Source organism: Centroberyx gerrardi, chromosome 15 (assembly GCF_048128805.1).
Source record: "Centroberyx gerrardi isolate f3 chromosome 15, fCenGer3.hap1.cur.20231027, whole genome shotgun sequence".
In the NCBI taxonomy this organism is placed as follows: Eukaryota; Metazoa; Chordata; class Actinopteri; order Beryciformes; family Berycidae; genus Centroberyx; species Centroberyx gerrardi.
Genome location: NC_136011.1, coordinates 16,855,074 through 16,924,065, shown reverse-complemented (window position 1 = coordinate 16,924,065; position 68,992 = coordinate 16,855,074). Strand labels below are relative to the sequence as shown.

At 40.6% G+C, this 68,992-nt stretch overlaps 8 protein-coding genes and 1 non-coding gene across 11 annotated transcripts; 4 read left to right on the top strand and 5 right to left on the bottom strand.

Moving 5' to 3' along the window:
• Nucleotides 1-5,031: 5,031 nt before the first annotated feature.
• On the bottom strand, nt 5,032-6,825 carry LOC139929216 (otoraplin-like). The gene is made up of 4 exons (XM_071922051.1): nt 6,607-6,825; nt 6,318-6,457; nt 5,408-5,518; nt 5,032-5,252 (listed from the first exon to the last, which is right to left on the bottom strand). Exons 1-4 carry the CDS (start codon nt 6,719-6,721, stop codon nt 5,229-5,231), a joined length of 390 nt encoding a protein of 129 aa, XP_071778152.1. The 5' UTR covers nt 6,722-6,825; the 3' UTR covers nt 5,032-5,228.
• A 1,771-nt stretch (nt 6,826-8,596) lies between these two features.
• gtpbp2a (GTP binding protein 2a) lies at nt 8,597-20,868 on the top strand. The gene is made up of 12 exons (XM_071922014.2): nt 8,597-8,977; nt 10,143-10,169; nt 10,847-11,031; nt 11,292-11,400; nt 11,526-11,723; nt 12,078-12,252; nt 16,314-16,533; nt 16,757-16,892; nt 17,004-17,062; nt 17,163-17,334; nt 18,215-18,379; nt 18,616-20,868. Exons 1-12 carry the CDS (start codon nt 8,783-8,785, stop codon nt 18,796-18,798), a joined length of 1,824 nt encoding a protein of 607 aa, XP_071778115.1. The 5' UTR covers nt 8,597-8,782; the 3' UTR covers nt 18,799-20,868.
• Nucleotides 13,315-13,397, bottom strand: trnal-cag (transfer RNA leucine (anticodon CAG)). The gene has a single exon. It is a non-coding gene; the product is annotated as a tRNA-Leu (tRNA).
• Nucleotides 20,869-21,732: 864 nt separating the features above from the next.
• Nucleotides 21,733-27,781, bottom strand: polh (polymerase (DNA directed), eta). Of its 3 annotated transcripts, none has more exons than XM_071922036.2 (10): nt 27,565-27,781; nt 26,525-26,659; nt 25,674-25,900; nt 25,025-25,203; nt 24,807-24,910; nt 24,546-24,665; nt 24,133-24,256; nt 23,806-23,871; nt 23,470-23,642; nt 21,733-23,364 (listed from the first exon to the last, which is right to left on the bottom strand). In XM_071922036.2, exons 1-10 carry the CDS (start codon nt 27,699-27,701, stop codon nt 22,266-22,268), a joined length of 2,364 nt encoding a protein of 787 aa, XP_071778137.1. In that variant the 5' UTR covers nt 27,702-27,781; the 3' UTR covers nt 21,733-22,265. The 3 variants fall into 3 exon arrangements, with proteins under 3 accessions (XP_071778137.1, XP_071778140.2, XP_071778141.1); XM_071922039.2 differs by having other exon boundaries at nt 21,733-22,396; XM_071922040.2 differs by having other exon boundaries at nt 22,269-22,401.
• A 1,493-nt stretch (nt 27,782-29,274) lies between these two features.
• LOC139929211 (polymeric immunoglobulin receptor-like) lies at nt 29,275-33,081 on the top strand. Its single transcript, XM_078288616.1, has 7 exons — nt 29,275-29,320; nt 29,647-29,967; nt 30,129-30,482; nt 30,776-30,856; nt 31,536-31,570; nt 32,761-32,829; nt 33,031-33,081. The coding sequence occupies exons 1-7, from the start codon at nt 29,275-29,277 to the stop codon at nt 33,079-33,081; spliced, it is 957 nt and encodes a 318-aa protein (XP_078144742.1).
• Nucleotides 33,082-41,107: 8,026 nt separating this feature from the next.
• Nucleotides 41,108-45,197, top strand: LOC139929212 (polymeric immunoglobulin receptor-like). The gene is made up of 10 exons (XM_078288818.1): nt 41,108-41,201; nt 41,532-41,855; nt 42,194-42,541; nt 42,877-42,910; nt 43,175-43,272; nt 43,378-43,412; nt 43,988-44,044; nt 44,338-44,412; nt 44,521-44,589; nt 44,757-45,197. The coding sequence occupies exons 1-10, from the start codon at nt 41,153-41,155 to the stop codon at nt 44,811-44,813; spliced, it is 1,146 nt and encodes a 381-aa protein (XP_078144944.1). The 5' UTR covers nt 41,108-41,152; the 3' UTR covers nt 44,814-45,197.
• A 2,185-nt stretch (nt 45,198-47,382) lies between these two features.
• vdac2 (voltage-dependent anion channel 2) lies at nt 47,383-52,989 on the top strand. The gene is made up of 9 exons (XM_071922018.2): nt 47,383-47,506; nt 49,026-49,097; nt 49,252-49,301; nt 49,552-49,704; nt 49,844-49,896; nt 50,871-51,098; nt 51,230-51,380; nt 51,493-51,550; nt 51,977-52,989. Exons 2-9 carry the CDS (start codon nt 49,031-49,033, stop codon nt 52,066-52,068), a joined length of 852 nt encoding a protein of 283 aa, XP_071778119.1. The 5' UTR covers nt 47,383-47,506; nt 49,026-49,030; the 3' UTR covers nt 52,069-52,989.
• A 948-nt stretch (nt 52,990-53,937) lies between these two features.
• On the bottom strand, nt 53,938-58,267 carry LOC139929213 (uncharacterized). Its single transcript, XM_071922048.2, has 3 exons — nt 57,416-58,267; nt 57,144-57,268; nt 53,938-55,978 (listed from the first exon to the last, which is right to left on the bottom strand). The coding sequence occupies exons 1-3, from the start codon at nt 58,265-58,267 to the stop codon at nt 53,938-53,940; spliced, it is 3,018 nt and encodes a 1,005-aa protein (XP_071778149.2).
• A 2,906-nt stretch (nt 58,268-61,173) lies between these two features.
• comtd1a (catechol-O-methyltransferase domain containing 1a) lies at nt 61,174-63,313 on the bottom strand. The gene is made up of 7 exons (XM_078288881.1): nt 63,259-63,313; nt 63,049-63,167; nt 62,541-62,646; nt 62,241-62,359; nt 61,694-61,748; nt 61,471-61,604; nt 61,174-61,326 (listed from the first exon to the last, which is right to left on the bottom strand). Exons 1-7 carry the CDS (start codon nt 63,311-63,313, stop codon nt 61,174-61,176), a joined length of 741 nt encoding a protein of 246 aa, XP_078145007.1.
• Between the last annotated feature and the right edge of the window lie 5,679 nt (nt 63,314-68,992).

Sequence of the window (68,992 nt, the reverse complement as noted above, 5' to 3'; positions counted from 1 at the left end):
TGGCTGATGGCAGAAAGCTGCCATACATTGTTAATGCTAATGAATGGAGAGCAGATTCATTATAGGTCTTCTCTTACGTAGAACTTATGTACCATTAACCCCCTACACACACACAACATAGCCATTCCCTGAATCATTATGGTAACCACGGTGATAAACAAAACATGGGGAAAAAAAGACTGGAAGGAAGTTGGTTCCCTGGATGTGGAAGGTCGGGGAGAGGGCTGTCATGCAAAAATGGGGTTTATTCAGGTGTGACAGACATGTAGGTGACCGTTCCTCATGGAAACCAGTCTGACGGATGAGAAAGAAAGGATGGAACAACATGAAAATCACCAATACACCTTTACATCTTTACACGCTTCACCTCTGAGATTTCTCACACATATACACAGTGTTCTTCCTTTTCTCAGTCACCTCATGTCTCTCCCTTTCCTCCTCTCTCTCACACGTATATACTGTACATACATGGAGAGACACAAATGCAGACACACATCAAAGGAGATATTAATGATATTTATTAGGACTAAAGTGTGCATTGATGGACTTGTGAGGTACTGTTTATCACTAGTAAACAGATATAGAAAAACAAAAGAAAGAAGGAATACTGTTGAAGCTACTATCATTTCTGCACTTCTTATCACGAAGAAACCAAACATCATAAGGATAAAGCACTCTCTCCTGTCACTCTTCTTCTATAGCCTCTATCCTTGCTCTATGGCAGCAATACACATGGGATGGCCAGTTGGTCATCACATATTACGTATTGACACAGAAATGTGCTGACAAATACGTTTACATATGTAGAGAATGTTAATTAAGTGAGAAGGACACCAATGATCCTCAGGCTTGAGCCGTGATTGATTCATGCTGACTGATTGATTGATTTAGTTCAAACAAGCAGTGAGCTGGTATTTTCCAAGTGACATTCTTGAGGAAAATCTGTGCCGACAAACCCGATCATTCAAGTACCTAAGAGAATCAGGCAGTCTGTCACTACACGCGCACACATGCATGCTATTGCTCATAGACACACATACATACATAGATATATACGCAGTCTGTCTATCAAATGGAGTTTTCCGCCTGTCATTGTCCTCAGTAAATATCTCCTCTCCGGGGACAAAGCCCCTGGTTGTTTGCCCCCTGGAGAGAAATGAGCTGTTTCATCAACAATAACATTCCCCCTGAGTCATTCATTTCATGCCCGGGAACTAATGTGTTTGCACTTCAAATGTTCTGGCCCACTACTTCAATCTTTTTCTCATTCCCACCTCAATTCTGCCCAATCTGAGGTTATAGGGTTTTTTCAGAGCCAGACAAGACTCCGTTATTCTCCCAATGCAGTGTTGAAGTGTTTTGTTTGTCCCGGAACTTCTCTTTTCTAAATGGTATTGTTAGATAACCTTTTTGCCATATTTTTTAGTTCTTTTTAGTTTTTGAAAACAATTGCTAAAATTAATATGCATTGAAATGAAGAATTATTTCAGAGCAACTGTTCTGATCTAGAACTGTTGGAATACTGATAAGCCGATTTCATTTGCATTTGTTTCAGGCTTTCACAACACATTGCATCACGCAGACATCCCAGACATCAATTTTTGGGATGTTAAAAAAAGGACTTGTGTTTCATCAGCCTAAAATGTCAGACTCAGATGCTAACCAGACCCGAAGCCATTGATTTCTTAGCTGTATGTGGTGCTGTGCTGCTGGCTGTAGAGGTGTGGGTGTGACACCGGGTGAGACAAGGGGGATGTATCTACTGTAGCCTGCAGTTGGCAGCTGCTCCCCTTATGCACACACAAAACACACACACACACACACACACACACACACACTGTTCTCTTCTGTCACAGTAGCCCTGCCTGTCACCATGGTTACATCCTAAAGCTACAGCTGTCTGACTGAAGATTGACTTTAGACAGGAGTAACTTGCTGTGATTCGCACATACACACTTTCAACTGAAATTGGCAATCGGCTGAAAAGATGTTGAGCTTTTAACCTCCCTGGGACACAAGCTCGTAAAGCATAAAAAAAACCATTGGAACAGCATTCAGTTCCCCTGTACATCCTTCAATAACACCGATGTCATCAATATGATGGCAGCAATATGACCATGTATTTGAAGTAGAGGCTATTTCACTGAACTGGAATTATTTTCAAAGATGCCTCAGGAAATATCTCAATCTTCTCTTCTCTTCTCTTCTCTTCTCTTCTCTTCTCACATGCTGTCCTGTCCACTTCCATATCAATCATCATTCATAACAAATTGTAAACAACTGAACATTCACAATGAAATATTCAGCATTAAATTGCTGTTTGAGATCCCTGAGACATGCCTGAGGTACAGTTTTGCTGAATGACATTTGTGGGAGAAGTCCACAGTATAAACAGGTTTGTATTGATCTTGATGAAGAAAGGGACAGGGGATTGATTTTAATGTGTGACAGCCCGTGCTCCTAATCTGGTAAGCTTGCATTTACAAGGATGCCTCTGGTCAAACAGAAATAAACTAATAAAAATAACCTATTTCTGTTGGCCACACAAATCAATGGGATAGCAATCATGTAAGAGACTCTCTGAAATGGCAGAGAAATTAAATGTAAGCTCAGAAGAACATTAAATAAATCAATGAGTCATCCTTTATCAAAATGAAACATCTTTGGGTCTGATAACCCAGTGTTGAAAATGGGGAACATTGATTGAGTTGATATATTCACCACTGTATCTGGGAGGGTGCAGTGACGCAGACAGAAGGGATATAGAGGATTCAGAACCAATCAAAAAGAGATAATATCCAAATTATCCTTTGGAAGGAGTCTTAACAGTGAAAGGAAATGTCAGGCCATGTTTAATCATGGAAGAGCAGCATATGCCCAACTGTGTGTCCTCTGGACAAGCTGTGCACGGTTGTATGTGTGTGTGTGTGTGTGAGAGAGAGAGAGAGAGAGAGAGAGACATAGAGAGAGAGTGACAGACAGACAGACGGAGAGAGAGAGAGACATGGATGGAGACTAAGACGGAGACGAGATGTGTTAACAGGACTGTCGCCTCACACTTTAAAAATTAATAACTAAACAAGACATTTCCATTTCCAGCCATACCAATTTCACATTGCCTAAATCACCTCCTACCCAGATAATGTTCCCACATAAAGAGGGTAATTGTCCATAGTCTACTTTGCCTCTCAACTTCCCTGTTTTTAGTGTTACAAGAACTGCCATGCTCATTACAGATTTACCTCAGCTGCTCTTAAAGTGAAATTTAAGCATCTTGAATAGCAAATGTATGAACCTTAATAAGGCCCCTAGGTGAAAGGGGAAATGTTGTTTTGTTTAGTAATAGTCCTGTACTAAAATAGATGCAAACTGTTATCAATTTTCATGAGAAGAAAACCGAATAAATTGTTTTTTATTCCCAGTGAAAGTAAGTAACATTATTTTGACACCTTGGCTTGTAGAAGTAAACTCAGCAATGTTATATGCAATTTTTTCTCTCCACTGATGATCATTTGTACTATTACAAATAACTTAAAATGATCTAATCAGTTTGCTTGTTTCAGCGATAGCTTTTCTCAATGGCCATTCACAATGCATTACAGTCATGTCTGCATTCTTACTTTTGACAAGACAGGAGAGTTGATTTTAAGAATCTATCTGTCTGTTTTAGTCACTTTTCTCATGAATGTGTTTACTAATTTATTTCCTTTTTCAGATTTTTTCTTTTTCTTTTTGGGCCTTTTGTAAACTCTGGAAATAGGTAAATGCTATATAAATTATGCTTATGTTTATTCTCATTTTTATCATTGTGTATCAGTGCAGACATGACCATACCCCAGTATCTCACCTCTACAAAGGCCAGACCTGCCATGCACAACTTTTTCATGCCTCTCACACTCAAGACACTCAGTCAGCTTTGCTCACACTGGTTCACACAATAAGTGTGTCCATGTATTTTGAGATGAAAGTGTGAGTCTGCCAGTGAGAGGGACAGACGATAGGGGCACATTAGTTGGCTACAAAAAAATATAATTCAGAAAATTGGATTCTGTATTTACCTTAAATACCTAATTTGACACAATGGAGAAAGGGAGAGCAGGATAATGAATGGATTTCCTGAGAAAATATGCTATCATGTGATTATTTCTCTCTTAAAGTTTTTAAGTTTCATTTTGAAAAGGAAAAAAATAAGGGGCTGGCGTCTTTCCCAGCTGCTTAAGCATTAATCATTACTTATTGTGTGTGATGCAGACAGTTTTCTGTTTAACAACAAAGGTTTCTGGTAATGGTGTCCTTCTCTGGATTAAATAACTGAAGCCTTGACACTTCCCTAAAAAGCTCCATTCAGCATCACAAATTGAATTTGATAATATCATACAAGAGAGGATACTCTCCAAGGCAAATTACCTTCCATTTTTACCCATTTAAAACACAAAATGTATGTTCATAGATGCGTCAGCACAAATATACCATAAAATCCCAGTCATTTGTTTGAAACTGAGCAGAATTCAGTGCACTAGAGTTGTCCTTTTCATTGTTTAATGTTAATGTTTTGTCAGATATAGAAGAGACTGAATTACTTTCACTGAACTTGAAAGAGCAATTAATGAATCACTGACTTATTGACACTGACAAAGCAGATTCGTTTTGTGCTCTCATTTATCTATCAGATATGACACATATTGATAACCTTACATTCAGTAGATGCATTTTCTTGTGCCCAATGTTTAATGCAACATTGTCTCTCAATCCAACCTCTAAAACATTAAACACATGCTCAGAAACACTGTGATTCAGCCTTTACTAAGTGCTCTGACTGCAGTCACTGTAGGATGTTTCATAATACCATCCCTCTCAAATAAAGAACTTCTGTTTAGTCTTTATTAAAAATATCCTGTTGTTACTATAACAACAGCCAAAACATACTCAGGAGTTCCAACAAACAAGAATATTTCAGTCCCTTTATGTGTCTGTGATATTACAGTAGCAATCTTGAAAACAAATGCTTGTCTTCTCAAATGATAATCAGCATTTTGAGTTGACATGAGGAAAGGGCTTTATTGAGCAAAATGTCTGCCAAAGTACAAAGAACAAACTTGAAAAAGGAGAATAACTCTCTACTAACTCTCTACTCTCCTTTATGATAGCCTATAGGTACTGCAACATAATCGCTGAATAACTAGACAGGCGAAGACTTGAGAAGGAAAGGCTTCAGTCGATGTCATGTCTTAAACACAGTAGAAGTCCATGTCCTGCAAGAAAGGCAAAACAATAACAAAAGTGAAATATAATAAAATAAAACATTGGTCACCACCTATTACTACAGAAAGTAACTAGACAATGAAAATTATTAAAGGCAAATATGTATCTCTTTGACAGTTGTTTGTGACGCTGTGTATATACTCACAGTTGTGGGAATGGTAACCGTGTCTTCTTTGAACTTGTGAGTCTCCTTCACCATGATCGCAGGGAAGTATCCGATGATGCCCATCTGGTCCACATAACGCTCACTATAAACCTGCCAGTGAAAAAAACATTGACTTTCTCATACATTAACATAGACTGGATTATGTATGCCCTCTGTATTTAACATGCTCATGAATGCCAATGAAACATTCTGCACAAATCAAATACTTGCTCATTCCAGATACAGTTACATAAAAGATTTAACCAAATGTCAGAAAGGCCAGTAAGCTCATATTGGTTTGGTACAGCTGCTGCACATCCCTCTGTGCCATGCAGGGTCGGGGCCATTCATGAATTGAATTGAGAATGCATGGGAAATTCCAATTTAATTCCTGGAATTGGAATTGGAATTGGATTTGGATTTAGAATTGGAATTGCACCCACCTCCAAGGAAACAGCATTGGAATTGAATTTGGAATGAAAGGAAACAGAATTGAATTCCATTAATTTCCATGAAATTCCATTTCTAGGAGAGGCTGTCTTGACTTGCTAAACATTATAAATCAAACATTATGAGTCGAATAAAGGACAGTTAAACAAATCAAATACATTTAGTGAATCATACTGTATGTATTACCATTACATGTTATGCATCAAATACCACCTGAAAGGTACCTTTAACTTTTATAATAGTCAGTATTGATAATATATAACACTATGTGTAATCTCAGATATGTGGTAAGAATAAACATAGCATTTCACAGAATTTCACTGAGTTCAGCTTCCTGACAGTCCAATTCAATTCCAACTGTTTCCTGTAGGTTTTTCCAATTCCAATTCCTCATCTGATCTTGAGCATGCATTGGTAACTTCCAAATAACTTGGGCAAGTTGAAAGGAGTAAGCACATACACTTCCCGACCAGAAGACTCCAGCGCCCTCCTCTGGTATGAGTTTAGAATACACATAGACCATCTGCCCCTTCTTGATGTTGATGAATCTGCAATCAGGAGCCGTGAAGTCATCTAAAGCCACGGCCATGGAGAGAGCATCTAGCACAGAAAAAAATAGAGCCAAGGGAAATATACAGATACATTTACCAATTCCATTTCTCAATATGATCTTCATCCACAATAGTTCTCAGGACTGCATAAACTGCACACACGGCATCATACGTCTCCTTGATGGTCTTCTGACTTACATGAGCACTCTGCATCTGCACAGAACTTGTTGTCTGATAGTTTATCCATGAGGACAGCACTCGAGGTCTGGTACAGTAGTCCCACACAGAGCAGAATCACCGGTGGACAATTCATTCTGGCCAAAAGAACAGAAAGATTCAGAATGTTTTGTGCGTGTAAATGTGCAAGTATGTGTGAGGCTGTAAAAATCCCCACACACTTCTCTCAGCCAGGACAGAATGGGCAGAGCCCCTACATCACAGGCTCTCCGTCCAATCGGTGTAGAGTTTCAGCAATGCCACATTCTGAAACTATTCATTTCCCGAGGGGAGTTGGCTGCATTTTCTCAACTCTCAGTCTCTTTGCCGTGGGAATCAGTCATGGATTATTATGTTAACTGGATGACTTGAGCTTTGTTAAGCAAAATAGCAGCTGAAGTTCACACCTTGAAATACAGCATGTATTTCCTTCAACAGATCTTTTATGCACTGATGACAAGCTGTATCAGTAAAGTCTTAACTCAAGTTTGGGCCTGGACTGCTTCATTTTTATGAAACATGCAACATTCATCAGTTTGCAACAGGCAATGGCATTTGCAATATATGTGTATATATCTGTAGTCTAATGCAGGGATTCCCAAACTTTTTTATGAGAAGATTTTTGTTGTCTGTCTATACTTCAGCTGGGGAGATAACAGTGAGGAGGAAGAAAACTCTGATCAAAATTGTTGTTCTTAGTCATTCTTTCCTAGTGGTAATTTCCAGTGAAGTATAAGTGAGATTAAACTAATCCTCATTTTGCTGGGGACCCCTTGGCACCCTCTCAACGACCCCTGAGGAGTCCATGGATCCCAGTTTGGGCTAGTGCAGTGGTTCTCAAACTTTTTACACCATGTACTAGCTCAGAAAATATTTGGCTCTCCAAGTACCACCATTATGACCGACGTTAAAATACAGTAGCGTAGGCCTACCTTATTCAGCTACGCACAGTTCACGTAGGAGGCAAATGTATTCCTAATAACAATGTTATTTATTGTTGACTTTTGTCAGCCACAGCCACGCTGTACAATGGGGTAGCACTAGAAATCGTACCATAGTTTGAGAACCAGTGGGCTAGTGTATAAATAAGACATGTCATATTTTCAAGCGAACACCAGATGGCATTATTGTTTACATCCATCCATCCATCTATCCATTTTTCCATACCTGCTTATTCCTAGCAATATGATATGATATCTAATAATGTATGTAGAGATGTAATATTAGTAGAAAGTACACCCACCTAATCCTTGTTTATTACCAACCTTGTTTATTTTGTTGTGGCATAGTTTACCCACCTTTTTGGGCTGCCAGAAATCCCTATAACAGAAACTGAAAGCATACTGAACTGAAAGCAGTAAGAAGCATATCAGACTCTACGTTGTATGAATATATTGTCTTTTGGGGAGAAGTCATGAATCAATACTTTAATTAATATAGTTGATTTTTGTTTGTATTTGTGGTTGTTGGCCTTGTGATACAGATTATGGATATCACCATTTAGCAATTTTTTTTGTTTACCAGTACATCACTGAATATATGAATTCATAAATGAAGTGGTATTCCCAATTAAAGGCTAACACAACAAATCAATGAGCAAAATACAAGTTACTGCAGTTCTATAATTTAATGTGCCTTAGGTCTAAAGGCCTCAGGTCTAAAGGTCTCTTCGGTGTTGGTGGCATCACTGTTGTTGTAAACAAGTTGTTTCTACAGTCTCTGGCAGTGTAAACCGAGGAGGTGTAAACCAATGCAATTATTTCCTTATTCGTCTGATGCAAAAGATCGCAAAACATTGTATGTGTATGCTCTCGGACACTGGATGGCTAGATGGGCGGAGTTTCCGACTACAGGCCATCTGCTGTTAGTCAGATGAGCAAAAGCACCGTTCACCCGGGCGGTCTTGATGCTCAAATCACGCACACCCGTTGACATTTAGGGTTCTGACGTAAATTCACTGTAAACTCAAAACGAGCCTCGGACGGTGTTGTTATTGTCCGGTTGGAAGAGGGGGGTTGTTGCTTTGTTTTGTTTTAGGAACTGTAAAGCTACCACCAGCAGGCGAATTGCATTTAAACATAAAAGCCTGCATGTTATAATTTAATATTTTAACGTCATATTTATCCAGGTAGTGGTAAGCGAGGTCCTAAAGTAGCTGATGGATACGCGGGTATCAGAGCTTTTTGGTTCAGGAACTGGACATTGTTCTGGATCTCAAGGAGTTGGATCTAACCCGGGAAATGGCTTTGGGATAGTTCCTAAAAAAGCTTGTGCAAAGAATTACAAAAAAGCAAAGGGTCGATCGTCTCGAAACTTCAAACCAAGCAATAACCCCCCATATCTACCTCCAGAGGTAAGGTTGAAATAACCATCATAGCTGCCGCTAGCCCGGGGAAGCTTGCTCAAGCTAGCATTATTTATTATTCAGACTGTTAACGAAATGTGTGTGTGTGTGTTGGGATGCATGGGTCGTGTAGTAATCTAGCATTATCTGTTGCATTTCCTGTCCGGTCCTCAGCATTACTCTAACCTTAACAAATGTCCTCGAAGTTAATTTGCATCCAGTGACACGTAGTCGGTAGTAGAATGAAATGAATGAGATTTTCTTACTCAGCTAACGTTAGCTATTTAGCCTCTGTAGTTACAATCATAGCTGTGAGCTAATGTGTGTTTATTTTAATACAGAAGCAAATTCAAATCAACAAGTGCAATATTGCCGCTTGCTATCGTCATTTGTTGACGAAGTCGGCTAGTAGAGGAGGAACAGCTGTGTTTGTAAATATCGTCAGGGGGAGGGAGTGCGCTTGGTCTACTCATAGCTAGCTAACGATACTATTACAATGTCCGTGAAGTACACTGAACTACAGGGCTGTAGATTGCTTAACTACACAGTAATTAATGGCACATGTGCAGTATTATATATTGAAAGTTACTCAGTGATTAACTAGTATTTTCCCTCAGAAATTTGAGTTGAGCTAGAGACCTAAAGCTCAATTTAAGATTTAGGTCAAATCAGCTACATTGTTGTGTATGGATTACAGATTGTTTAGGGTTAGCATTAACTCTAGTAACAGTAAAGGATATTGCAGCTAACTCTGGTAACTCTTGCCCCTGGGACATGTCTGAACATGCATGGCTCCATTTGTTGTCTCAGCTGATCTGTAACAGCATGTAAGCAGACCCACTGCCCTAAATAGTGTACTGTAGTAATGATCATAGTTGTTGGTATGAATGGGAGACTTTTCCCCATTTGAGAATATTGACTTTTACACTTCCACATTAATGTCCTTTGTCTGGTAAATAACCATACATAAAGACTAGCTACGCTATTGGTCGTTTTGAACAGCTCTCAGTAACTATTCACACACTAGTGCACTGACCGCTCATTCGGTCAGATTGCTTTTCTTTGTGTCTTTTAACAAATCAATGGCCTATTGTCTCACTTCTCTACAGTCTGACAGCTGTTGTTCTTGTTCTCTCTCTCTCTCCCTCTCTCTCTCCCTCTCTCTCCCTGTCAGGCTGAAGAGGGCAATATAGAGTACAAGGTAAGCAAAAGTGCTGTTACAGTAGGTGTGTGAGATCCACATCAGTTAAAAAAAAATTCAATCCACTTACATTGAACCTTTTGTTTTTTTTACTTATATTTTTTAGGGTGCCTGATATGTGGGATTGAGGGGGGCGGGGTTTAATGGTGGGTGGGATTGCTACAAAAATGCCAAAAAATAATTTTGTGAAATTATCTCTGTATATCTATCTTTCAAATTCAAAGATAATTTTTTTTTTCCTATTCAACACCTGTTTTTTCCAATGCTATATTATACACAACTGCTCTCTTATCTCATTGTAAACTCAGACATTGTCATTTGTTAGTCTGTTGAAGCTACTTTGCTAATGGTACTATTTAATTCAGAGGTGTAGGTCAATCATCATTACAATTAGCTGTCAGCAGCAGTATGTAAATTGCACGTTGCAAGTGATCCACCCTGGAAAACCAACACCACAGTGGATTAGCAAGAGCATTTTTAGGATGATATGGACAGCTGCTTTCCCCACCATGTAAACAAGAGGCTCGTCTTTCTGGCCTACAGTACTCCTTAATACTATTATTAAGTTAATATATTATGATGTTATTCACTGACTAAACCCCATTCAAATGGATGGCTACCCACAGACTAGGTTAAAGTGCAGCACTGATTTCTGAGGTCTTTCCCCCCCTGCCTAGTTGAAGCTGGTGAATCCCACGCAATACCGCTTTGAGCACCTGGCTACACAAATGAAATGGCGGCTGCAGGAGGGCCGAGGCGAAGCTGTCTATCAGATTGGTGTTGAGGACAATGGCATGCTGGTGGGACTGTCTGAGGAAGACATGAGGGCATCGCTGAAGACCCTCCATAGGATGGCAGAGAAGTAAGGCCAGAAAGTATCATCACTGTCTGACATTCAGCCATGTTAATGCTTCCTTTGTTTGGTATTGAACAATATTTTGCCATGAAAAAACTATTTGGGTCAATTCCAAATCTGCATAGGTCTGCTCTGAGTGATAGGCAATAATTTTGTGATTACACAAATCAAATACCATACTTATTGTTTTTTTTTTATTGGTCATATGAATACAGGAATAGATGCTACATGATTTTGACTGGTCTATTTATTAACCATTCTCTCAGAGTTGGAGCTGACATCACTGTTCTCAGAGAGCGAGAGGTGGAGTACGACTCTGACGTCCCTCGTAAGATCGCTGAGGTCCTCATTCGCAAGGTGCCAGACGACCAGCAGGTAAGTAGAGCCACTGTGGCGCAATGTTGCTTTTAGGCTGTGGCTATTGTTTTGTTGCTGATTCATTCATTTTTAAAACTGTCTAACTGTTGTAACCCCTTTTGTCTATGTGTATTTCCCCTCAGTTCTTGGACCTGCGGGTTGCCGTACTGGGTAACGTGGACTCGGGCAAATCCACTCTGCTGGGTGTTTTGACGCAGGGCGAGCTGGACAATGGACGGGGGCGAGCGAGGCTCAACCTCTTCAGACATCTCCATGAGATCCAGACTGGACGCACCTCAAGCATAAGCTTTGAGATCCTCGGCTTCAACAGTAAAGGAGAGGTGAGAAAAGATAGAGCACCAGAGAACAAATAGTGTGTGCCCTAGATGTATACACTTCCATCATTTGTCATAAATGGCAGCACAACAAGTTAAATGTATTATGTGATGGTAATTACTGGATTGACTTACTAGGGTCTTCAATCAGATCAGGCAAGAAAACGGTTCTAGTGATAGATTTGAAGAGGAGAGAATGAGTCTCATTCAATGTAATATTAATGTAACAATGTATTATCCATCACACCGCTGCATCTGCAATTCATTTTAATGTCTAGACCTAGACTTCCAAATTAATAACAATTGTCCCTTAGCCCACTTTGCAACATCAGACATCAATGTTTATTTATCTTTCCCCAGGTTGTGAATTACAGCGAGTCTCGGACGGCAGAGGAGATTTGTGAGAGTGCCTCTAAAATGATCACATTCATTGATCTGGCGGGCCACCACAAGTACCTGAAGACCACTATCTTTGGCCTTACCAGCTACTGCCCTGATTTCGCTATGCTGGTCGTCAGCGCAAATACTGGCATTGGTGAGGATTTTTCTAACACCTCTTATAATTTTGTAAGAGCTCTATCTGTATTTCGCAGGATAAATAAACGGTACCATCTTAAAGAGGAATGCCGCCCATTTTCAGTAGTAAAATATGTCTTTTCTGTATCCTTTGGGGAATACTGCGATCGTAGGAAAACAATTTTAATCAGTTCTAGAGACAATTTGCTGATAATGTGACCTGACCCAGCTGAGCCTGCCAATTCTTTCTCTAGAACTGATTGGAATTTTCTGTCTGTGATCACAGTATTCTCCGTAGGGTAGAGAAAGACATATTTTACTCTTGAAAATGGATGGCATTCCCCTTTAAGTCAGCCAGAAAGTATTTTTATCTCTGTGTGCACTTTATCTGGTCACTCGACTATTCAACAGATAAGCCCGGTTGAAGGTGAGTCTGTCACTGGGACACAGGCTGGTAAAAGACGGAATAGCACAGCACACTTGCCGGGGCAGTCTGACACTGTTACCTATGTTTGTGTACACCACACCTCCACCCTGCAGTGGACGTAAGCAACTGTGGCTTAGCGCTTTACAGACATCTGATATCTGAGTTTATGTAACAGACCACCCTCCCTACCATAACTGCCCTACCCCTCCCCCTCCTCTCTGCCCGCCACTACTAGTCCCAGAATATCTCAAATACCTTCCATTCATCTCTGACCCTGACCCACCAGTAGCTCTGTGTTTGGTCCCATGGGGATTTGGTGAACCTGAGACCTGCAGCTGGGTCAGTGAGCTAAGACTGAGTAAGTCGATGCTGCTGACTTTGCAGAAAGTAGACAGCACAGAAATTTTGACCACATTCTTACAGGGTTTTGCCTTCTGCTTATTGATATGACTTTTTGCAGTTCCTTTGATTAGTAGGTGCTGTATTAGTGCAATATGGCTTTCACCAACCCAGACTTGAGTGTGAGAGCAGGAGCCCATGTAAGACTCCTTGGACACAGTTGAAATATGAGCTGCAAAAACTGGTGGGACAGGCTAGACAGATTTCTTTGCTTTCGTTTACTGGTCGGTTGCTAGGAATTGGCAAAAAGGTTTCTGTCAGAAGTGGGATTCGAACCCACGCCTCCAGGGGAGACTGCGACCTGAACGCAGCGCCTTAGACCGCTCGGCCATCCTGACTTATCTGTGCTGTGAAAATAACTCTGCCAGATGACTGGGAGGAGGGGGGGGGGGGGGGGGGGTGTCAGGCGCAGCAAGCAGGCCCAGATAAAAACCCTCTGTGTAGTAGCTTGTGATCCTCCTCTGTGTATATAAAGGAATCTCTGTTTTTGCTGTGTCTTTTGAAGCATTAGCCATGAATGAGATAGCAAGGGCAAGCACTCTGAAGTTTTTTTCTTCTTTTAGGAAGTGTGGAGGGGGCATGTAGTCTAAACCTGAGCCTTGGAGACAACACTCTTTAGTTAGCACTCCAACTCACAGACCTCTGGCCTTTTTAGTTATTTGGGTTAACTATATTCAGCTGCTGTCAATGTATTGCTGACAGTTTTCAGGTTTGATGAGGTCAGTTGCCTATATGGTTTCATTGATTTTGCAAAAGGTTGCTAAGGTAAAAAATGGCACTCAAACCCACACCTCCATTCTTACATTTTATATCATGGACTTTACTCAGCCTGAAAAGAGCAGTCCTGCATTTTGGAAGAGTTGATAGGACAAGAAACCTGCCCATGTTTAGTTCACTAAACCTCACTCTGTACACTATTCCACACACTGCTGAGTTTTTATGTACAAAATGTTGGTAGACGTTTCACCAAGGGGGATTTTTCTTCACAGCTAAAAGCAGTATAAAAATAACAACAGGAAAAGAAAAACGGGCAGAACGTTATTGTCCTCTACCTCAGTGGTTCTCAACCAAGCTTCAAAGAGAGTCATGAGTATGCAGGCTTTCATTCCAACCAAACACTACAGCAGATGATTTGACTGATCAGTTCCCCCTCTGTGGTTTAAGTTATGCTAATCCGTGAACACAGCATCTGTTGTAGCAGGTGTAGCTCTACCTTATATATCCACTACATAACTTCACTTTCACTTTCAGGAACATTTCACCACATAATAAAATAAATACACGACCAGAAGGGGAAGTAAGCCAGTATCGTCTGGTACAGCTTATCACTAAAGAAATTAGAGTCAGTAGGTAATGATGAAAGAAACTGTCAATGCCTCAGAGTAAATAGGCAGCGTTTTCTTTATATTCCTCCAGCAGTGATATGCCACCACAGCAGGAAAATTACCACCACCGCTGGAGAAATTAAAAATTAAAATCATTTCTCTAAAGGAAAAATAAATAGTCCTAGTGTTTAGAATTCATGTTTTTATCATGATAAGTATTCAAGGAAATGCATTTTTTTTAGCAGTCTAGGCTGGAGGGGATCAGAATGGGCACAGATGTGGAATCAAAACAAAACTGATTCCCTACAAAAAACTGCAGAGGAAACACTTAAAAAGGCTTCAAAGGGGAATACCACTCATTTTCAAGGACAATTTGTCAACATGAACAGTTCTCTCCCAAACTAGAAATCAGAGTATAAAGTCTAGTCTCATACCCATATACAGTCTACAGCATATTTAATTTTTTGTTGTTGTTTTTTATTTTGGCTTGAATATACTATACTATACTAGTACTGCATGTGCTTTTGTGTTTGTGGGCGTGTGTTCTAAAATAGGACATGCTGAGGGAAAATGGGTCAAGAATGAGGAGCATCCTTCAGGAGACACGGTGCCTGCAACCCAAGAGCTACAGCTTTAATTATGAAACAGAGAAATTGATCTGTGTAATGCATAGGCCAAGTCTGGGGCTGTATCTGTGACGAGCCAAAAAGCCAAATGGCGGGTAACCATCTTGTATCATTCTATGATGCTATAACAACATTTATGGCATCTCCAATCGAGTCATCGTTGACATTAGATAGGATGAGGATATTTCCCATAGACCTCTACCTGGAACGCACGTAACACAACACACACACCGACTGACCTGAGTGAAAGGTCTCCGCCTATGTTCATGTCTCCCAGCTGGCAAAACAATCTGCTGCTCAGCTGATGGGAGGTGAATGTATTTTGGGTCTCTGTCAGCCTGTAAATGAGTGTTATGGGTCAGTGTCCTTGAACTCTTTAGTGATCTAGGCCTACTTGAGGCCTATTTCCGGACCGAGACATAACCTACCTATCTGTTTCCCTCACGTGCCGCCAACTTTGTTTACAAGGCAACATGACCCACCTTGCAAGCCTGCACCTTTGAGGACACTGCTGCTGTGGCCTCTGCGTTCCCTGTGAGAAGCCACTGGGCATTATGCACAAGCTAGGCATTAGTGACATACTTGGATGGTTTGGATATTTGCTGAATTTGTTCCCACACTGCTAGCCTATGTACTCTGATGACGTAACAATCATACGTCATGGATCATTTTACCTGGTCTTATCAGTTTGTGTACATGGTCTCCTGACCCTCAGACTCCATTGAGTTTCACCGTCTAGATAAGCAATGTTATCTTCTGCCACTAAAACCCTTTTCTGTACTGCATGGATATAAACTTCTTTATACCCTCAACAAGGGTGTTTGATATTCAGTGAGTGTAGAGCCATTGTGTTAGTCCTCAGTCAGTACAACAGAGTTATCTCTCCATACCCAATGATGTATTTAATATGTTATTGATCCTATAAAATGCAATCAGTCAGAACCACTTTAATTTGCCAAGTGCAATGGGTGCATAAGGAATTTGACCCAATTAATTGGTGCAGACGGATTACAAGACAATGCAGCAGGGTGACCTAGTGCCTAGAGAGAATGTCCCTGAACTGAAGTGTCTTTAAGCTACTGAATCCCTACCTGCTTTTTTGTTGTACATCATTCTGGATAGGAGTGTCATGCTAAATGCCTGAAATGAACATTGTTTGTGAGTGCGTCCATGTGAGAGTATGTTTGGGGGTGTGAGGCGGTGTGGGCAAGGTTGATTCCATGTAATGAAATGGACATTGTCACCTATCTCCTACTCCGCCTAACTTAATCCCCATCCCTTCTCATTCCTTATTCTGTTCCAGCTGGTACGACACGGGAGCACTTGGGGCTCGCCATGGCCCTGAAGGTGCCCATCTTCATCGTGGTCAGTAAGGTGGACCTGTGCACGCGGGCCACGGTGGAGCGCACGGTGCGGCAGCTGGAGCGCGTCCTGAAGCAGCCGGGCTGCAACAAGGTGCCTCTGGTCGTGGGCAGCACAGACGACGCCGTCACGGCAGCACAGCAGTTTGCCCAGTCGCCCAAGTATGAAACACATGCTGCTTTGTAGTCATGTATCACAGCAACCTTTACAAGTATATCAACCCACTATCCATGTTAACATTTTATAGTTACATATTGGCGTATGTGTTCTCTCTGTAATTTGGAACACCTTTAATATGTAATAACAAAACTGAAGTGGTGTTTTTGCGTGGTGACAGTGATATGTCTGTATATCTTGCTCACATGACTGCGTTCTCCTTGGCAGCATCACACCTATCTTCACCTTGTCCAGTGTGTCTGGAGAGAGCCTGGACTTGCTCAAGGTCTTCTTCAACATCATCCCTCCCCTCAGCAACAGCAAAGAGCAGGAGGAGCTTATGCAGCAGCTGACCGAGTTTCAGGTAGGTCTTAAGACACAAGTACTGTACATGTACGCACGCAAGCAGTCAGCTGGCACCCAGGGGTACAGGCTTTTGACAACGTGATTGATAGCAGTGTACATCCTTTTACAGGTGGATGAGATCTACACAGTGCCCGAGGTGGGGACCGTGGTAGGAGGTACTCTATACAGGTCAGTGTGGTGCTTAAGTGCTTATCTCTTGCTCTTTCATCCAACTTGCATTGTTTGGGGTAATACAGGCTGTAACCTCATATTCTCTCTGGCTGTACAGCGGTATTTGCCGTGAGGGAGAGCAGCTGGTGGTAGGGCCTACGGACTCGGGCCAGTTCCACAAGCTGACCGTCGGCAGCATCCAGAGGAACCGCTCGGCGTGCAGGGTGCTCAGGGCCGGTCAGGCTGCCACACTCGCACTGGGAGACTTCGACCGGTCACTACTACGCAAGGTCAGACACTTGATGTTGTGTTTGTTTTCACTCACACAGTGTTCCCCTGTCTCAATAAAACTTCAGCAAGAGTGTGTGTTTTAGGGCTTAAAGAAGTAATCTGCAACATTTTCACATAAATAAATGTCAAATAAATAAGTTGTAACTCTCTATCACGGATTCACATAACACAACAGTGATTCAACCTATACCCAGTTCATGAAATCTTACACATTTGCTGTTCTGAACTCCCGGAGTCGGGTTGGTCTTTCCTGGGAAAAATCCTCTGCCACACAGGAAGTGTTGTGTTTTGCAGCAGTAATAGCAGTTTGTTTGAAATAAATAACTGGATAGTAGTTAGCATGACCAGCGATAGCCACCATGGCTGAACGGACACAGAAAAGACCGATACCTACAGATGAACTTTTCATTAACAGAAAATCCAAGGAAAAAGACATCACAGTGCTGCAATGACCACAAGATGATGCCAAAATGGTTAACCTGACAATTATTTAATGGGTTCATCTAAACGACTACAATGAAACAAACTTTTGCAATTGAGTGTCAAAGTATCAAATTTTATGTGGAATAGGTCATTACTTGCCCACACTCACTCTGAAAGCGTGAGTGAGAGTAGGTAGCTAGTGAATGTTTCTGCCTGTCTTATGGTCTTGTAGATTTACATATGTTTGCTATGGTACTTATTTGCATGGTAATATATCATTCTGTTAAACCCTGAATTGGGCCTCTGTATGAATGCTCACCCTGGATTATGGCACAAGGGATAGCAACATCACTCCCTGTGTATTGATAAATGCTTATAACCAAACTAGATTTCAGCATGTTACATACTGAACCTTAAAGTATATGCGTACAATGTCAATGTGTTTTCCTCTTGCAGGGCATGGTGATGGTGAGCCCAGAGATGGACCCTACCATCTGCTGGCTGTTTGAGGCTGAGATTGTGCTGCTGTTCCATGCCAAGACCTTCCACAAGGGCTTCCAGGTTACTGTGCATGTTGGCAACGTGAGACAGACCGCCACCGTGGTGGCTGTGCACGGCAAGGTTAGTTCCTCCACCGGCCCACAATCATTCCTGTCTGGGGAAGTTGTCCTCTACTTCTTCTAAGTTCTTAATGCAAACCCAATGCAAATGCTGTCCAACCTTCCATGAGTGATTGAGAGCAGGTTGGATTTCCATTCACTTGCAGATCGGTGTCTCTGGTTCTCTTGCAAATTATCCTATTCTTCATGCCTTCTGTTTTCTTCCTATTCACACATCCATCTGTCTTTTTACCACAGGAGGAGCTGAGAACAGGAGAGAAGGCGGTGGTTCGCTTCAAGTTCATCAAGCACCCAGAATACCTGAAGGTGGGGGCCAAGCTGCTCTTCAGAGAGGGCGTGACCAAAGGCATCGGTCATGTCACCAAGTTGCAGCCTGTCGCCCAGTACCAGCCATCCCACAGCGAGGATGAGGAGGCCTAGAGCCCAGAAAAGGTTTGGGGTCCAGGAGAACCACAACAGAACACACCGTCCCTTTCAAAACCAGCTTCTTTAGGGAAGTCTTTCTCCTCGTCATAAACAACATCCTGCTTTCTCCAAAGGCCACTCTGTCCTGATCTCTGCACAGAAAATCCCTTTCACAGGTTTTCGTTTTTGTTTTCTCACATTTTTTCTCATCGTATAGCTTTTCCAAAGCCTTGTTGTCACCAAGCTCCTGTCATTCTCTCTCTTGAGCCTTTTAAAGAACTGCTGGCATTTTAGTCTGCTTTCTGGTGCTGAGCTTTTTAGGTTGTTGCTTTTCATGACACTGATAAGAGGAAACCCCTCAGCCACCTCTTGAACTTGGTCACTTAGCACATCTACCAAAGTGAAATAGTGTCAAGAACACTATTACAACGCACACAGAGATCAATGAATGGCAACAAGTCTATAAAAGCAGTCATCAAGAAGCATACTGCTGACTCACACCCACGGCGAAGTGCTGCTTACACAGTTTACACACACTTGCACTCCTAAAACACACTTGGAAAAGGTGCACGCACAGAGCCGCTCGCACTGAAATATAGTGTTGATATACGTTTGGCAGGCAATTGTTTACAAACTCAGCAGTTACAAGTATGTGAGATGTTTGGACATCATGGTATAACCTCCATCATCATTGTCATTCTCATCACCCCACAGCATCTTTGTCTGTTACCAGCATAGTGCCTGACTGAAAAGGACAAGCCTTTATATTAGAATCAGATTATCATTGTTTGTGTTTGAATACTCCTGAAGCATATTTTTGTTTTTTTAAACTCTGCTATTTCATCATGTGAGATGATGACAGAAAGAATGGGGAAACATTTATGGTTATCACAGCTTGTCAGTCTTTTAAGAAGCAACGTGACCAAGGTCATCTTGCTCAACGCTATATTGCTGACAAGGGCACTTTATGAAGGTGAAGGAGAGCAGCGTAAGGTATGCACATTTAAAACTTGACCCTGTTTTTTTGTGTCAACCTGCCAAGATAACTCACATCAGCATTCACCTTGGCATTCATTTTTTTTTTGGAGAATTATGTTTATGATCACAAGTAATGCCTCAGGATGGTGCAGTGAGACAGTTAATAGTCTTACTGCCTGTCTTTAAAGTGCTTTAGTTACTCAGGTCAGTGTAGATCTTCTATTAGACAGCATTCCACTCTCGCAGAACTACTCCAGAGGAGGTTTCTGTTGTAGACTTGGGGAGTTTTGAGGAAAAAAGACAAGGATGTTTCTCCCAAAGAGATGTGTTTGATTATGCATTATGTATGTGAAGCTGCCTCTCGGTGCAGCGATGTTAAAACTGCCCTGTTTAAAGCAATCGTGTGTGAGGTACTTTATGTCGTCTCGTCACTTAAGTTACTGATGTCACTAACTATGAAGGGGTTTAACACAGTGCCTAATGGAACTACCATTCGAGTAACCTTCCATCACACCCCGAAGTTTTACAACTTAGTAAAGAAAATCTACTTAAGTTGGTGCTACTCCTTGATATAGCTTTTGATATCTAGAAGATGACTTAGGGAAAAAAATGTTAATTGCTACACTTTGTTCAAGGCTGTTGTTAGCCTTATCAATGTCTTATATTATTGCATGTTGATTGATGCAGAGAGATTGGTGTCTCACTGACATCTATGATAGAGGGGACAACTGAAATGTGCATTTTGTTGCACCTATGTTATCGTTATGCACGGTTTGTGTGCACTCAAAGAGGGGGGGAAAAAAGAATGTATTTCAACCAAAATATTTTATAATCTTTATGGAAAAAAAAGAGCATATCAGATGTTTAAATTTGATTTGATGCATCTGAGGAGTCTTTTATTTTATAGATTTGTAGTGGTTTAAAATTTTACAAATTCTTTCAAACACATTTTTCAGACTGTTTTAGTCCTTTTAACGACACCAACACTTTCACTTTTTTGCAACCACAAATGCAAGGACTGTTTTTCCTTTTAACTGAAAGTGTAATATTTGGATCATTGTTTGGGTGAAGTACGATATATATTTATGTACAGATCCAGTTTGTATATCATGGTGTACATAAATAAAAGTTTATTATCTACCTTGGCTGTTGCAATTGATTGTTTAATTTTGATGTCACTTTGACTAAATTTGATTTCTTTTTTTGCTGTAACTGTGTCATCAGCCACTGACTGTTTGTCTATTGGTTCCCATGGCACAAAGCATGACTCAGTACAATAAACTGAGCTGTACAAGGCTTCCCCTTCTATTTTATTATCCTGCTAGGCTACAGATCCTCCTAATCTGCTTCCTGGCTGATGCAAGACACAAGAAACAGCTTCACTCATTCAGCTGTACAAAAACACTCGTGCATTACAACACACTAGAAACAACAATGTAGAAACAATGTAAAGTATGTGACTCACCCCTAAATGGTGCAATTGCTCTCTTGCTATAGGCAAGCATGTTCTGTGGCCATCTATTAGTCATGAAGCTATATATGCATCAGGCTTATAATGCCTTTGTAGTCAAAACTTGTGTAATTCTGGTGTGAATAAACATCTCCCTTCACCTGCAACACCTTGCTATATAGTTACAATGACAGTGTGAGGCCTGGTGTTGTAATTAGCCTTTGTGATAGAATTTAAAACTTTTCATATTCATATTATGGGAAATTTAGTAATACATCCACCAAGTGAAAGAGGCAGTAGCCCTGGTTTCTAAAGTGTCCAAACCTTATCACCACCAGTAGGGCTGGTGCTCTGTGTCGGTCAGATTAGCTATGGCCTCTTCTTAGTGCTTTTCTGACTAACATGCACATAAACAAACAGAAGCACATTTCACCATAATTGCGATAGTGTATTTTTGATTGCCAAGTAAATGCCAAGACCATTTGCATTTGACAAATGTATACTCGCCAGTCTTATAGAAATGATGTATTTGTCTGCATCTCTGAGTGGCTGATCACAAAGCAAAATTTACACACATGTTGAGCATACATACAAGTGGCCAATGTATCATCAAAGCCAATTTCCTTGAATGTAGAAGCAGCAGGGCTGATACAGCACAAGTTCTAATTTGGACTACATCTGACATAAAATAGTGACATCTAGTGGCACGTCAGAGATAACACTACTTGTATACCTCAAAATGTCAAAAGTAACCATTTTATATAATTTATTTAAAACGCTTACAGTGATCCTTTTCTTTTTAAGAAACAAGAAAATGCATGAAGCTGTTTAATCCTAACAATTTTATAAAATATAGCACAATAACATAGATAAAATTTAAAGCAGGTCCAAGCGAGAATCCTGTTACATTATGGCTTTCCTTTGTTCCAGCAATTTTAACAAGATAATAAAAAAAATCACATGCTCTTCATACATAATTGTGATACATTTGCAGTATCACAAAATAATACAGTGCTTTATTTCCTTTAAAAATGTGCAGTTGTACAGAAAGTCCTCAGTTCTTCTTGAAGAAAGAATCCAGCGTGCCTATGCTTCCGCCCTGGGAGCGAGGCCGTTTCGGCTGGGGTCCTGACTGGCCCCTGGACTTTGTCTTCCCCCGGGACGGCTGGGCTGTGCCTGCTCCTCCTATTCTGACAGGGGGCAGAGGAACAACGGATGAAGAGGAGGTGTTGGAGGAAGAGAGAGAGATGGCAGTTGTGCTCACGGATGAAGAGGAAAATGAGTTCTGAAGGTCCAGGGCAAAGTGATAGTCATTGTGCTCAGGCATTTCCCAGGCCAGCACCTCCTGGCCACAGCGTTCACAGCTGACCAGGTCTTCTCTGGCCAGGCTAGGACGCTGCTCAGAGGGGTCAGGGGGGAGACTGGGGCAGGGGAGAGGAGAATCTGACCTCCAGGGGTGATTTTCCTCTGGAGGAATGTCCAGTTCTTCCCTCAACTGTTCAGACAGCGACTGGTGAGATGGAGACTTTGGCCTTTGTTTTACCACAATCTGTTGTTTTGTCTGAAGGCCTGAGGCAACGCCAAATGAGGCAAGTGCCACAGTGTCTTCAAAGCTTCCTATTTTGACAGGCCCAGACGTACGTCCTGTTTCTGGCTTGCTCAAGGTTGAGGCTGGAGGTTGTAAGCTTCTTTCAATACTCTTCTTGTGGAAGAAAGAGGAGATGCCAGTGTGGGGGCTGACTGAGCCGTTGGCCACAGAAGTAGAGTGAGAACAAAGGGTGGAAGAAGAGACAGGGCAGGCGGTAGCTGTCTCAAATTGACTCTCAATTGCAGAGGATGGCAGAGGGTGAGAAGAGGAAGATGGGAGAATTGTTCCAGAGCCTCTATCTTCATCCTCCACCGCTACCTCTCCTTTTGTAATCCTCTGCCTCTGTTTCTCAGCTGCCTTTTGAAAGAAAGACTGAATGGTGCCAGGTTGTTTGGATGTGGAGTCATTTTTCAGTCCAGAGGATGACTGGGTGGAGGATTGAGTGGTGGACAAAAGACTCTGGGTGGATGTGACATCACTGGAAAGGAAGCCAGCAATTCCCCCAGCTGAGGGCGCGTCACTGAACTTGCTAGCCGAGAGGTAAAGCAGGGTGAGGGGTGGACTCCTGGGGACAGAGACACACATGGTGCAAGAAAGAGAATGTATGAGATCACCCAGGATTTGTTCACCCATTGACAGTAAATATTTAACTGTATTATTGTCTAATTACCATGCTGCCTGGTGGTTTCCTGCTGTGTTGAGACTCTTGATAATGGCAAAGCTGTCACTGGATATTTTGGTTGCGTCGTAGCGCGCTAAAGCACAACAACGAGAGAAACTGCTCGGCCTCTTGTCCCCCAGCTGACGAACACCAACTGTCAACTGCTTAGCCACCCGACCGTTCTATAAGACAGAGAGAAATGACAGGCTTGAGTGCAGGAGAAAAAGCACAGAAAATAGGGACTGACTCCTGAGAATGTGTGTATGAAAAAGATAATCTGTGTCAGAGAAGGAAAGGAGAGGGCTGAAAGTCAAATAATATAGTATGATCATGGCTTCTCCTCACCGTTTCTCTGTCCTTGGTCAGTCTCTCCTCCAGCTCCAGGGCCAGTTGATTAAGCCAGTGCTGTACCTACACAGAAATCATCAAATTATCAACATCAACCAATGGCACAACTCACAATAAACCAATGGAAAGTAACGATTGCATGTTACTGCAAGGGTGTGACTCATGACTGTCTTTCTTACACATCTAGATTACATTCTTCCAATGTTTCTTCACCTGTTAAATCCTGTTTAATCAATCATAATGAGAAAGATTGGGTAGTGCTTCTTTTTAGTCAGAGATGCTCTGGTGTAATACAGGGGAAAGAGAAAGACTGATGGCCAGTACCTGATCTTTTGTAGCAAGCGATGTCTTCCCAGGGAAGTTTTTACTGCAGCCGATGGACTTAGGAAGCTGTCTGGGTTTTACCGCTTCAAACTCAATCCCCCGACACATGTCATACAGCCACGGGCTGCAAGGCAGTGAGATTCCATGGTAAATGTGGGCGGGAATCAAGGGTAAAGAAAATGGTCAGAATTTAATCAGAATTTCGAGTCAAGTTTATTTCTAGTGTGCTTTGAACAAACAGGCTTGTCCCTATAGGAGAAACTCTTAAGTTAGGACTTTGTAATCAAAGCCTGAATTCAAATAAGCATTGTGATAGTGGCTGACGCAACACATACAAAACCTAAGCAAACTCTACATGACCCAGCCATCTTATGACACTTTTGACTTTGAAATCAATATCTGGCCTGTCTCACCCTGTTTTTTCTCCAAAGTGCTCTCCCAGCTGGGCCTGGGAGAAGCAGGTCAGTTCTCCCATGTTCTCTACACCCAGGGTTTCTGAGATGGAGGCACCCAGCTTACCCCCCAGGTTACGACTGCACAGGTGGAACAAACGATACCAGAATTACTTTACAGCATATTGTTAGCCAACTTAGTTTTTACACCTGTACAACAGAAATGATGGTGTAAATTGTGAGGAAGAAATTCTCTGTAGCAGAGTAGGACTTTATACTCACATCTTGCTGATGGGCAGAGTGTTGAAAAGTTCTGCCACGGAGTCCAAAGGCACAACAGTTTGTCGATTAGGCTTGTTCAGACCACAGGCTAGTTTGGCCAAAACCTGAAAACAGTGGACAGTTAACTATGACCAAGACAAAGATAATTGTTGCCTTTTCAAAGTATTCTAACATAATTATTTTTATCTCAGGAGTACAGAAATTAGAGTTTATCCTACCTTATTGTGGGATATCCCTGCTGAACAGCGGAAGCCAGTGTGCTTCTCCACAGCTGCTCTCATGTCCTCCACGATCAGCGCCCCCACAGCTAGCTGCAGTTCTGCAGAGGCTTGCCCCCCCGACAGAGAGACAGGTTCGGATGCCAGCCACTGCTGAAGGCCCCGGGACCTCTGCTCCTCTGGGGACAAACATGAAGCTGTTAGGGAAATGTGCTAAGGGATTTCTTGCAGTTTTATTGAAGAAATTAAGCAAAAAAACGAAGCAAAAAACTGCCGCTTGTCAACACCAGTGTCAGTGTCATCAAAGTTTTGAGACAAATTATGGAAATAACTATGAAATTATTTTTTTGGGATAGCCTAATTACAGCTAACAATGGTCAAACTGAGATTTTGAACTACTCAAATCCAATTACGCCATCTGACAATATTTTTGAAGGTCAACAATTTCCTCAGCACATTATTCATTGTACCATTAAACTAAGCTAGTATATAAAGTACTATAAACTTTCTTATAAATTGACCTTACTTTACTGAAGGCCTTTAGTAAAGTTAAGTATATAGGGCTGAACACCAGAACCAAGCATCGACTGTCACATTGCACTGCTGATATTCACAGCAGTAAAGAGCTTTAGGTTTGGTTATAGCCTACCTTTGTCCAAGGCAGTGTACTCTGCTTGTTGCTCAGGAGAGCACTGTGGGTAACCCTGGATGTAGGTGGTCTTCAGCAGGTGAGGCTCTATCTCTTTGTCAGTCATGTTCTTCAGCCGCTGCTGGACCGCAGCCGTCAGATCCATGTAGGCCTCGTCAATACTGGCCCTCTCAATCACAGCAAAGCGAGACATCACCTCAATCACCTCCACACTCGCCTCCCTGTAACTACATAAGGTGGGTTGGTTATTTAGCCTAAAACTGAGCACTTTTTGAATAGGGTCCAAGAAGTGGATGGCTTAAAATACAGCATCCTTATTATTCATCCTATTAAGGAAAGAAAGTGTTTTGTGCCGTAAACACAGTAAGTGTGAATGGCTGCAGAGTAGGGCTGGGCAATAATTCAATATTATCATATTTCATATTGTGATGAAATTATGATATTGTAATATTGTGATACCCAATTCTGTTGTCTAAAGCAAAAACAAACTCAAATTTCTAACAAAATTAAATCTGCCATATTTTAGGGAGTATCATTTGAGTTTCTTGCACTGTCTTTTTATCTATGTCTTTATTTTTATTTTATTTATGTAAAGCACTTTGAATTGCTGTTGTGTATGACATGTGCTATATAAATAAACTTGCCTTGCCTTGCATAGTTTTGGTTTGATATCGACATTACCATGCAATTCAGTGTAATGAACATCAGTTGGTTTATTTAACATGTGATTTCACATATGAGCAGATATCACAATATATATTGATATCAAACATCCCGAAAACGTCCCTATGATTATCACAATATACAATTCCTTCCCTAGAGGTTACGTACTGTATATCACTAGCACTTACAGTGTGAGGTCCGCCTTGCCGTGAGACTCTCGTACTCGTGCCACCTGGAGATCCGGGCACAGCTTCTTTGCATCGTCGGCCCACATGTTCCTGGTGACACCATGGGCCCTGGCCTCGTAACTCACCGCTATTATACTAATGGAGAATGATGTTAGACTGGGAACCAGGGTTTTTACAAATGATAGTGAGAAGGTGAACATCTGTGGGCAAAACTTTTGGAGAAAAGTGGGAGAAGAAGGCGGCTGAGTTGCCAACACAGAGACACTGATTTGAATGATCCATGCAGCTGAACAGCCACTATCTGGAGTTAGCTTTTTATCTGTGTGTGTGTGTGTGTGTGTGATTGAGTGAGTGAAAGAGAGTTGTAATAAAGTAACCTACATAATCTAACACACACACACTTAAAACTGTTCTTCCTGTTCCTACATTTTCTAGTCATTTATCTCAATCACCACGTTCACTTTCCTTTTATAGCTCTTGTTTTTCTTCCATCTCACTCATTGTTAATGTTGAGTTTTTTGCCCATGACATTTACATTATTCATACTTCAGTAAGTAGAGAGAAAGAGAGAGATGGAGCTGAGAGAGAGAGAGAGATGAGCTGGACTTGAGAGAGCGAGAGAGAGATGGAGCTGAGAGAGAGAGAGAGAGAGAGAGAGAGAGAGAGAGAGAGAGAGAGAGAGAGAGAGAGAGAGAGAGAGAGAGATGAGCTGGAGTTGAGAGAGAGAGAGAGAGAGAGAGAGAGAGAGAGAGAGAGAGAGAGAGAGATGAGCTGGAGTTGAGAGAGAGAGAGAGAGAGAGAGAGAGAGAGAGAGAGAGAGAGAGAGAGAGAGAGAGAGATGGGGGAGAAGTGCGCGCGCTATTTAGATTTGGGCTATTTTTACCTTTTCCGTTACTGCACTGCTTGCCTGATATCAGACAGAATTGTCAACTCGTTACAGGTCTGGACCCAGGCAACTGCACTGCTGCTGGTCCACAGCAGTTACAGATCAGTTGCATTGACCATACAGTGAACACATTGTCTCTGTGTTAGAAACTCACCTGCCTCCCTTCCACGTCTTGTACTGGGCCACCACGCAGGGAGTGTTCTTCAGCGCCGGGTTCAGCCTCTGCTCCACCTGCACGTAAAAACAGTCCATGTCCACCAGCGCCACAACTCTCTCCTTCCCGTACTCCATCACGTCGTCTTGACCGAGGAGAGTCGACGTGAACAAGAAATATTGGATGTCGTCGCTGTGAATTCACGTCCAGCACACATAAAAAACAATGTTCACGGTCATATATAAGCTGCACCAAATCCTGCTCGTTTCGCTTCGTATTTCGCGGAATTGGCGCAGTTCAAGATATGTAAAAACGTCATCATAAAGCGACGAAGACAACCTCAGCGGTCGGCCATTTTGGTAAGGTCTTATTCGAATATCGTGGTAAGGTCGCCATAACCAAATAAAAACCATGAAGTGAAATTGTCATACTACTTATTAGCCTACTTACTTGGGTCTATACTGTTTTTTATTGTATCTGACCTGTAAACAAAAGCATTATTGACAAAGGAAACTCCTTCAGTTTAAGGATGAGATACATTATGTCAAGACGTTTTTTTTTTATATTCCCACACATTGGAGTAGCCTACGCCTAGTTAATCTGGATTCATAAGGGGGGCCTGACATACAAGAATAGAATAGAATAGAACCGAAACTTTATTGTCCACTTATGGAAATTCACCTTTGACTTCACAGTGGTGGATTAAGTCTCCAAACTCTTAATATGACCCTGATTCAATTCCATACATACAAGTAAATGATCAAACACCACAAGGCCCAGGGTATCTTGTACATAGTTTCCAGTATATCCTAGTTTCTTAAATTCTGGGCCGGGACCCAAAATTCTGCAGGGGTCCCCTACATGATAAAGCAATGTATTTTAAGTACCTGGACAAGAGAATAAATCCCTCCTTTGGATTGAAAAAAGACCCTTGCTCTAGAATAGGCTTTTCTGCACATCTTATAGTTTTTTTTTCATATTTGCATAAAAGTATGATCTTACAGGCCATACTCCACTTTCTGTGGTCTTTCAGGACTGTCAATTTCCTTAACAACTTCAAAAGCTTATAAAATGGCTTTTCCCTGTCACCTGTTGTGCAGCAGAAATTCATACGTAGCATTCCTGTCGAGCAAATGAGTCACTGCATGGAACCAGTGAATAATAAATCGATAATTATGACAGTTACGGTCAACCAACTATCCACAGGCTGGATCTTTTCCCATGATTGGAAACTCTTGTGTCAGACAACAAAGTCTGTTGTGGGGTATTGGATAACATATTAGTAATGGTAGATGGTGCCAAAAAATCTATTCACGTATTGCTATGTGAGAATTTATGTGTTAAAGGAGACTTACAGATAACCCTCTGTGCAAGTCACAACACACAATGCACGAAGCTATCTAGCCTACAGTATATGAGAACAAACAAATATCAGAAGTGTCAAGAATAATATAGGCTTTGGTTAATGCCTAACTGGAAAAGGGAAGCAAATGAAACTCATTCAAATATTTATGGAATGTACTGTAGATAGTCATGCAAACGAGATATGAATACTCTATATTTTACTCAAATATATCTAGTATGACCAATAGATAAACAGCTTATAGGACAGGAGGTACAATGTTAAAAATGAGGAACAGCACCAGTTAGGCCTGCAGTAAGAGTGACTAGAGAGGGAGGTAGTGCTCACTCCCTCACATTGAAGCAGACATGGCTTTTCCCTATATTCCTCTCCTTATCCTCTGTGGACTCATTGGTAAGTTAGCAAAGTCTTAATGAGAATGCTATTAGTTTAGCTTGCATAACCGTTACCTGTGATGATGAGGATGATAATGATATGAATGTTGTAGGTAGTGATATAAAAAAAGATTCTTGAGTAATGAAATTTGATTCACATGTTTAAAGTGACAACCAACCTCTAATATTATAAGATGAACTGTTCTTTCCTCATCATTATGTTTCAACGAATTTACAGTCTACAGTTTACATGTTTCTGATTGTGATATAGTTGAGAGATCTACATGAGGCAGGCCATATGAAGGGACCATATTGTAAACTATGTACCTCATGTTGTTGTTGCAGGAATTCACAGCATAACTACAGTGAGGAAAGTGTCAGTGAAGGCAGGAGGCTCCATCTCTATCCCTTGTCTCTATGATGCTCGCTACATAAACCATGTGAAGTGCTTGTGTCGTGGGTATTATTGGAACAGCTGCTCTTATGTGGTAAAAACGAACCAATCAAGTAATTCAGGAAAGTTTTCTATCTCCGATGACACCAAGCAAAGAATCTTCACTGTGACCATTAATAACTTGGTACAGGACACTTCTTATTACTGGTGTGCTGTGGAGATTAAATATCGAGCAGATGTAAAAAAAAAATTTAGCCTGGATGTCTCAGCAGGTAAGACCACCTTTTCTACCTTGCATGTCAGTGCATTTGTAGGAGCATAATGGACTTGATATCAAAGTGCACCTGTCTGTAAAACTAAATGGCAGATATTAGTGAATTTTCAGTTTTGTTTTTATTTATACTGCTTATTCCTCTATGCCTTTGTTTGTAAGATAAGCCCAGTCTCTATGTGGACCAACAGGAGATAACAGGATTTGAAGGAGGGAATATGACTGTCAGGTGCCACTATACTGGTTCCTCTACACAAATGAAGTGGTACTGTGGACTGAACGGTACCTGTGTGAAGGGGCAGTCTGGATATATAAATGGAGCTAGAGTGACAATCAATGCAAGTGTTAGTGATGTTTTCATTGTGACTATGAGTGAACTGAAGATAGAGAGCAGTGGTTGGTATTTGTGTCGTAAAGGAAACCTACAGATGCCAGTGCATCTCACTGTTCATAAACAAACCTCAACTACTACAACTACAATGAGCCCCACCACAACTATAAGCTCCACCACAACAAGTAAGAATCAAACCATTTCATATTGTCACATACGATTGCCTATACGATGCCTAATAAAAATGAAGCCATTAAGCAGACACACACAAATGTAACATAAGTCAAACTCTAAAATAGTTCCAAGTATAGAATCCATCCTTGTCATTTACTTTGGAAATCTGGGGTTTATGATAATTCAAAATGTATGATCAAAATAGCCCGATAACCTATACAATGAATGAACATGGATTTTCACATTACTCACTCTTTATAGAGACGCTTCCAACCACTCACCAACTTTCCTCCTTGCTCACAAGTGCTGAGCCATCTACTGCTCAGCCCACAAACTCCACTGCAGCTGGAGCAGGCGGAGACAACCTGCCAGACCAACACCAGAGGTCAGTCCCCTTTATCTTATTTAAACAAACCTGACAAGATCCAAGGCACTTACCATGTACTCACAACACCATGGGTTCAAATCTGATTCACATTTGCTCTCCACCCCCTGTATATCCTGTCCCTCTCCACTGTAACTGTCTAATAAAGCAGACATGTCATAAAGATGATTTCTTAAAAACACCTAGTTTTCTTACAACCAAACTCTCACTCAGCCCATAGGTGAAATATGGATGCATTTTATGACTGTTGCAAGACTTAAAAGTGATGTTTTAGTGCTCTAGCTTATAATTTTCAACATTAGTGCAAAAAAGGAACATTTTAATGAGTATCCAGGATAAGACACATATTTCAGATAACTTTATAGGGTTGTGAAAAAAGTGCGCCCCTTTAATTTTAATCAAATGTACCTCATCTGCGACTATCTTCTGCTAGTTCCATTGACCTAAAGATTCTCCTCATCCCCCTGATCTTATTGGCATTGGTTGTAGCGGCTGCCTTGTTTGGCTGGAGGATGATAATACATAGTAAGTTTATGGCAAACGCTGATGAATCAAATTCAGAACCAAATTCAGAACCAAAATATTGTTTGTGTCATTTTAAATTATTTTCTTTAAAAATGATGAATCCTACAGTCATTATGAGAGCCAATTACATGGAATTTCCTTGTGTTTGTTTTAGAGAAGGCCAAAACTGAAGCATCAGCCATCACAGTGGTAAGATAGAGCCAGGCATTTTCCCAGTATCACCTTTGACGGTAATGTGTGGTCATTGCCTCATTACTTGCATATATCTTCTTTGTGATAGTATAATATTTTATGGACTGATCATAGGACACACGGAGCAAACAACATTTAAGCCACTTGACCATGCAAGTAATGGTGTAATTATTGTATAACTGAGTGTGATTTGTTGGTCATAATACCTTGATTTATAGCAAGACTGCTATTGTTACTGCTCTATTGGACGTGATGAATAATATTCTGTATGCCTACTGTAAACAGTGTACTATTCACAGACTTCCTATAGTTCCTTGTGAACGTTTTGATCCTCCTCTTTCTTCTGCTTATCCACAACAGGCTGCTGACAATGAACAGAAAATAATATACAGTGATGTTCTTCACATTATGAAAACTCCAGGCCAGGTATGAATGTGTTGACATACCGGTAACTCCATAATCAGTAATCCAGTATAGTGATAAATGATGTTGTACTTTAGTGCAATAATGGTGACACGGTGGTTCAGTGGTTAGTACTGTCGCCTCACAGCAAGAAGGTTGTGGGTTCGGATTTCCACCCCGGTCCTTTCTGTGTGGAGTTTGCATGTTCTCCCCGTGTTTGCGTGGGTTTCCTCCGGGTGCTCCGGTTTCGTCCCACAGTCCAAAGACATGCCGGTCAGGTGGATTGAAGACTCTAAATTGCCCATAGGCATGAGTGTGTTTGTGTAGTATGGTATATGATGTATGTATGCTATCGAGTAAAATGATGTATAGGACGTAGTATAGTATGTATATGAAGTATGTAACCTATATGGCATAGGATGTGTATATGTAGTATTTATATATGATGTAGTATGTATATGACATGACATGTACTTTGAAACATGCTTGTGATTAAGGGCTATATAAATAACTACAAGACTAGGCTAATAATATTCAAGTCAAGTAACTGGAACAGAACATGTTGAGATTAATGTCGTATTTCAAATTCGTCCTTCACCTAGGGCCCACAGACTGGGAGTGATCCTGATGTGCTGTACAGTACTGTTGTTCATGATCAACATAGAAAAGCCCAGGAGGTAAACATCAAGACTGTGTCCACATCAACAGGCCAAGCAACTATTTACTATTTCTGTTAAAATAATAGTAAAAAACATTTAATCACTTTGTCCATATATCCCATCCAGCAGGACCAAACACCTGAAGACGGTGTGACATACAGTACCATTGAAATAAAGAACGGGACATCACAAAAGGTACAAGTCTTTTTGTATGAGATTGTGGGCTTATTGTCCATTAAGTTAAACTCATAGGCATTTTAATTAGCTACCTAAACTGTCTCCAATATGTTAATTACTGCAAAGCTGTTGGTATTTTTGTTGTTGTTGCTTTTCTTTCTTGCTATTGCTTTTTTATGATTTCATCATTTGCTTATGTTTACCTACTTTTTCCATTAGACTGAACCAGCAGAAGCCAGTGTGATCTACAGTACAGTGGTTCCACACTAGAAAATGGCCAGTGCTAATAAACACAAAAGGTCAGAGGACATTAATTCAAGGATTCAAGGATTCAATACTTTATTACCGTATCAACAGAGTTGATTGGAATTTGTCTTAGTGAGCTCACTTAAACACAGACAAACACATAGAACCTCACTTATAAAACACAATACATTCAAAAAAGAAAGTATAAAACAGATAGATAACATCCAAGCCATAAAATAATCATAAAAGCATAAAACAAATGGGTAGAATAAAATAAACTCCAACACATAAGAACACCATGGGTAAAACACTAGCACCTGTAGGGGAATTAGCAGCAACATCAAACGACCCACTAGATAAAGTGCTTCAAGTGCGTAAGTGCATAACAAAAAAAAGCATCTGCCTTATTGCACAGTTATTTAGACCTACCGAGCGGCCTGCACTGCTAAGTTTAGAGTGTTAAGGAGGCGGACAGCTTCTGGATATGTGCTATTCTGGAATCTGGATGTTCTGGTCTTAACACTTTTAAGTCTTTTTTGAGAAGGCAGAAGATTAAAAGGTTGTTAGCCTTGTGAGAGGGGTCCTTTAAAACTTTAAGGCCCTTCTTTTGTAGTCTAGCCTTATAGATTTCCGCTAGGGGTGGGAGATCGCATCCGATAATTCTGGATGCAGTACGTACCACTTTGTCCAACTGTCTCCTGTCCTCAGCTGACACGTTGCCAAACCACACAGTTATTGCGCAGGAAAGGATGCTCTCCACTGCTGCTCTAAAAAACTGCACCATACCATTCCTGGATATACCACATTTTCTCAGTTGTCTTAAAAAGAAAAGTCTCTGGTGTGCTTTCTTGAGAATAGTAGTGGTGTTATTATTATTATTTCAAGGTGGAGGAGATTGTCACTCCCAGGAATTTGTAGCTGTCCATTTGTTGAACTTCAGAGTTGTTGATGACCAAGGGTAGGTGGTCCCCACGGCTCCTGCGAAAGTCCACTACTAATTCCTTGGTTTTTAGAAACATTTAATTCCAGGTTGTTTGCGTTGCACCAGTCCACCAGTGACGAAATCTCACTTCTGTAGGCAGTTTCGTTATTGTTGGAGATCAAACCCACTACTGTGGTGTCATCAGCGAATTTAAACATCCTAACAGACTGGGAGTGGGAAATACAGTCATTTGTGTACAAAGAGAACAGGAGTGGGGACAGTACACACCCCTGTGGGGCCCCAGTGCTGATGGTTAAGGTTAATGCTGCAAGTATTGCAACACATATAATGATAATGTTATATTGATGTGATGCGGCACTTATGTCTTAACATCAGTTTGGACAAATCGACACCGTAGACTGTATTGGAACCTGCCTGGACCCACTTCCTACAACCTTTTTTAAAACTGTACGCAACTGTTAAACTAAGGAGGTTCCACAGGGCTCAATCCACTTCTGTTCAATTTATATATGCTTCCGCTTGGACATATCATAAAGAAACACAATATACAATACCATAATTACGCGGATGACACACAACTTTACATCTCCCTCTCTCCCGATGATTTAAGCACTGTGGAATCACCCATTAAATGCATTAAGGACATTAATACATGGATGGCCCAAAATTTCTTTAAGCTAAATAGTGACAAAACAGAAGTTATTATTTTAGGTGCAAAAGCAAAGAGACAGGAAATTGCAGCCTATTCCTTTTCTCTGGAGAGCAAAGACCATGCTAGGAATCTTGGTGTAATCATAGATGCTGATCTTAACTTTCACTGTCATATCAATAATGTCACAAGATCAGCTTTCTATCACCTCAAAACTGTATCAAACATTAGAGGCTTTCTGTCTAAATCGGATGCTGAGAAACTGGTACATGCCTTTGTCACAAGCAGACTTGATTATTGCAATGGTCTCTTTTCTGGACTCCCCAAAAAAACTGTTAGGCAACTACAGCTAATACAGAATGCTGCTGCACGAATTTTAACCAGGACCAAGAAAAATGATCACATTACACCTGTTCTTAAATCCTTGCATTGGCTTCCAGTAAATGCTAGAATTGATTTTAAAATCCTCCTACTTGTCTACAAGGCTCTGAATGGCCCTGCTCCACATTATATTAAGGAATTGCTTGTGCCATATCAACCAACAAGAAGCCTCAGATCATCAGCCAGTGGTCTCCTTGTTGTTCCCTGTGTGCGCTCTAAAGCAGGAGAAGCTGCATTTCGTTTTTATGCTCCTGGAATGCCCTGCCAAGTGACATTAGAGATGCCCCAACGCTTAGTTCTTTTAAAAGTAGACTTAAAACATTTCTTTTTACTGTTGTTTTTAACTAGGTCTTTTGGCTTAACACACCAATGTTGCGTTTTTAGAGCAAATGTCTGCTCCTGTTTTACCTGAATTTATATGCACTTTAAATTATCTATGTCCTCCGCATGTGTGCATGCGTATGTTTGTATGTTTTTATGTATGATGACATGTATGTTCTTATTTTATTTTATTATACATGTATTGCTCTTGGCCTTGTGAAGCACATTGTGTTGCTTTCTGTATGAAATGTGCTCTACAAATAAATTTGACTTGACTTGACTTGGAAATCTAACTGCAGTTTAGAGGCTCTCAATCACGGGCATTATTAAGTTGTGCAGACTTATACACACATCTCAAATATATATATATATATCTTTCTTTTTTTTCACACTGACACTAGCTCAGACTTCAAAGGCAACAGGGACTGATATTTCATTTTACAAAATAAATGTATTAAAATTTTCTATTATCTGAAATAGTTTGCTATTGTTAATGACACTATTGTTAATTGATATGGCAGGGGCAGTTAGATTTTTATATAACCAGAGCTGTATTAAGACCCAAAGGTGTGGAGTGGGGAATTTTTCACTGTCAGTTCGTGTGGAGGATTCAGTAAAATCAAGGAAAGCGAGTGGGACGTGATTGTCACTCCCTATCTGTCTGGAGAAACACAGAAGGCCTGCCATGACCTTCCTGCAGATGAGGCCGCACATAACCCCCGCCGTTAAGACAACCGTTCTCGCCCAGCCTCTCCCCTGCCTGGGCTGGGAGGTTTCATGGAAATACAAACCGTCCCGGTCTAACTGTGTCACGATAGCTGGTCTTGCCTGATTCACGGGAAGCTGGCTCGCCACTGGGGATGGACTATGAAGGTACATATGTTGCAAAATGCGAGAGCTTGTAGACTTGATGTGAGAACTTGTAAAATACGATGTGAGAACTTGAAGAAAAAAAATTAATGTGAAGTCACAGAAAAAATATTCACAAATGTGTAGATTGATATTTACATGAATACAATGACAGCGGCAAACTTGTAATCCAACATTTACTCATATTTATTTATTTTACTTGAGTCCATTTTCCAGTACGACCACAACTCCGTGATTACAACCTCTCGAATCGGTCACTGCAACTTCACAAATGTGCTCTCTTGCATCACAAAGTGACGAATCTGCGCGCCTTGACTTTTGCAACACTTTTTGCGATAAATGTGTTGCAAAACTCACTTGTAGCTGTGAGAGAGCGCCCCCCCTCACCCCCCATTCCCCATGGGGGAGGGGCGTGGAGGGGTGGGGTGGGGGGGTGTACCAATCAGAAATCGGAAGACGAAGCGCTCTTTTGCTCTGCTCCATGTGCTGTCCTCAGGACATCCAGAGCCATAGAGAGCCTAAGTCCCTCCCCTTCCGGTGGACCACCATGGGACCTTATTTCGGAAAAAATATGTACGGTAGTCAATGGCGAGAGACAAATAATTGTTTGATCCCGTTTGAATTGTGCCATGAATTACACATATGATGTTTTGTCAATTTAAAAGATAATTTTGCAAGTCAAGAAAGTCGCAGTTTGTCGTAAAACTGTTGAAGTATAAGACTGTGAAAATACGTAATTAGAAACACTACACAACCGCGCTTAAGTGACATCATAACTTTCTCTCTCCACAAGCTACCCAGAGCCGCTGAAGCTAAGTCCCTCTCAGATAGCAGGAGTATTACACTGGAAGGTAGACAGTAGGAACGGATTTAAACTGGTTTAGGATAGTTTTAGTACAGTGGGGGCTAACGTTAACGCGATGCCTGTGTGTGTTTCGTATGTTTCGTTCCATGTTGGTGTTGGTGACGTATATTGTGCGAGACGAGAGATGTAGTTCACTGAGCGGTTTCACACAAAACTAAACGTTACTGTACTGTTTTACGACAAACTGCGACTTTCTTGACTTGCAAAATTATCTTTTAAATTGACAAAACATCATATGTGTAATTCATGGCACAATTCAAATGGGATCAAACAATTATTTGTCTCTCGCCGTTGACTACTGTACATATTTTTTCCGAAATAAGGTCCCATGGGGGACAGCGGAAGGGGAGGGACTTAGGCTCTCTATTGAGAGAAAGAGTTGCGTCACCTCCATTCACTTCATCAGGCCAATTATTTTACAGCAATGGCGGATCATGGAGACCCTCAATAGTTCCAAACAGCCGGAGCTAGCAACTGCATCGCCATAGGGAAGCAGTGTTTCAACTGTTGCTTTTAGTGGTAATACCGTAAAACTTCAATTAATAGCCCGGGCTTTTATTTGCTTCAAGGAGGGACAATGTGGAGCTCGTGCCTCTGCGTCGTGCCTAACAACGCCCCTTAGCTGTTCTAAAATCACTGTAAACCACGGCCTCGCGGGGCTTATTGCTTTTATAAAACGGTTACTACATATACCTGGCAAGGTTTCATAAAATAAAAAAAACACACAGCAACAAAAAAATGCAATAATTTATTGATAACAAATAATCATTCTTCCGCCAAGCAATGTAGTTCTTCAGCGACATTTAGCAGAATGGTTGCCAAGCAACACACAGACGCAGACACAGACAATTTGTTTGGCGCAGTAATACTGATGTGATGCGGTCACAGGTGTATGTTTATAGAGTATTTTAAAACGGCTTCGAACGCAGCTCAGCCAATCATAATCAAGGACCGGAACTATCCGTTTTATAAATGTTTTTATTAGTTAACTAAGCTAACCATATTATGTAGGCCTATTTAGGCTATATTATTGTTTACGATGGTTGATTTCTGATTGGTAAGATAAATTACTATAACGTTTATGCCAGTATATGTGAAGATGTAACGGTACCATATTGTCCTTCTTATGTTAATTGTATGTTAATGGGGTAGAACATTCTGTCACTTTTTGTTTCCCAAATAAAAGCCTTTTTAAATGTATTTTGTCATAAAGGTGTTTCTTAACCATAAAAGATTTCGGGTGTTCCTGCTACTGTTCTGAAAATGTGTCTGTTAAAGAAGGTAGGACAAGGCATAGTTAATAACATCGATGGAGATCGATGGATTTGTATCCATAGCCCATTATCTGACACAAGTAGGCTAATTAAAAACTTGGCTTACTAATATCAATAGAGATCAATATGATTGCATCTCTAGTAACGTAGCCTACACCAAAACCCATCGCTTGACTCACCACTACATTGCTAAGCTTAATGGATAGGCTATATATATATTGATATTTTGGTAGTATTAATATTGATTCTGGATCTGGTGGATGGGTCAGGTTAATAAAGCATGCTTAATTGCATTTATAATCTAACCAGACTTGTAAATTACTTATTCTAGTCCTGTTCACTCTTTGTCTAAGACTCTTACCATAGACTTAGTAACACCTGAGTAAGAGAGTATATTTTTTATGTAGGCCTACTCATGCTCTATGTTCATTGATGCACCTCAATAGTTAAATATGAGTAGCCTACCTTCCTCTAGGTCTAGGGCCTGTACTTTAGAAACGTGAAATGAGGATGATTTTGTTGGTGTCAGTGGAGTGCTTTTACTTTAGGTCATAAACTGAATAGACCGCTCGCAAGTAACTTTCAATGACAGCACTGAACATCATTCAGTGCCCCTTACTGCTGTCAGTTGTTGGTGGATTCACAGCACTTGAAGAGACTATCTTGATGAATCGATATTCAATTCATACCTTCTGGTGATGTTATCTTAAAGTCCAAAAAAGTAAATAATAATAATAATAATAAAATTAGGCTACATTAGGATGTAACACAGTGAACAGCTAGCAGCCAAAGCAACACATCATTGACTGGTAAAGGTGCCAAACCTTAATCACTCTAATCTTCTATTTTGAGATCATTTTTAATCATAATATTAAATAGTAAATATTACAGACATCTAACCTGTCAGTTTACAATACTCTAAATCAGCTGTCATATTGTTTATTATACCCAAAGTCGTGGTTGTTAGTATTGTTCCCATAGAAAACAATGGATTCAAATGGACCGCTTGGAACTATCGGGAGCTACATGAACCACGTGACCGTCATGTGACCGTGTAGCCTTTTTGACCCTCTCTCACAGCTACACGTGAGTTTTGCAACACATTTATCGCAAGAAGTGTTGCAAAAGTCAAGGCTCATCACTTTGTGATGCAAGAGAGCACATTTGTGAAGTTGCAGTGACCGATTCGAGAGGTTGTAATCACAGAGTTGTGGTCGTACTGGAAAGTGGACTCAAGTAAGTAAATGTTGGATTACAAGTTTGCAGCTGTCATTGTATTCATGTAAATATCAATCTACACATTTGTGAATATTTTTTCTGTGACTTCACATTCATTTTTTTTCTTCAAGTTCTCAAATCGTATTTTACAAGTTCTCACATCGTATTTTACAAGTTCTCATATCAAGTCTACAAGCTCTCGCATTTTGCAACATATTTACCTTCATAATGGACGCCTGGCCGCGGAGCAGGCGGCATTGGACCGCTGCATTTCAGCCCTCCCAATAGATGCTCCTTGAAAACCATCAGGTCACAACAGAGATGGAATACATCCCTGGTTAGAGCCTCCAGGGAGCCACTGGCCCTGACCTGAAGGCCACCTGACCCAGCACCCAGGCGGTGGCACATGAGCCGCCCCTCTTGTCCTGCAGGCTGGGCATTGCAGATGACATTCTTGGCTGTTGATGTTGAAGTTGATGGCTGATGTGCACGAGCCTGTAGATAAAGCCACTACATACCTCTGTATATCAACCTCAAACTGATGGTTCATTGGAGTGATTTAATCAAACCGTGAAGCAAATGCTATGTAAAGTGGTTAATACAGATGGGAAAACTGGTGATTTCCAGTATCTCCTGCCAGCCTCAGCAGTCATCCATGACAAAATAAAAAGTGTACTATTTTAGGAAAAAGGAAAGTGCTTATTTTTTATTGTCTGCTCAAAAAGTATGTAAAAGGCATATTTGCTGAATATTCTCAGATGGGATCAGCTACTTTGTGAAAAGTTGTAATCCCCTCTTTTTCATTATTGCTGTGTTACGATTCAGTGAAAACACAGACTCAGGGGAAGTTGATCCATGTCAAGTAGTAATGTCTTTATGATCAGAAACCTTAGCTTTTTAAGTTATCCTAATTCTGTACATGAACTGAAATATTTTACATTTGTCAGTCAGTGAATGATACAAGTGAAAAATATAACTTAATTTTAAAAAATGCTCTTAGATGGTCTTTTCTATACAAAAACAACAAAAATTCCCAACCTAAGATTTGTCTATGTTTGCTGTACTGGTATAATCAAATAAAACCCTTTCTAACTTCATATTAAGGAATATCTGTTTTTCCCTGTTGTAATATTGTTATCAGAAACCTTTAGACATAGTAACACTAAGCTTGTGAAGGATACAAGTCAAAACAAATGCAGACACTAGAAAGGGCTTTCTGTAAAGAAGGGCAAACGATGGTCAAACGAAACAGTCCTGAAAGGGTCAAGGATAAATTTAGCTTCAAGCACCATGGAGAAGCTGTAAAGTTGTGACAGCTTACCCTCCAGCACTGTATGAGGAAATACTATAAACAACGGTCAGTTGTGATTTCATACTGAATGCACTCTCTAGCTGCATGGATATTTGCTTTGTCATCTAACCGGTACAATGCAACCGCGTCACAATGTGAATAAGGAGGAAGAGAGATTGTAACAGCAGTTATTGCATATATAGGAAAATTAGGAAGCACAAAATCAGTCTCTCTGATATACTTTAGGCCCGCATGTGTTATTTGTCTTTACTCACTCACTCACATGGCTACTCATCTTCTCAGCGTTCTTCTCACCCTCGCTGGACTCACAGGTCAGTCACAAGAGCCATTTTACAATTATGTATGGGTGTTGCATATGCTTGGGCTGGTGATGCTGATGATGGTAATGATGACAATAATGATGAACATTGCATGGCACTTATGAGTAATGAAATACACATGATTATAATTCTATGAATGTCAGTTTGAAGAATGAAGTTAAATTCATACATTTTGGAGACAAATCAGGATCATTATAATCTACTCTGTAAAACAAACAGTTATTACTGATAGTAACATCTACAAAAGACAGGACATGAAGGAACAATATTGTAAGCTAATATATATACCATTCAAAACTGTTGCAATTCTTGTTGTTGCAGGAATTCACAGCATAACTACAGTGAGGAAAGTGTCAGTGAAGGCAGGAGGCTCCATCTCTATCCCTTGTCTCTATGATGCTCGCTACATAAACCATGTGAAGTGCTTGTGTCATGGGGATTATTGGAACAGCTGCTCTTATGTGGTAAAAACGAACCAACCAAGTCTTTCAGGAAAGTTTTCTATCTCCGATGACACCAACCAAAGAATCTTCATTGTGACCATTAATGACCTGGTGGTACGGGACACTTCTTATTACTGGTGTGCTGTGGAGATTGATGGAGGGGCAGATGTCAGAGAGTATTTTCACCTGTCAGTCTCCAGAGGTAAGATCCATTTATTGATTTCAGAACATGTGAAACCCTTTCTGTGAAATTATAACAATTTGGTGAAAAAAAACAAAGGGGGTGTCTAATTTTGCTGCAGAGACTAATTATATTGATATTAAATTCACTTTACATGTCAGTCATTTGTAGCAAGATTGAGGGTAAATGAAATGGTTTGACTGAAGAAATTATCTACAAATTTAATGTATGCAAACTGCTTCATCACCAACATGTATCAGGGACATTTTCCATATTTGATGTTACATTGGCATCATTATTTTGCCAATGTAGAGTATTACACACAATTTTCTATTGATTGTTGTTTGTTCTCCCTCAAGGTATGTCTGGACTCAATGTGGTCCAGCAGCAGATATCAGGATTTAATAGAGGACATATAACTATCAGATGTCACCATAGTATCACTGGACAAATTAAGTGGTGTAGACTGGACGGGTCCTGTGTGGAGAAGCAGTCTGGATCAATCGATGGAACACCAGTGACAATCAAACGGAGTGCCCCAAATATTTTCACTGTGACTATGAGTGAACTGAAGATCGACAGCAGTGGTTGGTATTGGTGTGCTAAAGGAGACCTACAGATGCCAGTGCGAGTCACTGTTCGTGAACGACCCTCAACTACATCTACAATTAGCCTCACCGCAACTACAATGAACCCCATCAAAGAAAGTAAGATTCAAACCATTTCATATTGTCACATATAACTCTACAGATGCCAATGCATGGAACTGTTAATGAGCAAATACACTTGTAAGTATTAAAAGTAATTATAATGTATGTACTATGTCAGGTACAGCCATACCTTAATGTTTTTGATTTAATATAGAAGTGATATATCAGGATTCATTATTGCTATTTGCATGTTATATTATACTGATGATCAATGTGGCTGTTTTGTTATTGAGCCCATACTACGGCTTCCAACCACCATAAACGGCACAGTCACTCTCTTGGTTCTGAGCCACCTACTGCTTAATGTATAAACATCTCTTCTGTCTTTGCAGACAGAGTACCTGGCACAGCTGATAGACAGTGGAGGTCAGTAGCTTTGCTCTGAGCATTTTTACAGAATTGTGGCCATTTATGGTGAAATGAAACAGTCCTGCAATGGTTAAGGAAATCTCTATACATGTATTTTTGTGGATATTATATAATAACTATAAGATTATTCAATGATTAATAAGGTTATTCATTAACAACTCATGACATCTTGTAAAATGATAGCAGATGAACAGGATGAGAAATATAGTGTTTGCTTTATTTTAATTAATTTGCCTTGTGTGCCTACAATTTATGTTTCAGTAAATCCATTTACCTGAAGACACTTATCATCCCTCTGAGCTTGTTGATCTTTATTGTAATGGTGACCTTATTCATCTGGTGGATGTTGAGAAGACGAAGTAAGTCTATGGTGAACTTTAATTAATCCAATTTATGCCAAAAATATTTGTCAGTTTCACAGTCATTGGGAGAGTCAACAGCATGAGTGTTCATTGTGTTTTTAGAGCAGGCCAAAGCAGAATCATCAGCCTTGACAAAGGTAAGATACACTCATGCATTTCCCAATCATCATCTTTGTTAAAGAAAGCTATTCTCCACAGAATAAGGTGCCAACATGATTATTTGTTCATGTTTGCACTACTGTGAGTGTGGCAGTGCTGATTCGAGTGTAACCTTTTCAAACAATAGACTGCCATTGTAGACGGATATCTAATGTAGCTTTTAGCTAAAATACATCATAATATATAATATCTCATTTATGGGATTTTGTTGAAGGAAGAATACAGTAACCATTATCAGAATTAGAAACTCTGTGATCACAAACCTATTCATGGTTAGGGTTAGTGCTGAATGCTGAAATGATGGTACTTTTTCATAAAAGGGAATTATTTATGTCGAAACTGTTCATGTTCACTACTTTAAAAAAAACATGGTAATGCTGATAATGTAGCCTAATAAAAGCTGTGTAGTCCTACTGTCCTAGTGTAAATGATGTTCCATTGAAACTGGGTGTAGCAAAATGGACAAGGTGCCAAGATGAATGGCTGCAGAAGAGAGAGTTGTGTGTTTCAGCCCTGTTGGTCCTCTGATATTTGGTTTGTTTATTAATTACAGGATGAACAGGAAATAACATACAGCGATGTTTGGCACGTTAACAGAACTTCAGGCCAGGTAACTCTAACTTACTTAAACCTATTTGTACTACACAATTTAAGTACACTCAAATACACAAACCATGTGAAGTCCACAGCTCTTATGTAGTACAAACAAACCAACCAAGTAGTTCAGGAAAGTTTTCAAACTCTGATGACACCAACAACAGAATCTCCACTGTGACCATTAATGAGGTGATTGAGGACACATATTATTTTGATCATGAACATGAACATGAACATGAGCATGAACACAAAAGGAAGCTAAATATATGACACACCAGTCTTTGTCATGTCTCTCTCTCCTTCCAGAGGTCACACGCTGAGAGTGACGTTGATGTGACGTACAGCACCGTGGCTCCAAAGCAGCACAGAACAGTACAAAGGGTAAATACTGAGATCATGAAGTGTATGGTTTATGATTTTTTGAGAAAAGAAAGACATAGAGTATGTTTACATCATTACAATATATCTGTGACTGTTTTACACAAGCAGCAGAACCAAGTGTCTGATGATGATGTGACATATAGCACCGTTTCCATCAAGCCCGAGGCCCAGCCGAAGGTACTGTACAGCCGACACACTGTTTTTAACATGTTCAGGTGGTTCAGGGGATATTGCCGTCTCATTATGTTACTTCAATTTTTTCAAAACTCCATCATTGCACAATTGTTCTCTCGTCACATTGTTGTTCCTTCCTCATTGTTGTCTTCTCTTCTCCTCTCCAATAGGTTGAACCAAATGTTCAGAGCGTTATCTATACCACAGTGTCTCAGCACCAGAACTAGATCTAAATTGCTGATTAAATGTCTCTCTGTCTGTCTATTGTCTGTCATTAGATTCTTTTGGTGGAGTCTGGTGTTATTGTTTGTTACTGTTTGGTTGTGCAGTAACTTGTCCAACAATGTAATCATTATTGATTAATACTTAAATGTGACAATATCTCCCTTTTGGGCTTTTGCAGCTTCTTGCTACTTTTTGACCCTCTTCTGCACAGCTGAAAAACATTACGAAGTTAGTACTAACCATTTTTAGTGTTAGCCTGTCTATGTTGGGTTTATTGACTTCTTTTCATCTAGTATGATGTTTACAAACACATTGTGTATACATGCTCTGTTTGTTAACACATTTTACACACTGTTACGTTTACATACCTAGTTATTAATGAAACATTCAGACATATTGCATGTTTAGTGAATTTATTATTATATTGAATGTAACTGAATAAAGCTAAGAGAACAACCTTGTGGTGTGCAGTGATGTATCTACTGTCTGAAAGTAGCTCTAAGACAAAAGCAAGACGGGCAAGAAGACAGATGAGACCTGCAAACTGTCACACAGAGAGATCATATAAGCACAATGACTCATTACTTTCTTTAGATTTTCATCCTCATCTTTTCCAAATATTCTGGTAAGTACCTACTGTGCCCCTGTAGATCAGTGAAAGTCAGGCTTTCCTATTAATCACTAAGTGGCTCTGAATGGAAGAAATTTTTATTTAAAGGATAAGGCTGGTGTTTTTTAATGCATTGCGTACCGTCAACAAATCCTATGAAAATAACAAAATCAACAATACGTTTGCAACTTCCCACGTTCCCTTTTTAGCCGTCAACCCGGAAGTCATTGTCTCCAATTGTAAGCTAAAAACCTTTAAATACAGCTCACAAAGACATAGTTTCAATTTTAAAAATCACTAACTGTTACCGCGAAAAGTCAGACTTATAGTTATTACCAAATCAAATTCAAATGGGAACAAATTCTTCATTACGCCAGGGACTATTTTTGGTGCTACGGAACTACTTTCCTGAGATCGCAAACGTGTTTACAACAGGTGTTACCGGCTTATTAAGTTGTTTGAGGAAAAAGTCTGATGGCCCGGTGCATCGCGATGATGAAATATGCTGCCCAGAGCAACGGCATGGCTCTTTGACGTGTTTTTAATCGTTTTTTTAATACAATGGAGTTCTATGGCTGCTGGGACATGGCTGCATTGGGCACCGGCTACATGGACGAGACTTGTTGGCAAAACATAATCATTGCTGATTTTGTTATTTTCATAGGATTTGTTGACGGTAAGCCATGCATTAAAAAACACCGGCCTTATCCTTTAACTATAGAATATTAAAACATGACATTTCAGCCAAGAAGGCCTTCATCAAACCACCTGTGACTATCCATTATTTTTGCTTAATGTTTTAGTGGCATACAATGTGCCTTCACTTCAGTCAAGGCAATTATTCACTGCAGATTGACATCATGAGTTGCCCATTTCAAAACAGTTTGTCAAACTTCTCCTTTTACTTCTATACCATTGACTGCAGTTGAGATCCCAATTAAGTATTCATTGATTTAACTTTCATAATGTAGCCTGTGCATGTGTGTGTGTGTAGATATGTGCGTGTGTGTATGGATGTATCTATGAATGTGTGAGTGTTGAGAATTTGCTATGCTTTTCTTTGTTTATGCCCATTATCCAAATATATGTATATACAGTATATACATATTCCATATGACTACTACTACTAGTACTACCACTACTAATAATAACATAGTAACAGTATCTTCTGTCTTTGCAGACAGAGTACCTGGCACAGCTGATAGACAGTGGAGGTCAGTAGCCTTGCTCTCTTAGCATTTTTACAGAATTGTGGCCATTTATGGTGAAATTAAACAGTCCTGAAATGGTTAAGGAAGTCTCTATACATGTATTTTTGTGGATATTATACTCATATTAATTAACATTTGTGTGTGTGTGTGTGTGTGTGTGTGTGTGTGTGTGTGTGTGTGCGTGCATGTATATACTGTATGTATTTGTGTAGATATGTGTGTGTGTGTGTGTGTGTGTATAGATGTATCTATGAATGTGTGTGTTGAGAATTTGCTGCTTTTCTTTGTTTGTGCCCATTATCCAAATATGTATATACAGTATATACATATTCCATATGAATACTACTACTAGTACTACCACTACTAATAATAACATAGTAACATAATAATAATAATAATAATAATAATAATAATAATAATGTACTGTAATACTCATAACTCGTAAAACTTATTTAAACCACTCTGCAGTCAAAGTGACTTAATATTGCAATCAGTGCCTGAGATTTAGCTGCCCTTTGAAAACTGTACCCGGAAATGATTGTTTTCTATCTTAAGGACATTATTATGCACACAGTAAAATAAACAGTCAAAATAAACGGTGTATAGTGATCACTCAATTTGACATATAACCTACATGTCACGTATCCTGATTGATATTGAGATTTTAATACAGTTAATATACTGAAACTATTTCTACACAGGCACATATGTGACTTTCCTGGGTCCTACGACGGGATGTGATAGGTCTGGATTTTATTACAGTGCAGTCTCCTTCAGCTCGCCCTCCAACCGGTGAAGCCTCCCTCGGCCGTGCGGTGTGAGGAACATCTTCAATAAAGTCACTTTAGTTTACCGCTAGCCCTATCTTATACTGGTAAGAGACCCATTTATTCAGCCTAACACTGCTAACCTACTCCATAACACACAGGCGTGAGCGGCTGACCATGCTTTCTGCTTCGCACCGGTACTTTGCAGGCTAGCCAAGTTAGCTAAGCTAGCTACACAGCATGCTGCGTCTGACACATGTCAAGCCAACGACCAAGCTAACTTAGAATAGATAACTGACGTTATATTACACGTTTCATAGTGCTGAGAAAACTGCATGTCTGCTGCAAAGCTGCTGTGAAAAATATTATCAACTCACTACTGTAACTGTTTGCAGTAGCTTAGCAGCCTTTTAGGTAACCTCCCTTTGGCCTAGTTAGCTGCAGCGAAGTAGCAGGCTGATAATGCGAGTTAACCGGTTAACTAACACATCCCGCTAATTGGCACTGGCACGCGCCTTGCCACGCCTAGTTGTGCCAGCCAAGTCATCTAGAAGAGTAGGTAACGTGTGAAAAGAGACAGGCCTGGGCCAGGCTGACCGGTGCGGCAAAATGGCTTCTCTCACACAGTAACCTTGCCCACCTGCTGTCTGACATGTACATTGTTGCCGTGATTGCCACCTGCTTTTAAATGCTAGCTACATCTGTGATAGTGGCGAAGTACATAGTGAAACCAACGTTACGATTGTCCTGTTAAACATTCAAAAGGTTTGCATGTCAGTGCTTACATCCTCAGCTTGGTGTCATTAAACGACTGATCCCATGTCAGAAAGGTGACAACATTTATTGAAGATCATATGAAGTTTTGTATTGCCAAAATTATAGACTTATAGAAGTGCTGACTGGTAGCAACAGACCATAGCCTGTGCAAGAAGGAAGGATCAGGCATTCTTTAATGCATAGGATAGCTGTGGGATGTTAATCATAAATGTCAAACCCATAAATGCAAGGACAAGCTTTTCACCCATCTGTTGTAGCAACTGCAGCAAGACCAACTGCAACTGCAAGAGTCACCCCCATGTGAACCAAGCCAACTTTCTTTTCTTTTAGTTTCTTTTTTGTTTTCTCTTGCATGAGAACAAATGGAGCGTATTCAGTGCTACCGCTATATCTTAAACAAACCTAAGATTAAGAACCTTACAGCCTGAACACTGGTCATTTACTGTGCCTGTGCACAAATAATCCCCATGATACTTTCAATGCTGCAGCGGTGCTGATCTGTAGATGACATCATGGCCTCCCCATGTACATATGTGGGCATGAGTGGCACATTGAATGCTTGTCCTAAATTTTTAGTCCAAGTTTTGGTTTAGATTATTCAACCAAGCAGAGACACCCACATTCAGATAGTTTGCCGCTCACAGACCGTGCATCTGCGTAGGAAAGATAGTCTTGCAGCTGCTAGATTGGCCTCAAGCATGCAGCCACACCCCTCATTGTACAAATTGTCAAATTGATTATGGATTTTTTTTTTTTTTCAGTCTACTTCATTACTTGTCTACATGGCTGGGTCAAAATAGACTGTTTCAGGAGCACAATTTGAACATTGTATTTTGCTTCTCTGTGCAGGTAAAATGGCCGTGCCTCCTTCATACGCTGATCTGGGCAAGTCTGCCAAGGACATCTTCAACAAAGGCTATGGTATGGCTTCTTACATTATGACCAAGCACCTTGTAGTTTTGGTGTGGTAGTAAAATTGATGGTGCTGGCTTGTGTACAGGCTTGTCTACCACCAAATCTAGTTTGCATTGTAGACTTGTTTGAATTGGTTTTAACAGAACTTCTCTGTCTTCAGGATTTGGCTTGGTGAAGCTCGATGTCAAGACAAAGTCAGCCAGTGGAGTGGTAAGGATATGTCTTTGTGCTTCAAGAATAGAAAACTAGAAATTACTTGGTGGTATTGTTGTTCACATTTTTTGAAGAGTGACCTTTAGGCCAAGGAGCTTTGATAGTAACAGCCCAGCCAAAACTTAATTCCACTTGGCACTGAGAGTGCCTTCACAGCATTTATTAATTCATAGATGTTTCATTCAGCGATAAGAGTCTTAAAGCTTTTCATGTGGATGTCATTTCTCTAAACCTGTGTCTTTTGCAGGAATTTAAAACATCTGGTTCCTCCAACACGGATACCAGCAAAGTGGCGGGCAGCTTGGAAACTAAATACAAGCGGTCAGAATACGGCCTGACCTTCACTGAGAAGTGGAACACCGACAACACCTTGGGGACAGAGATCACTATTGAAGATCAGGTAAGAAAAAAAGTCATCCGACATTATTTGAAATTTAAAATATAATTGAGCTAAAATAGCCTACATACTAATGAGCATGACAGAACTGCATTAGTTTCTCTTTTAATCTGAAATGTCTTGACTAATTTGTTTTTCCCAGATTGCCAAGGGACTGAAGCTGACTTTTGACACAACCTTCTCACCAAACACCGGGTAGGACAGGTTATGTCATTAGTCATTTAGCAGTGAGACTGCAGTTGGTCTCAGTTTCATGCGCATATTACATAAACTCTTCAACTTACTTAATGGTATGTAAAGTATAGTCTGCTCTGCATGTGGCTTCCCTACATAACCAATATTGGCAACCTGATCTGTGCTGCACATGCTGTTGACAAGTGTAGATGTTGGCCATGTGACTCTAGTCCCAATATGGAACTGTGGAATGTTGTCAAGTATTACCATTATCAGCTCTTATGTTTTTCAGATTTGTTTGCTTGAGTGGAGTATTGCAGTTATTTATTCCTGTTGTGTTTCCCCCTGTCCAGATGCTCAGCCAGACCTAATTGTATTTGCTTTCTGGGAAGTGTAAATCATATGAGGAATATGGCACATGGCCCAGAGGAGGAGTCTCCTCTTTCATTTTGGGTAATGGGGGATACGTGGTTACACTGAGACAGCATGTTCAAGGCTACAGTGTCATGGTCAGGACACCAGCCTCCTATTCCAAAGCTAGCTGGCTGGTAAAACGGTGAAAGTGGCTGGTAAATTTTGCAGTGTTCCAGCGATCTGGCCTGTGGAGAGAATAGTTTGTTGCCCTGGCTGCTGTTCAAGCTGTCAGTTGGCAGTGGACCTAAGCGCAGAATTATCAGGGGATCATAAATCTTAGACTTTTTTTTGTTGTCTTTCACAAATTAAATATGCAAGCTGGTGATATGATTTGTAGGCCATGATGTGGAGCACTGTGATCACTCGTTTAGTGTAGTAAGATGGGACATTTTGCAAGACAGTTAATATATTGACCTATTTTGTACAAAGTAAGCAGCCGACCTGTGAGATTTTAAAGGCTTTGCAGTTGTATGTGCCACGTTAAATTTGTTAACAGCATACTGCAGTTACTGTAAATTGGCCCTTCTGATTTGAATGGGATTTCAATTAAGGTTAACCTCGACCATGTTCTTCATCAACAGCAAGAAGAGCGGCAAAGTGAAGACTGCCTACAAGCGTGAGTATGTCAACTTGGGCTGTGATGTCGACTTTGACTTCGCTGGCCCCACTATCCATGGAGCTGCTGTTGCCGGCTACGAGGGCTGGCTCGCCGGTTACCAGATGACCTTTGACACCGCCAAATCCAAGATGACCCAGAACAACTTTGCCATTGGCTACAAGACGGGAGACTTCCAGCTGCATACCAATGTGTAAGGGTGAAAAGCTTCTTGTTACAGAACATTTTGATGTTGTTGGTAACAGAATGATACCTACTGATCAATACAATTCAGATCCAACTAAAATCTCCCTCCCCTTCCCGAATATTCGCTCATCTTTAAAGCAATGACGGAGCAGAGTTCGGAGGCTCCATCTACCAGAAAGTGAGCGACAAGCTGGAGACGGCAGTCAACCTGGCATGGACCGCTGGCAGCAACAGCACACGCTTCGGCATCGCAGCCAAATACCAGCTGGACAAGGATGCTTCCCTCAGCGTGAGTAGTGCAGCAGAGGCTTTCTCAGAGGGACACATGAGTGAAAAGAAAGAATGTTGTGGACCTAAAATCATTTTCATCAACTGATTCAATGTTTGGTTTTTTGTTTTAGGCTAAAGTGAACAATACTAGCCTTGTTGGTGTTGGCTACACCCAGACTCTTAGACCAGGTAAGATGGTTCCCACTTGGTTAATGGAAAGCTGATTGGTGTTTTGTTGACACTTGACGAAATGTTAATCACTGAAGTTGACAGTAGTTCTACAATTATTTGATTACTGCTATTTTAGACTCTTATGGTGTAGTGAGTACATGTTCTCTAAGATCCACACTAGAGGCCTCCCACACTGACAATATAACACGTGCAGTACTTCACTCTTGAGCAAATGCTCTAGAAATGACTTGACCTAGAATATCATATCATTTATAGTAACACTGTCACACAAAAAACACTTAAAAATAACAACACAAGTTTTCTGTCTAAGCTCAAATCAGCTTTGTTGTTAGTGACAACATCCAGGCTTTGTTTAAGAACAGAACAATAATTTTGAATTGGTAGACATTATTCTGACATTCTTGCTGCCTCTCGCCTTTGTAGGTGTGAAACTCACTCTGTCTGCCCTGGTGGACGGAAAGAGCATCAACGCAGGAGGCCACAAGCTGGGTCTGGGGTTGGAACTGGAGGCCTAAACTATCCTCAAAATTGCAGGAGACTAGGGAATATCAGAAGAATCTGGCCTTAAATGTATTTCCAACTCAAACCAGCAAGGGGATATCTTGGAGAGATTGGTTCAAAGGCTACGACAAACAAACTCTGTAATTTCTCAAGTACCACTTAAAGTTGGTGCTACTATCATTGGTATATTTACCTTTTTTTTGCTTTTTACTTTGTAATTGTATCTATTCAAGAGACACTCGGTGGCTGATCATTTATACATCTTGTCATTGTTTCTGTCCAGCACTGCCATGACAATGAAATCCAATACAAATCACTCTGCCTGTTGTCAACTGTGTGACTTCTTTGTGTTAATCCCCGACACATTGTATTTTGTGGAGAACATCGGATATGGTTTTGTGGGGTGAGCTTGGTCTCTGATTTTACAATTATGATCATCTGATATTCCTCTGTCATCTGAACACATTTGCAAACCATGTTAAGTACACTAGACCTTTTCTGCTATTATTTAAATACTGCTGTACCTTTCTTCTTCATGCACACAAGGACAAACTAAAGCTCTGTAATGTTTTGTTTTGCGTCGGCCATCAGGGTTTGAGATGTTCTGTTAAAGCTCTACACATGACCCTCCCTTAAACTGGGCAGTTTTTGGGTGGCTTAAAATTGGGTCTAAGTTTGGGAGAAACCTGTATACTTGGCCGACCAAACAGGCTTTTTTTGTTTTTCTACTTAACAGACAACTGGGGGGCATAATTATTGTTCACAGTAATGCCAAACTGGATCATTGTCCGGATGAGGTGTAATTTAACGTTGCACGTGTGCACTGGCTTGGTAATGCTGCCTTGTACTGGGTGGCAGAGACGGTGCACACATGAAGTCTTGGAGGTCCTTATGTGTATGTATAACTTTTCAATAAAGTCTTTGAACTCCACAAATGTGTTTTTAGTATGTGATTAAGTGCTATTCCAGTAATGACTACTTGATGATAACTGATAATTTTACATGTAACATGGCTTGCTCAGAGATCATTTGTAGTGTAAGAATATGTTCTGGCACAATATGTTCTGTCACTGCTCTGAATTAACCTTGGCCTCAAGTGTGCAAATAGAGCATCTGCTCTAGTTAATGAGTTTGGGTTGCAAAGTCAATATCTTGCATATGCCTAAAGCACAATGCAAAATATGTATTTGTATATATGATTGTCTGCACTCAACATACTTAAGTGTTTACAGTTCACACCAATAGTCTCCCCCCCATCTAAGCATCCTTTTTCCTGGGTTAAAAGGAGCAGTGCTAAGATATGCAGGTGTGATAGAGGGTTTGGCTGAAGGCCGAACTGTCAGCAGGCTTTCAATTGGTCTCATATTTGATAGATGGAGGTTATTTGGATACAGCGTCACTAGGGTGCTAGATTTGCTTATAAGGTGGTTTTATGAATGTCAAAGCAAAGGCACTCTTGGCTGATTACAAGAGAATTGAATGTAGACTCATGTTGGGTAATGTAGCGAAACAATCAGCAATAGTATGTGTGTGTGTAAGCAGTCGTTCCAATAGTGTTAGTACAAATCCTGATGTCCATTGAAGAAAATTAAAGTTTGTGTTCCCAACAGTAGCTCCCAGTGAGATGGATAAGAAAATACACAGAATCATGGGTTCTTTTGAAATGCATTCATTTACCAGCACATTCATGAGTCTTACATAGTGAAGCAGAGAAAAATAGATAATGCAAAATGCTGCTTTTCATCTTTTACATTCAATATTACAGTAGTTGACTGGCGCATCAAACTTTTGATTTTAATACATAACAAGCTGATTTAAATTTCGAAGGCCAAGCTATTGCAAAACATTGTGATAACCATGCTGTCACCCATCGCCTGGTCAGTTTAAGTCTCAGCTTTCTTCTCTTTGCCTGACTCAACTTGTGCTTCTACATTTATTGGCTTAGGTTTTTCGTCTTTAACCTCCCCAGCTCCATTAGAGATGCCATTCTCTATTTTCAGCTGTACTACCTCTGAGATTTGCCCATCACCTGCCTTCCCTTTCAAAGTCAAGGTGGAAGTGTCCTGAACTTTCTGTGGTGATGTCTTAATTTTTGCTACCTCTGCCTCAGACATTCCCTTTGTTTGGCTGTCAGTAGCTTCTCCAGAATCCTTGCTTTTCACATCCTCCACCTTCTCAGATCCACCTTCAGGATCATTTGTTTTCCCTGGCCCCTCAGATGTCTCCACTTTCAAACTCAAGGTGGAAGTGTCCTGAACTTTCTGTGGTGATGTCTTAATTTTTGCTACCTCTGCCTCAGACATTCCCTTTGTTTGGCTGTCAGTAGCTTCTCCAGAATCCTTGCTTTTCACATCCTCCACCTTCTCAGATCCACCTTCAGGATCATTTATTTTCCCTGGCCCCTCAGATGTCTCCACTTTCAAACTCAAGGTGGAAGTGTCCTGAACTTTCTGTGGTGATGTCTTAATTTTTGCTACCTCTGCCTCCTCAGACATTCCCTTTGTTTGGCTTTCAGTAGCTTCTCCAGAATCCTTGCTTTTCACGTCCTCCACCTTCTCAGATCCACCTTCAGGATCATTTATTTTCTCTGGCTCCTTGGATGTCTCCACTTTCTGGATTTGGCTGCTTTCTGGTGCCCCCTGTTGTAAGTCTTTGCTTTCTGCACTAACAGTTATCTTTTCCTTTGGCGATGGAGATTCTACTGTTTGGGTTTTATCCCCGCTGTTTGGCTTTTGATCCTCCGCTTTAGGAAGGTCTTTCAGATTAGATTTAAGGGATAGCTCTTTATCCTGCTCTTTATTGTCATAATCTGTAGCATTTTGACTGCTTTTTGGCGCTTTATCCTCATTGGCATCTTTCACAGTTTCTGATTTATTGATTACCTTTGGCTCTGAACTATCTTCCTTTTCCTCACTCTTGGGTGCTATGCTTGAAGTTTCTTGACCCTTAGTTTCTGATGGATTCTCCGTCTCCTTGGGCAGACTGCCTTTTGGCTCTGCGGTCAAATCAGTGGTTCCCTCAACTGTTTCGGAAGCCAAAGCGAGAGCCTCATCTTTTACTTTAACTACACTGCTTAGCTCCTGAGTTTTATCTGAATCTTTAGACTCTTGGTCAGAAGTCTCATCATTAGGCTTCTTTGCTTGTGCTGAGGCAAGATTATCTTTTGGATTAGCCCCCTTGCTCTCCTTCAAAGCGTCGTCTTTTTTATCATCCTCAGATTCTTTCGGCAGTTCGTCCTCCACAGGGACCTCTGGCTTTGAATCCTCTGGTTTTGAAGAGGCATCTTTCTGACTTGTTACCATTCTCACTGCATCTTCTCCCTCGTCTTTCATGTTCTTGTCTACTTGGTGTTGTTGCTCATTTTCTTCCTCACCAATGACCTCAATTTCTTGGACTTCACTTTGTGTATTTTTACCTGTGTCAGTGTCCACTTTATTGTCACCTGCCTCTGCCTCCTCTGATTCCTCTTTAATTTCGTCACCTTTTTCGGCATCTTCTACCTCGCTAGGTCTCTCTCCATCCTCATCGTCATCATCTCCATGCACTGCATTTTCATCTGATTCTACGTGATCCTGCTGACTGTCAGACATCTGCTCACCTTCTCCCTCTGGACCGTCTTTATTATCTGCACCCTCCTCTTCCTCACTGCCCCCTCCCTCGCTTTTGATACACCCCTGCTCACCTTCTCCCCCCACCGTCTCCTCAGACCCTGTCTCCTCAAATTCTGACATCTCAATTTCCCTGGTGGTCTCCGTTATGATCTCCTCTACAAACTTGTACTGGGGCTCTGCTCTCCTGGTGGGGCCGCCCTGCCGGCTGAGGCAAGGCAGGGTGTAAACAGGAGACTGACGGTAGATGTAAGGCATAGAGATGTGGCTGTCGGACATGGTGGATAGCCGAGTCTCTTCGCCTTCCAGGAGTTTCCTGCAAGGTAGAAGAAACTGGTTTTATCTGCAGTGACCAATGTACAGTGCTCATACAAATATTCATTGTTTTCATGCATCTGTATTTTTTTTTTTTTATCATATACAGGGCTTAACCACTATCAAACTATCAGATATCAGATATTATCTGGCTATCAGATAATAGATTATCCCAATACTTGGGAAAAACTGAAGCCATTCTTTTTGGTTCTAAAATAAAATTAGCAAGGTCACCAGGTTTTAAGGTCAAAGTTGGAGAGTTCCATATAACAGCTAAAGACAATGTAAATTATCTTGGCTGCAGAAAAGCTACCTTTCTGGACAGCTCAATTCTTCACACACTAGCTGGAGCTCTAGTTCAAAGTCATTTTGATTACGCTGCCATCTCCTGGTACACCGGATTATCTCAACACCTCAAAAACAAACTACAAAAGGCTCAAAATAAATTGATAAGGGTTATATTAAAGGTCCATCCACATACACATCTTGATCCTGCACATTTTAAAAAGCTTAACTGGTTGACGGTGGGGAAAAGAACCATTTATATTAGGATGCTGCTCACTTACAAAATTGTTAAAAATATGGTACCAAAGTACTTAATCAATTATTTCTCACTACTAAGAGACAATCATAGCTACTTTACAAGAGGTAGCTCGACAGACTTCATACCTTGTCGATTCAATAGCCTAATGGGCAAAAACACATTTCTCTACAGTGCAGCAGTACAGTGGAATAATCTGCTCACAAATCTGAAATTGAGTGTTTCACAGAGCACGTTTAAAGTGGCCTTAAAGAAATGGTTACAAAATACCATGTAGCATATTCAATTTTAATTCTAACTTTTTATGACCAAGAAAACATGAGTATGTTGACATAGCTACCCCGCCGCCTGCTATTTATATGTTGATTGTATTGTCTCCGCTTGCTGTCTTCTTGTTTTGCTTTTATCTTGTGTTGTGTTACGTGTTATACTGGAGGACCGCAATGGAAATAAGCCTTCGGGCTTAATTGTGTTTTCATCCTCGGTGATTTTTAATGTATTTAATGACTGCGATGCAGTTAGCCTATATGTGTTTTTTTTTAAATCATCAAATAAATTCATTCATTCATTCAAATCATTTTACTTTAAACATAGCATTGTAATAACTTATCTGAATTTGCCCTACCTGTAAGAAAGTATCTCCACATCCAAAGCCATCTTCACATTTAGCAGGTCCTGGTACTCCCGCAGATAGCCAGACATGTCAAATTTGGCATTTATGAGCTCATTTTCCAGTTGCTTGATAGTGTCCTGGAGCAAGAGAGGTGAAACATTAAGTTATTCCCACGTGCCGCTATATATATGAACTTTACAACTCTGTTTTCCCTGGACAAAGACCTAAGGCACAACATGGCTTTACTGTAAGGCTAAATTGGGCTACTATAAGAAATGTCCTACCTGGTATTGAATAATGTCTTGATTGTGGCGATCCTCGACGTCATGAAGTTGTTTCTCCAGGGCTTCCCTTGTGCCTTTAGCGCAGTCCAGTTCGATGCTCTTGGCCTGCAGGCGCCTTCTGTACTCCTGAATCTCTTGCTGGGTCGCTTTCAACGCCTCTCTCTTGGTCTCAGCTTCCTCGGTTAATTTAGCGAACTGAGATCGGAAACTTTCTCCTGCGTGCTGGAGGTCGGACACGGCATGACCTTCCAGCTGTGCCCGAATGTCCCGAAGTGCCGCAGTGAGGTCAGGTTTGCCAAATTCGTGCGCCTTGACGGTGACCTGAGCATCCTGGATCTGGGCAATCACCTCTGACACTTCGGCCTCATGGTTTTTCTTCAGGAAGTGGATTTCATCTACGAGAGACTGTGCTTTCTTGTCCAGTTGTAGTTTAGACTGGTAAGCCTCGCTGATGTCTTTCTTGAGGACCATTATGTCGCTCTCGGCAACTGATCTGCTACGCGCCTCTTTCTCATGTTGTTTTCTCAAGTTGGACAACTCTTCCTCCAGATTCTGATGGTCTATTTCGATCTGATGCTTCTGCTGTGTGATGTCCTGAACCAACTGTCTCAGTTCCCTGAGCTCTGGTCCATACTCCTGCTCCAAAGAAGATGAGGATCGTTCTCTCTCCCTGATTCCCTCGATTTCCCTCTCCAGCAAATGATTCTGGTGCTCCAAATGACGCACCTTCTCGATGAATCCAGCGAAACGATCGTTCAAGCCATGGAGCAATTCTTTCTCGTTCATTTTCACCAACTTTCCAGAAAACGGCTTGCTCAAATTCATGCCCTTGGATCCCGTCAGGTCGCCCATTTCCCTCCAACTCGCGAAATTGGTGTCTGCTCCCGAACGCTTTAGTTTGTACTGGGAATACTCAGCCTGAGTGGCTCTATGCGGAAAATCTGGTCTGTTATCCATGTTTTGACTCACTCTGTTGCTGTGAACCGCCAGTGCAAAGTAGAGGACGCTCCATGCAGCCTCTTATACCCGTCGCTATCCGCTCGATATGCAGAATGGAGCTGTCCACGGTGCTGAAAATGTATAGCATCAGCTGTTGGTTTAACGAGACCTTTCACTACATTTTGTCGCAGACAGCAGTGACGTAGGTGTGAATTTCCTCTACAGATGCCAATGCCTACACAGGCGCCAAGAATAATGCTCTATGCATCTTAGGAGAAGTGTATTTTGTTAAATTATTATTGCAAATGGCCTTATATTAAGATGAATGCCTTAATCGTAATCCCCACTCAGGGTATTTCACAGTAATCCGGGTTTATTGCTTTTACCAGAAGAAGCAAAGGGCATATTTGATCAAAGGAAGGTTTTAATTTTATTTATGTGTATATGGAATAAACTCATACCAATCCTTACTTCTTATTTGCTATAGCCAGGACAGAATACAACCTTGCACCTTTGACTAGAGGGGAATGCTGGAATCAGCTTGGCACCTGGACACAGTTGAAAAAGCTTGAAATCAAGCAACTGGCCTGGATAGCTTCCAACAATGCAGTCTTCACAGCTAGTACAGGTCATGTTTATCTCAGTCTGTTCGGTTCTCTCTCCTCTCTTGGTTAGCCATCATAGTCATGTCTCATTAATATAATGTGTGCATGTATATTTTAGCACATAAAAGCAAATAATAACCTATTTTGCTTTAGGTTGTAACATATGTAGCATTTTATATGAAATGTGATTGTTATTAAACCTTTTATGACCTAGTTGTTACTGTCCAGTGCTTTTATTCTATTCTTTTATTTCAATCTCATTACATGGTCTTTGAAAACCATTAATATTGTGTGTTTGTTGTCCTGCTGCCAGTTGTGCAGGTGAATCATATCAACAACAATCAACACAACACTGAGGTTGTAGGGGAACAAACTGCTTTCCTCATGTGCCCCCATGTCTACATTTCTCTGGTTCTTGTAGCACTTCAGGCTAAAGTAGACTTGTATAATGACACTCTCTGGGCTGTGCAGTTTTCTTCATCTCTAAGGCAGGTGAGCCCGGGTATATGAGCCTCTTATCTGGTCATCAGGCCTTCTAGTAAGATCAGAGAGAAGGCGTAACCCAGAATCCATTCCTTGCCCTCAGGCTCCCTTTGAACTGCTTCACAGAAATACTCATTTGACCTTAGGGCAAGACAAGGCAAGATCAGTACATCAATTAAGTCTGCATCAGGTATTCTGTTTTGGTTCCAAATGTCAAGTAAATCATTGGTCCAGTCTATTTCATGTCGTGCTTTCTGGAGAATTTGAGGAAGGATCAGGCTTTTCACTGTATCTCTCCTGGCAGAACTGAGATAGAGGCTGGGGGGGAAAGTTTGCTGGATCTCGTTTATGATGAAGCAGCCAGGCTAAATTCCTATAGATGGCCAGACACAGCTTTTCATTGCCCTCATTTTGACTCTCTGCCTTGTCTCCTGGGCTCCATTATTGCCACCTCTCATGTGTATATTATAAGCCAGCAGGTTTAAGCTGTGCCTCCCCAGATTCCTCTCATCTCCTTCCATTTAGATTGCATTCAGTGTTTCATAGTTTCATCTCAAGGAAGTGTAAGTCAGCATCCTCCTGGTTTAAGCCCCATGTAAAATTACACTCAAGTTTCTGCAGTTCATTTTCAACTCTCAACTTCAGTGTCACTGAAAATGTTTTAATGTAATTTGTATTCAGTTAGATATCAAGGTGCAACAAAGTAAAACATTTTAGCATTTCACCTTAGTAACAGACTAACTTGGATGAGCAAAGGCTAATTGAAGGAAAAATATATTAGGTGCATGCTGAATTTAAAAGTATGAATGAATGAGCAAAAAAGTGAGTTTGACTTTCTTGTGATAGTTTATTTATAGTGGAATATTTTATCGTTTCCAACCCTGGTCTGATAGATATTCATTTTAATATTAGTTGTATTTTCAAAACCAATAATCACAACAATTTAAACACTTGGCTGTAATAATAATTCATACGCACAAAAGATTGTTTTGTTTATTTCCTTTCTTACCTCATAATAAATAGCTATGCTTTTGCTCCCGCTTTAGTCTTTAGTCGTTTTAGGCTTTATTCTAATGAAATGATTTTGTTAGTTTGATATGTGACCTGTTTTGGTCACAGCAGAGTGTAGCCACAAAGAGAATAGATCAAATGCTTATAAACAAAATTAGATGTTTCATGTTCTATTACAAAGAAAAGCAACCTATTTGTTTTGTTTATGCCATTCTGAGCTATAGTGAGTGTCATTTATTTCATTTGAAACAATGACATTTTGAAGCTTGAAATTGAAGAATGTTTTCATTTATCACTTTTATGAGTGCTGTCCCCACTGTAAAGACAGCAAACATGGTGATAAGGAGCTGATTGTCTATCTGTTGATGAAGTTGTAAGGTTTCATATCAGCTGCTGAAATAAAACCATAAACTGTTTGATCTTTGTAGCTGAACACCAAAACACCTTATGCATAATACAATTAAATAACATTATTAATATGACATTGTCTTGCTGAACGTCTTGGTGTTTGGGACAGTTTTATTTTCATGTTATTACTCAAATACACACACACATCGTATACATTTAATGTATTATAAAGCTATCTCTTTCAGGCATGACTTGTTTTGAATGACATCAGCAAAAAGGTGCAAGGGATGTATATTACGTGCTTACATTTGTTATCAAAATGAACGCAACATTAAGACCAATATACTGTATATCTAAGTCCTTTGAGTGATTTTAGCGCTTAATGGCCAGGGTCAGCCCATCACCCACAGTGAGCATGCTCAGATCAATCCTCTGGTCCTTGTGCAGCTTCTTATTGAGTGTGTCCAAACTCCTGGAGGTCAGGTCCTCAGGAGCAGGATCCACGACCCGACCGCTCCACAGCACCTGGAAATAGGGACATTGACAGATTTCAAGCGTCTCTTTTTTCATTACACACACAGTTAAGACATGCCAGATGCCCTCTAATGCCACATCATTTTCAACAATAGTTTCCAAAGTGCTCCATTGGTTTGTATAGATGATACTTACATTGTCAATAGCAATGATTCCCCCTTTTCTTATGAGCTCAAGAGACTTCTCATAGTATCTGTCATAGTTCAATTTATCAGCGTCGATGAATACAAAGTCGTAGGTCCCAGCTTCTCCAGCCTCTATCAGCTCATCTGATGAGAAGGAGACAAAAAATAAAATTACACAAGTGATGAATCCATTTTCATTAGAAATCAGGATTGAGATTTGTAAAAGCACTTACTCAGTGTTCTCGTGGCTGTTTGAAGTCGTACATCTATCTTATTTTCAACTCCAGCCTATAGAAAAGGTTAAATTATATGGATTGAGAGTTATGCAGGGAATTTGTATGGTTCCTAGAGGTTTTACTCTTTTTATTGACTTTTAAAAAGAACATTAGGTAAGGCCAAAAGGAGGATTGATTCTGCTGCTTGGCTTTGCATCTTTACTTGACACACTTTCCTGAGCAGACACCTTTTTACTCTCCAGCCCACAGCATTTTGAGAAGACCTACTGACAGATGGTAGATATACTGTATGCTGTATACGGCACGGTTTTTGCTCTGACAGCAGCAACAATCAATCTTTCTGAACTTGCAAAAGACCAAGTTCAAAAGTTGTATAAGAGCCAAGAACTGGACACTGTACAGCAGTCTAATGTAAACTGTGACATTATGGAGGAGAGATTAAAACTAGGATAAGCAAATAAAAACATTGTGAATAATACAGTTTTATCAGTGTGAATGTGGGTCAGGGTGTATAAAAAAATTACAGAACCTAATGTGGGCTCACCTCTTCAAAAAATGGTTTGGAAATGTTCACGTAGGTGTCTTCTATTTCACAAGCTACCACTCGTCCGTTCTCTGGCATGGCCAAGGCCATGCTCAGTGCGTTATACCCTGTGTACATTCCTGCACAGTAAAAAGAGTTAATTTAATCACTTTTGAATCATGCTTTGCTGTCTTTCAATATTATTTTATTATGTAAAAGATAGGAATGTCTATTGTGTATGTATATTGTGGTACTGGATTCAGTATTTGCATTCCTCCCATTTATTTCAGTGTGTTATGTGGGGCTCACATCACATCTCACCTATTTCAATTGCTTTAGTGCCGTTGATCAGTTTAATAAGATTTGCCATAAGCTGGGCTTGTTCACTGGCAACAAGCATGATACTCCATGGATCCTCAAGAGTTTTCTGAAAAAGAAAAAAAACATCAAACAATATATATGTTGTCACATTGATGCATTTAGAGAGAATACTAGGTCTGAATACCAATATACTCTTAATTTTATTGTGGAACTGCAGGGTTATACAACATAGCACAACATTAGTAGCATGTAGCTGTGTAGTGTTCTCCTGCACTGTGCTATCCTCTAGTGGTCAAAAGGTGTACTGCTCAGATCCTGAGACTATGCACACTGTAAACCAAGGCCTTGCAGAGCAGTGACAACATTCACATCTACTATCTAAAGGTTTGGTAAGTATTTGTCCTTTCTCAGCAGAGCTGTGTGTGTAAGGTAAATGTGCACGTTTTTGTCTGTTCCTCATCTAGAAACAGCTCTCGTTTAGCCAGCGGTGGTTCTCCGGTTCTCTTACCAGTTTGAGTTTGGTGAGGACTGGATGCTCCCTCAGTGAGTTGTTAACCACATACTGCAGCACAGGATCATCTTTACCTCCACTGTGGCTCTTCCCAATGAAGGCAGACTTGCCCATATCTGTCCCACGAGGAGCAGAAGAGCAACTACCGTTACCACCATCCCCAGAAATCCCTTAAACCTACCAGATTACACACAAAAAATCTCTTACCTGTCAGCACAAAAGCGAGTCCAATGCAGAAAAGCATTTTGATATCTGCAGCCATACTGTTAGCTTCTCTGGGCTTCGTTAAAGCAAAGGTTGAACAGCGTGTACAGTGAGAACTTGAATATAACTGGGCCAGTTCTATTTGTGCAGGAAGGCAGGAATGTCCGATTGTATCATTCTGTGTTTGTTTTGCGTAACCTTTGAGAAGGAGGAGCAACTTATTGATTGTTCTATTATATTGCAAAAGAAGGGGCATTTTTGTTAAGTTTATTCATTTGGACATTTGTTGCTGCTGAGTATTTCAAAACCATGGGAAATATTACAAAAGACATAGATGACTGCATTTTCGCAACTGGTCATCAAATAGCCAGGTCAAATTAAGCCCCTAAATCTTAAAATTTAGTACACAGCCTGCCAGCAATCAGCTATTCAATCATCTGTTAAGCAAACAAACCCACTTTATTTGAACTGTTTTATCTGTACTTGTTGGTCTGGCCTCCCCATATTACTCAACATATTACTCAGTATTCCTGAGCAAAAAAAACACAATAAAGATGTAAAACCTGAACATGCTCTGAAACATTTCTATATTTCACAAGACGTTTTTTTCCTCGTCGTGTACATTCCATCAGGCTTACTATTGGCAAGTTGTATCCAGATGCAGCCGGAGCTTACAGTGTGATGAGTAAAATCTTAAAATCAATTGAAACAGGTAACCAGTGAAGAGAAGCCAGTGATAAGAGTGATGTGATTTCAGCTGTTTGTGCCAGTTAAAATCCTAGCAGCTGCACTTTCAAAAAGCTGGAGATGTGAGAGAGCCTTGTGTTTGATGTCAGAGGAGTTACAGTAGTCTGAATGTGAGGAGATAAAAGCATGAATGACTTTCTCCAGATTACTAAATGATAAAAATAGCTTAATTTTGGAAATGGTTCTCAACTGAAGGAGTGCACTCAAAAATGAATCCCAAATTTCTGGCAGCTGGCTTCACATTGGCTGACAATTGGCCTATAGACCATCATGAAACAATTCAAATGTGTTTGGGGGCCACATAATATTATTTATTTTCATTTAGATGCAGTGAATGTTGTGTCATCCTGCACTTTACAGCCTATCACTGAGGTATTTTTTGAGCTATGTGCTTGGTAGTGTAGTGTCAGTATATTGGCGTGTCATTGGGCATACAACACTGTCTCCTAGTGGCAGAGCAAGGCAGACTTCTTGTGATGTTATGCTTATTGAAATAGAGTGACACCAGCTATTATAGTTAGACCATCCTCAGTTATTCTGACATAGGCCTAACAGTTAACTACTGGTTAGAAGTGGAGAACATGAGGTGATTGTTATTATTCTATTCATTTGATTACTTTGAAAACATTTTAAGCATAAATAAAACCATAGAGGATGTCACAATAAAATTAGAAATTTACTTCCACTGTCATCTTCAATATGTAAAGACAAGGCAGGTAAGGCAATATCAGCAAGTCAACATTAGCAATATTGTGAGAACTGACATTAAAAATTAAATACAGGCATAATCAAAATACAAAAATGAAAATCAGCCTTTACAAAAAAGACCTATTGTAATCCTATAAAACATTTTAGAAGCATTATCACAGCAGAACTTACAGAAATTGCTTTAAAAGCAATCAAAAACTGGGTATTTTTTTGTAAGTTATAATGGGAGTTATATAAACTCTCCTGCCTACTTGAAGATGAAAATTGTGAAAAGTGTGTGTGACTGGGACAATAACACACAATACAGCATTAAATAAAATCATGACATTGAAAGAAACCATGAACTTTCTCCAAGTGAAAAATAATATTAGAAAAATATAAAAATGACCTAATTTTAGATATTTTTCAAATGGTAGGAACAGTACAGAACAACCCTGACTCTGAAATTTCAGACCAGAAACAAAAATGACTCATGCTCATTTCCATTTATGGCAGCCTGGTTGACATTTGTTGCCAGGTTACCAAGACTAACATGAATTTTAAAACTGAATTTGACCGGTTAAATATATAATAACATCAGATTTATCATCATTAAGTTTTGAGCCAACCATCTATGCTACACAATCTTTAAGAGTATCAAAGCCACTTGTTTTTTTACAAACAAATACTATGGAGCTGTGGATAATCAGCATAGCAAAAGAAATAAATCTATTACTGAGCTAGTGGGAGCATATAGAGGACAAAATATGACCAAGATACTTGCTTTAATACTTCTGTTTGTTGGTGATTGATCCTTTAATGCAGTATATTGCAGTATTTGTTGTTATAAAATGAATGCATAATATATACCTAACCAGTGATCATTTCTGATTAATGATGATTAATAATCTACTTCTCCAAGGCAGAGGATACTCTCACATTGTGCTCTGGAATAATTATTCTTCGCTGGTTGAACTGGATGAGTTTGTAAAGTTCCTTCAGCTCGTTGGCAGCTGCCTGTGAATCTCCACCTGAGACTCCATCCTGAAATGCATCTTCTCTTGGATGGATCTGAGTCTGAGGGAGATGCTTGTTTCTCCCTGACGATGATCACGCTGCTTCCTCCAGCTGGCCGCTGAGACGCTCCAAGGCCTCCAGCCTCTTCTCCCTCTCACCAGTCTCAACCTTCACTTCATCCCTCTCCTCCATCAATCTACTGTCAGCGGGCCCTCGTTGATGGCATGGGCTTTCTCCCAGCCCTTGATGGATCCAGCAGATCAGCTAATATCGATATGCAATGTAAAAGAAATATCCTATTTCAAATTCCTTCTCTCATATGGTGTTAATTTCTTAGCTTGGTATTGTTCACAGTTGAAAAAAACAACTTTGTATTTTTTTCCTTAAGCGTTCTTGCAATGTGAAGCAGGTAAAGTTCAATCAGCAATGTTTTTCATAGCATGACTGGTTCTAAAAAAAAAAAAAAAAGTGTTTCATGAGCCACACTTGTTTAGATCATCTCGTCTCATAACTGCTTCTGCAAAAACGGAGCAGGGAAGACGTTAGCCAGGAATGTTCAAAAAGGAAATTTGGGGATGCGAGTGGGACGGGAGGTCTCTCCAAGGACACGCAGCTTCCTCTGTCAATTCCCTAATTAAGAATGCACAGATACAAACAAAAACACACTGCCTACAAGAACGCATCAATTAAATGAGCCGTGACATGAACTGTCTCTGAAAAAAATGTTTGAGTTGTGACGAGGAAAGGAAGGGGATGCCTCAGAGTGTGCGCACAGCTCGGCTTAGGTCCTCTCAGTGAAAATGAGATGCCGTGTTTTTCCACTATCCTCTCTCTCTCTCTCTCTCTCTCTCTCTCTCTCTCTCTCTCTTTCTCTCCCGCTGCTTCGGGCCTCTGCTTATGTGACGCTAATTGTTTCTGCTACTTGTGCCAAGTACCTACTCTTCCCCGGCACATTCTACAGACAGGCCCTGGTCCCTCAGCTGCTTTTTGTGTCTGTTTAAGGAATGAAAAAATGTGTGCTGCCATCTGCAGCGAGCACACCACTCTTCCTCCTCCCGGCCGTGACTGTCAGAGCGCCACAATGATACACATTCACACACTCTCTCTGAGGTAAAAAAAAAAAAAACCTATGTGGTAGAGAAACAAGAAAACAAAACTGACACGTACAACTGCTAATATGAAACAAAATAATTCAAGAGGTTCCTGTTTTGATGCATTTAGTGTAGTGGGAGGGAACGCACACAGTACATCTGAAAGAGGCTTTTAAATTTTGCAAATGGTGCAGAGAAGAAATGTAGGCGTGTGCGTGGTAGCAGCTTTAAAGTCTAGCCCATCTAAACTTCTGTCCTTGATGGTCTGCATCTTGTATTCAAACATTCATTATAAAGACAAGTACAAACATCCTGAAATCAATTAATCAGGTCAATGTCCCAGGCAAATAAGTTAGCCTTTATCCCTGCCAGGTCAAATAGATGCATTTCAGCTGTGTTTTCCCCTGTTGTTCAGTACCTGTCTGTGACCAGCAAGTGGCAGTGTTGTTTAGCTAATCCACAGTCTTCCCTAGGCAAGCGTCGGCATCACGGCACCAAGAGCGCCGGGCCTTCTCTCCCCAGTCTGGGAAGTAATATCGCTTTGCCCTTGTTGAATTGACCTGTGACACCATCACAAAGTACATAGGGCTTCACACATTGACACGCCTGTAATGCCACATGGCTGTTACATCACCCTTGTGTTTATCGTAGGGAGGCTGCTTGTGATGCATTGTATTAACAGCAGTCAGCTTTGGCACCGGCTCAGCAGTCAGATAGGTCTGCATGCATGAATGTTAAGTGATGCTAATCACAATGGAGAGACCAATGTCAAGACGATTGACAGACATTTCTTGGCATTCAATTGACACCCTCAGATTTGTCCTCCGTTTGACAGCAACGTCTCCCAACATGACAAGTCTGTTTAAAGCTTCCGGAATACGCTTTCACGCGTGCGCACACACCAACACACACACACACACACACACACACACACAATTGCAGATGCATTGACGTTGATTTACTTAAACTGGGCCACTGTGCAGCTGTGCAAGACCAAACTCAAGTGTTTCTCAACGCTCACATGTGCGCGCGCACACACACACACACACACACACACACAAAGAACCTCAGTTTATCTAGGCCACTCAGACAGTTGCAGAATGTAGATTAGGATATAACAAAATATTTCCAAAAACTCTGCTTTTCAATCATGGAAATCTGGATTTATTGCCAGCTGTATTAAAGAATGGTGTATTTTGGAGGGGAATGTTGAGGATAAGCCAATTCAATTCATTATCATCCTCTCTTTGTATATTCAACCCCCACAGAACAAAACAGAGGATCTGCTTTGGCAAAAAAACAGGCTTGAGTGGCAGGTGTGGTTGTTTGACTTTCAAATCACCTAGGCATCTATTCTATTAACCTAGCATGTAAATAAATACAGAATTCAATTTCCATGGAGTCACGCAATAAGTTGACAGTCCTCAAAAAGATCAAACGGGGAGCTCCGGGGCACGTGAGCCACAGCGAAAAACCTTGGGTATACGAAAGGCGTTGACACCTTGAGCAAGCTGCAAAAAAAAAGACAAATGTCACATCCTCAGGAACAATTAGTGGGTGAACCATTGGTTTTTAAGCCAGCGAATCTCCCAGCTGCCTTAGTCTCTGACTGGCAATACCCTGGCTGGCATGTACGCTCTGGAGTCGCTCCCAACACCTCACAGTGGTTGTCAGTCATGTCTGGTATCTCCCCACAGAGGAGGGATGCTCTCTCTTTGTAGCTCTACTGAATACCAATATTTGAACTGCCTTTCTCCTCTACTTAGAGTATATTGTATCCCATATGGCGTATATGCGTATATGAATGACGAAGACACAAATCTCTACCTTGTGTGCGGCAAGATTTGGAGTAAAAGACCCTCGTATCCTTATTTGCCCAGAGTTTGCTCAGCTCCGCATAGAGGATCTCAGTCTTCCACTCTATCCTCCTGCCCTCTCCCGCCGTCTCTCTCATCTGACTGCTGTGTCCCATTATGACCACACTTGAAGAGCTAATGATAATGTTATAACCCAGACCAATTTGCCATGGCAATTGGACTCACTTAATTGAGTTGATTATAAGCTCTCCGTCTGAGATGACCCCTCTGGACTCGGACAGACGGAACAGAGAGAGACGGAGGGTGTGGACGGAAAGATGGAGGGTTTCTTCAGGCGTCCCATCACTGCGGAGGAGACTCACTGGATATGACTGTTGG

Excerpts from the sequence above, each read along its gene's own strand:
- LOC139929216 (XM_071922051.1), bottom strand. The coding sequence starts at position 6,721 with ATGAATTGTCCACCGGTGATTCTGCTCTGTGTGGGACTACTGTACCAG. Across the intron at positions 6,458-6,606 it reads TGCAGATGCAGAGTGCTCAT|ATGCTCTCTCCATGGCCGTG; the intron begins GTAAGTCAGAAG and ends TTTCTGTGCTAG. Across the intron at positions 5,519-6,317 it reads GAGTCTTCTGGTCGGGAAGT|GTTTATAGTGAGCGTTATGT; the intron begins GTATGTGCTTAC and ends TTTCACTGGCAG.
- gtpbp2a (XM_071922014.2), top strand. The coding sequence starts at position 8,783 with ATGGATACGCGGGTATCAGAGCTTTTTGGTTCAGGAACTGGACATTGT. Across the intron at positions 10,170-10,846 it reads AGGGCAATATAGAGTACAAG|TTGAAGCTGGTGAATCCCAC; the intron begins GTAAGCAAAAGT and ends CCCCCTGCCTAG. Across the intron at positions 12,253-16,313 it reads CAGCGCAAATACTGGCATTG|CTGGTACGACACGGGAGCAC; the intron begins GTGAGGATTTTT and ends ATTCTGTTCCAG.
- polh (XM_071922036.2), bottom strand. The coding sequence starts at position 27,701 with ATGGAGTACGGGAAGGAGAGAGTTGTGGCGCTGGTGGACATGGACTGT. Across the intron at positions 24,257-24,545 it reads CACTTTGGAGAAAAAACAGG|CCCGTGGCTGTATGACATGT; the intron begins GTGAGACAGGCC and ends ACTGCCTTGCAG. Across the intron at positions 23,872-24,132 it reads CGCTTGCTACAAAAGATCAG|GTACAGCACTGGCTTAATCA; the intron begins GTACTGGCCATC and ends ATTTCTGTGTAG.
- LOC139929211 (XM_078288616.1), top strand. The coding sequence starts at position 29,275 with ATGGCTTTTCCCTATATTCCTCTCCTTATCCTCTGTGGACTCATTG. Across the intron at positions 31,571-32,760 it reads AAGCATCAGCCATCACAGTG|CAGGACCAAACACCTGAAGA; the intron begins GTAAGATAGAGC and ends TATCCCATCCAG. Across the intron at positions 32,830-33,030 it reads AGAACGGGACATCACAAAAG|ACTGAACCAGCAGAAGCCAG; the intron begins GTACAAGTCTTT and ends TTTTTCCATTAG.
- LOC139929212 (XM_078288818.1), top strand. The coding sequence starts at position 41,153 with ATGGCTACTCATCTTCTCAGCGTTCTTCTCACCCTCGCTGGACTCACA. Across the intron at positions 42,911-43,174 it reads ACAGCTGATAGACAGTGGAG|TAAATCCATTTACCTGAAGA; the intron begins GTCAGTAGCTTT and ends TTTATGTTTCAG. Across the intron at positions 43,273-43,377 it reads GTGGATGTTGAGAAGACGAA|AGCAGGCCAAAGCAGAATCA; the intron begins GTAAGTCTATGG and ends TTGTGTTTTTAG.
- vdac2 (XM_071922018.2), top strand. The coding sequence starts at position 49,031 with ATGGCCGTGCCTCCTTCATACGCTGATCTGGGCAAGTCTGCCAAGGAC. Across the intron at positions 49,897-50,870 it reads ACCTTCTCACCAAACACCGG|CAAGAAGAGCGGCAAAGTGA; the intron begins GTAGGACAGGTT and ends CTTCATCAACAG. Across the intron at positions 51,381-51,492 it reads ACAAGGATGCTTCCCTCAGC|GCTAAAGTGAACAATACTAG; the intron begins GTGAGTAGTGCA and ends TTTTTGTTTTAG.
- LOC139929213 (XM_071922048.2), bottom strand. The coding sequence starts at position 58,267 with ATGGGCGACCTGACGGGATCCAAGGGCATGAATTTGAGCAAGCCGTTT. Across the intron at positions 57,269-57,415 it reads AAGACATTATTCAATACCAG|GACACTATCAAGCAACTGGA; the intron begins GTAGGACATTTC and ends CTCTTGCTCCAG. Across the intron at positions 55,979-57,143 it reads GTGGAGATACTTTCTTACAG|GAAACTCCTGGAAGGCGAAG; the intron begins GTAGGGCAAATT and ends TCTACCTTGCAG.
- comtd1a (XM_078288881.1), bottom strand. The coding sequence starts at position 63,313 with ATGGCTGCAGATATCAAAATGCTTTTCTGCATTGGACTCGCTTTTGTG. Across the intron at positions 63,168-63,258 it reads ACTCGCTTTTGTGCTGACAG|ATATGGGCAAGTCTGCCTTC; the intron begins GTAAGAGATTTT and ends CTCGTGGGACAG. Across the intron at positions 62,360-62,540 it reads CACTAAAGCAATTGAAATAG|GAATGTACACAGGGTATAAC; the intron begins GTGAGATGTGAT and ends TTTACTGTGCAG.